The sequence below is a fragment of the Pseudophryne corroboree genome, chromosome 1 (genome assembly GCF_028390025.1).
Source record: "Pseudophryne corroboree isolate aPseCor3 chromosome 1, aPseCor3.hap2, whole genome shotgun sequence".
Taxonomy (NCBI): Eukaryota; Metazoa; Chordata; class Amphibia; order Anura; family Myobatrachidae; genus Pseudophryne; species Pseudophryne corroboree.
Window position 1 is genome coordinate 597708962 of NC_086444.1, and position 72089 is coordinate 597781050.

At 47.4% G+C, this 72089-nt stretch overlaps 1 protein-coding gene across 7 annotated transcripts; it reads left to right on the forward strand.

Annotated features, from left to right (window-relative positions):
* Window positions 1–3553: 3553 nt before the first annotated feature.
* LOC134901174 (CTD small phosphatase-like protein 2) lies at window positions 3554–55972 on the forward strand. Of its 7 annotated transcripts, none has more exons than XM_063914296.1 (13): window positions 3554–3754; window positions 9928–10115; window positions 10530–10650; window positions 15265–15390; window positions 17545–17653; window positions 17734–17845; window positions 19847–19975; window positions 34934–35020; window positions 38449–38511; window positions 52006–52085; window positions 52361–52487; window positions 52586–52696; window positions 55766–55972. In XM_063914296.1, the coding sequence occupies exons 2-13, from the start codon at window positions 9993–9995 to the stop codon at window positions 55826–55828; spliced, it is 1251 nt and encodes a 416-aa protein (XP_063770366.1). In that variant the 5' UTR covers window positions 3554–3754; window positions 9928–9992; the 3' UTR covers window positions 55829–55972. The 7 variants fall into 7 exon arrangements, with proteins under 7 accessions (XP_063770366.1, XP_063770369.1, XP_063770365.1 ...); XM_063914295.1 differs by lacking the exon at window positions 3554–3754 and adding an exon at window positions 8648–8798; XM_063914297.1 differs by lacking the exon at window positions 3554–3754 and adding an exon at window positions 8654–8798 and having other exon boundaries at window positions 52601–52696.
* The last annotated feature ends 16117 nt before the right edge of the window (window positions 55973–72089 follow it).

Sequence of the window (72089 nt, forward strand, 5' to 3'; positions counted from 1 at the left end):
ATTGAGTTGCTGAGTTCAAGATCCTCCGCTATGGCGATTTCAGCCCGCAGGGCGCTGTGGATCCGCCAATGGAATGCTGATGCGGAATAAAAAAAGAATATTGAGGTGCTTCCTTACAATGGAGAAGCCCTCTTTGGAGACAAGCTGGATGCCATGATTTCAGGCAAGTCAGCATTTCTGCCTTCCGCAGCTGCTCCACCTAGGAAAGGATTTCATTCTCATACGATGCAATCCTTTCGGCCCAACAAGTCCAAAAAGGCAAAAGGTACCCCCTTCTTCGCAGGAAGAGTTCGAGGAAGAGGTAAAAAATCTACAACACCATCAGGATAGCAGGAGCAGAAGTCAACATCTACTTCTGCTAAAACCTCAGCATGACGCTGGGAGTCCCCTGCGGGAGTACGATCGGGTGGGGGCACGTCTGCTGTCTTTCAACCAGGTCTAGGTTCACTCAGATCTGGATCCTTGGGTATTGCAGATAGTATCCCAAGGGTACAAATTAGAATTTCATGATTTTCCCTCATGCCGATTTTTCAAATCAGCCTTACCAGCTTCTGTTCAGGACAGAGCAAAGGTGCTGAACGTAATACAGAAATTATATCAAGACAACGTAATTTCCTTAGTTCCTGTGTCACAACAGGAAAAAAGGTTTTATTCAAGCCTGTTTGTGGTGCCGAAGCCGGATGGCTCGGTCAGACCGATTTTAAACCTAAAGACTCTGAACCTTTATTTGAAAAGGTTCAAATTCAAGATGGAATCCCTGAGAGCGGGGATCTCCAGCTTGGAGAAAAAGGAATTTTCTGGTATCGATGGACATCAAAGATGCTTATTTACATGTTCCCATCTACCCGCTGCATCAGGCATACCTGAGGTTTGCAGTGCAGGACTGCCACTACCAGTTCCAAACATTGCCTTTCGGGCTCTCCATGGCTCCGAGAATATTCACCAATGTGATGGCGGAGATGATGGTTCTTCTTCGCAAGAAAGGAGTCAAAGTCATCCCATACTTGGACGATCTCCTCATAAAAGCGAGATCCAGGGAGAAACTAGTGCAGAACATTGCACTTTCCCTGATGGTGCTTCAACAGCACGGTTGGATCATAAACCTTCCAAAATCACAATTGGAACCCACAATGAGGTTATCATTTCTGGGAATGATATTGGACACGGAAGCACAGAAAGTATTCCTACCAGTGGAAAAGGCTCTGGAGATCCAGAAGATGGTCAAACAAGTTTTAAAACCAGCACGCGTATCGATTCATCAGTGCATCTGCCTGCTGGGGAAGATGGTAGCTGCCTACGAGGCTCTACAATTTGGCAGATTCCACACCAGGGTGTTCCAATGGGACCTACTGGACAAGTGGTCCGGATCGCACCTACACATGCACCGGAGGATAATCCGGTCAACAAAAGCCAGTATTTCACTCTTGTGGTAGCTTCAAAGTTTTCACCTCCTGGAGGGACGCAGGTTCGGGTTTCAGACTTGGATCCTGGTGACCACAGATGCAAGCCTCCGAGGTTGGGGAGCAGTCACACAAGGGGAAAGCTTCCAAGGATGATGGTCAAGTCGAGAAGTACTCCTTCACATAAACATTCTGGAATTGACAGCTGTGTACAACAGCCTTTATCAAGCGGCACACCTTCTTCAAGGTCGTCCCATACAGATCCAGTCAGACAATGTAACGGCAGTAGCTTACATAAACCGCCAGGGCGGAAGAAAAAAAAAACAGAGCGGCAATGGCAGAGGTGACAAAGATACTCCTCTGGGCAGCAAGACATGCAAAAGCTCTGTCTGCAATTTTCATTCAGGGAGCGGACAACTGGGAAGCAGACTTCCTCAGCAGACACGATCTCCATCCAGGAGAATGGGGCCTCCACCCAGAAGTCTTTGCAGAGGAAGCAGATCGTTGCGGTGTTCCTCAAGTAGATATGATGGCATCACATCTCAACAAGAAGCTTCAGAAATATTGTTCCAGCTCGAGAGACCCACAAGCAATAGCAATGGATGCACTGGTGACACAGTGGGTGTTTCAGTTGGTGTATCTGCTCCCTCCACTTCCACTAATACCAAAAGTTCTCAAGATCATCAGAAGAACAAGGAATCAAGCAATTCTCATTGCTCCAGACTGGCCAAGTAGGGCTTGGTATCCAGATCTTCAGGAGTTATTACTGGAAGATCCTCAGCCTCTTCCTCTTCGCAAGGACCTGCTTCAGCAGGGGCCGTTTGTTTATCAAGACTCACCGTGGCTGCGTTTGACAGCATGGCTGTTGAGCGCCAGATCCTAGCCCGTAAAGGTATTCCCAATGAAGTCATTCCCACACTTATTCTGGCCAGGAAAGGGGTAACGTCCAAACATTACCATCGTATTTGGAGAAAAATATGTATCTTGGTGTGAATCCAAGCAGTCTCCTGCGGTGGAGTTTAAATTAGGACATCTTCTCCTATTGCTACAGGCGGGTGTGGATGCTGCCTTGAGATTAGGGTCTATCAAGGTCCAAATTTCGGCCTTGTCCACTTTCTTTCAGAAACAGTTGGCTTCCCTTCCTGAGGTCCAGACATGCGTGAAGGGGGTTCTGCGCATCCAACCTCCCTTTGTACCTCCTGCGGCGCCATGTGATCTTAATGTGGTGTTGCAGTTCCTTAAATCGGGCTGGTTTGAGCCTCTACAAGAGGTAGAGTTGAAGTTTCTCACTTGGAAAGTGGTCATGCTGTTGGCCTTGGCCTCAGGCAGAGTGTCTGAATTAGGGGCTCGGTCACACAAGAGTCCTTATTTGATTTTTTATGAAGATAGAGCTGAACTGCAGACGCGTCAGCATTTTCTTCCAAAGGTTGTGTCTTATTTCCATATCAACCAACCTGTGGTGGTGCCAGTGGCTTCTGACACCTCAGCCGTTTCAAAGTCCTTGGATGTTGTCAGAGCGTTGAGGACTTATGTTGCAAGAACGGATCGGATAAGGAAAAGAGAATCTTTGTTTGTCCTCTATGACCCCAACAAGATTGGGGGTCCTGCTTCTAAGCAGACTATTGCGCGCTGGATCAGAGGTACCATTCAGCACGCTTATTCCACGGCAGGATTGCCGTTTCCGAGTACGGTAAAGGCCCACTCTACAAGGAAAGTGGGTTCTTCCTGGGCGGCTGCCCGGGGAGTCTCGGCGTTGCAAATTTGCCGAGCAGCTACTTGGTCAGGGGCAAACACGTTTGCGAAGTTTTATAGGCTTGACACCTTGGCTTCTGACGACCTTCAGTTTGGTCAGTCAGTTCTGCAGGACCATCAGCACTTTCCCGCCCGTAGTGGGAGCTTTGGTACATCCCCATAGTACTAAAATGGACCCCAGCATCCTCTAGGATGTAAGAGAAAATAGGATTTTAATCACCTACCGGTAAATCCTTTTCTCGTAGTCCATAGAGGATGCTGGGCGCCCGCCCAGTGCTCATTTTTCCTGCAGTTGCTGTTACGTTATGCATGCACGTTAGCATGGGTTATGTTAAAGGCCATGTTAGGCTACATGTTTTTGGTATGGTGTGAGCTGGTGTGAATTTTCGCCACTAGTTTAATGTAAATTCTTTTCTCGAAGTTGTCCGTCTCCTCGGGCACAGTTCCTATACTGAGGTCTAGAGGAGGGGCATAGAGGGAGGATCCAGTTCACACTGTTGAAAAGTCTTAAAGTGACGAAGGCTCCTGCAGGACTGTCTATACCCCATGGTACTAAATTGGACCCCGGCATCCTCTACGGACTACGAGAAAAGGATTTACCGGTAGGTGATTAAAATCCTATTATTGTGTCGATTTGTCAACAATTTGGCATTCCGGCGATAAAACTGTCCAAAAATGGACGGAAACGCTCGGCTCACTGTAATTGGTCCGATTTGTCAGAAGACAGCAGCCAAGAGGTCAAAATATCATGCAGTGTGTGGGCATTCACAACAATCTGTCCATGTTTTCTGTGATTTTTCCCGATTACCTCCTTGTGACTTATGCAAATTTAGGACCCTATTCAGCACGGATAGCAAAATTGAGAAATCCGTCCGATTATCGAAAGACTGTGTATGCGCAGCATTCACATTGTGCATGTGCACCTGCATTTTGTGATTATTTCTGCAAACGCATTGTGCTTCAATGCAATTGCATTTTAATTGACAGGAAGCCAGCGTTTTAGAGAGGAAACATGGCGTTTTGTGGGTGGGTCTCTGACGTCAGCAATGACCACTTCCAGCCTCCTGCATATGCAGAACTGTGGATGACCTTGCCAGGCACAGATGGGAAAACTCTTCGATGTTCCAGTATTTGCGTATGGCAGAGGTGAAGCTAGGTTCCATGGAGCCTGGAGCCAGGGCCGTCTTTTCGTATGGGCTCAATGGGCTCTTGCCCAAGGGCCCCAGGAGTATAAGGGCCCTAGGCTGGTAGCTGAGGGTCCCCTCTTTCCAGGGGTACCAGATTTTTTAAAATCGGCCCTGGGGAACCGGAGATATCCGACTTGAAAGCAGTGTTCCCCATCCAAGCCTGTTAATTGCTCTTCCCAGCCGAATATCTCCGGTTCTGTCTAACTTAGAGTTTGTCTGAGGGTATAATCCAAAAGCTGTGACTCTCCCCTTTCAGTATACGCTGGCAGCTTTTCTCTACTATGCCCAAAACCAGAGATATCAACCTTCAAGCAGATGGTCCCTGCTCCAGCTCCACACGGCTAGTATGCAGTTTTAGAATTTCATTGGTGAATTGCTCTGGCTCCTGAACTCTGAACCCCAATTCCCCAGAACTATCTGAAAGGTGAGACTCTCTAGTTTTGTATCCCATTTAAAGCTAAGAAATATATTTTCAGGAACTTGAGATATCTGCAGTCAAGCAAGCTGCCCTCCCACCAAAAAATTATAAATATTAAGCCCACTCCACTATCCACCCCTTCCCTACGTGTTAAACACCCCATACCACCCTGGAAGTCATGCACCAGGGCCCCTTCATAAAGCCCAATGCCCCCTTCTATAGTTTAGCCCCATCTGTGCAGTAAAGGAGAAATTAGCAGAAATTATTGCTCCAGGTCCTACATGCTGAGCAGAAGATAGAGCACCCCCTAACTCCCGCGGGACATCAAAGCTGCCGCTGATAGCATCCACACGCCTACCTCTGAAGGATGGGTAGGGGGCCCAGTACATTGCTGTGCCCAGGGGCCTACACTACTGTTAAGATGGCCCTGCCCGGAGCAAGGGTATGTTTCGGCGCCCCCTCTCCTGTACTGGATTGGGTGCATGTTACATGCCTAAGGCGTGTAATAAAAGTATAGGGATGTGGCTTCATGGGAAAGGGAAGTGGCCACAGAATAGTACCAATTCAGATTATACCACACAGTATTGTCCGTTATTCACATTACACTACACAGCAGTACCCCTTATACACTTTATGCCCTTATACACATTACACAACACAGTAAAGCTGCTTATACAGGTTATGCCACAGTAGAGACATTTATACGTATTATACCACAGTAGAGCCGTTTATACACGTCACACCACAGTAGTCGCATATATATACACGTTATGCCACAGTAGAACCGCTTATACATGTTACTCTGCAGCTTCTAATGCAGAGAGAGAGGTGCTGCAGCAGCAGCTGGGGCAGGGAGAGGTGCTGCAGCATCAATGTAGAGAGAGATGCTGCAGCAGCCAGGGCAGAAAGAGGTGCTGGGGCAGAGAGGTGCTGCAGCAGTAGCTGGGGGCAGAAAGAGGTGCTGGGGCAGAGAGGTGCTGCAGCAGCCAGGGCAGAAAGAGGTGCTGCAGCAGCCGGAGCAGAGAGTGGTGTAGCAGGACAGAAGTAACCACGCTGCACAGCTACAAGCAGATAGTAAAACATATAAAGAGGACAGCAGAGCTCCGGCATGTGCTGGCTGTCCGTGTCTCCTCTGGCCTGCCCTGTTCCCTACCTAGTATCCAAGTTAAGTCAGTGTGCACCCCCTTGCTTCTCCTCCTCCTCCTCCTCTATGGCTGACTGTCCCTCCACCCATGGTAAAGTGGGCAGAGAGAGGGGAGGGAGGCGGCGGTACGCCCTTTAACTTTTTCGGCACCCGGAGCTCGCACTCCACAGGAGCCACCCTCGCTACACCCCTGGCGTATGGTTATGCGATCACATCGCGCATTGCGATGCATTCGCAATTTCTGCAATGGGCGTTTTTTTCTCTATTTCTGGGTGGCAACTATTTGATCGCAGCAACTGCTTTTTAGCAAGTTTTGCAATCCGTGCTGAATGAGGTCCTTAGTGTGGTGTGGCAGAAAATCAGTAACTGAAAAAAATAAAAGGATTGGTTAGACCATGCTGCCGATATTAGGCCCTTCCACTGGCAGAAAAATCTACCAAAAAATTGCATAGTGTGTGGCATGTGTCTGTTCCAAAATATGGTCTGGGTACTAAATGTCAACAGTCATACTATCGACATTCATCATGCCGTCAAGAGAATGTTGACTATGTTGACATTCATCATGTAGTAATGAAATGTTAACATATTAGAATGTGGTCATTTCTTCCTGGTGGCACTGTGCTGACTTGTCTTCTCCTGGTGTCTGCATGGCTCCAGCTGTGTCTTCTGGGTCCGAAGAGTCAAGTGACCGTCATTTCTGGGTCTGACCTCCGATCCTATAGTGTTCAAGTGAGTATTTCCATGCATCCATAATTCCTACCCCTAACCTTCCCTCTTAGCGCCAGTGCACCCTAGGCAAAACTTCAGCCTACTGCTCCCCTGCAGGAATGGAGGATCCCAGTGAAGCTGTGACACAGGACATGGAGACATAGTGAGATGACACAGGACCTGGGCACATGAGAATGAAAGGGATGACACAGAACATGAGGGGGGTGGAGAGGGAGAGAAGGGACACAGGACCTGGGAATATGAGAGGGATGAGGCACACAGGACATGGGGACATGAGGAGGGAGACAGGGGAGGAAGTACACAGGACCATTGGACATCGGGGGATGTGGGACACAGGACATGTACACATGAGGGGAGGAGATGACACAGGACCTGGGGACATGAGGGGGGAGAGAGGGAGAGGAGGGATACAGGACCTGTGGATATGGGGAGTGACACAGGACATGGGGGGGGGGGGGGGGGGGAGTATTTACACAAGACCAGGGCACATGAGGGGGAGGACCAGGGGACATGAGAGTGGAGAGAAAGGGACATGGGGGGGGTGACTTAAGACATTGTCAAATGAGGGGAGAGACAAGGAGGAGGGGCACAGGACCTTTGGACATCAGGGGGAGAGGTGGAGCACAGGACATGTACACATGAGGGGGAGGAGATGACACAAGACCTGGGACATGAGTGGGGAGAGAGGAGAGACACAGGACCTGAGGACATGGAGGGGTGACACAGGACCTAGGCAGATTTGGAGGGAGGAGGTGACACAGGACCTAAGGACATCGGGAGGGGGGAGCAGGACCCGGGGGAGGTGACACAGGACACGTATATATGAGGGGGAGGAGGTGACACGGAACCTGGGGGGGAGAGAGAGAGAGAGAGAGAGAGAGAGACTTTTCAGGATTTCGGACCCGGCATTGTGGCAGCGGTCGGTATTCTGACAGCTGGGATCCCGACAGCCGGTAAATTAACTGCATCCTGTGGTATCACATAAGCGATCCCAGCGGACGAGATGCCGATGGTCACAATACGGATGCCGGAATCACCACCCCGCCAGGTGGTGCCTACCCCCGTTTCCACAGCCAAACCCTAACCCTCCCGGTAATACTTACCTTTGGAATACTTACCTTTGGAATCCCGCCCTGTTCTGGATTCTGGGGTCTGTTCTTTGATGGGTGTCGGGATCACGGCGTCTGTATTTTGCCTGCTGAGATCCCGATAGCCGGTCTCTTGAACGTTTTCAACATAAACAACCCTATTCTCATACTTAAGCCCAGTAAGTTTGTGAGCATTTGCTGAGTTGCTGCTGCTGCGGTGGCTCGTCTGCCTCCTCGGTGCGGCTCCTGTATGAAGGCAGAGGGGAAAGCCTTTGGTGGATGACACCGTCTCTGATGCAGTCAGTGGAGCAGGGGGAGAATGGGAAATCAGCCTCTCCACTCTTTACTCTGCTGTCTGATACATACCTCCCAACATGACCCTCTCCAGGAGGGACAGAACGCTCTGCTCTCACCTGTGTTGAAACACCTTTCTTACCCATTAACCTGTTCAAAACAGGTGCCGGCCATCATAAATTAAGAGAAAAGTCCAGGAGCAGAGCACTGTGTCCCTCCTGGAGAGGGTCATGTTAGGAGATATGCTGATAGGCTGGACCCTGCCTGGGGCCCGGCTGTTATGGCCCATTTCTGCATATCACTAAGCATTATGTTGTGGCACACAATTCAAGAGCTGCTGCTCAATGGTAAAAAAAAAATATTTGTGGTATATTTTGTGTTGCCTAAAGTAACTAAGTAAAGCATTACTGAACAGTGTATCTGTTTATATTTGGACTATTTCTGTTACAAACGATCAATAAAAGTACAAGAATATTTAATATTTACACAGATATGCTTCTAAAGGAAAGTCCTGTCACTGCAATAAAGACAGAGTTTGCATACAGGCTTAGAGCTTAATATATAGGATAAAAAGGATAAAAGGATAAAATTCTCCAGTCTTGAACGGGTTAAACAACTTATACAAACATAAGCAAGTTGTGATCAATCCAGCAGTGAATAAGTTAACAGAAGCTTACTAAGCTAACATTGGTGCACCTAATTAGTAATTATTGATAGCTGGCTTAGAGTGAAGAGAAGCACAAAGAGCTTCCTTGCTGAATGGGTAGTTGTCGTCAGATACTTGTGGTTGTGGTAAGCTATTTTTCAGTGATCAAACATGTTAGGTACAACTAAATGTAAAGTAAACCTCTAAATTCAACAAACTGGTTGCTGTCTGTGCCACACTAATAAAGATGACTTTGCTCATGTGGTTTCAGCTACAAGTTCACAGACACCATTGTGTCATGCCAAGGCCATTAGAGCACTGCAGTACTGTAACTAATCATTCAAATTTGGTTTAAACTTTGATACTCTATTATCAAGTTTTTGCACATAATTATACATGTATTTAATAATAATTGGTAGTTAGTATTCATGCAGTGTAACTGCAATCAATGTACAAACACATATGACAATTTTTTCTTAAAGGCCGTGTTGTAGGCACCTATGATTGCTAACTAAAAAACAAAATGTTTTTATAAAAAGTTTATTGCATTACAGATACCTACAGTATACCGTGACTGATTAAAATCTAAACTGGGTAAAAGTTCACAACACAGGGTTCGTTAACCTACAGTAACATACATAAACTCATAATATATAACCTAGCATTAGTAAACTTGGATGTAAATCGTAGGTGTACTCCATGTTCTGTACTTTGCCCTAAAATTACCTACAGTACATGTATTATGCTTAATAGGTAAAAGGTAAGTCGAATAGTGATCATAAAGGTTAACTGATCTGTAGTTTTCTTCTTGAGCTAATGTGGTTCAGGCACGTTACTGAACTCTTTCAAACTGAATTATTTGTATTCCAAGTTGAAGTGTGTTGGTTATGTCTAGATGGGTGCTCTGTGCGGGATACCTTCCAATATATTATTTATTGTACAGCAGAATGCAAATTCCCACTATGCACTACAAAATATGACCATTCACAAAAGCAGCCTAAGAAGCATATATATTAAAGTAGACTGGGAGGGCTGTGGTTGAAAATGGGACTACATTCTAATTTCTTTGCTTTATCTACTCTAAAACATAAATTAATTTAGGTGATGAGCTATAACATTTTTTTTACAAACTCTTCTCAAGGAAAGGCTGGACTGACCTCAAAACTGTTGGGACCCCTGTAATTCTTATGGGTGGTTCTGAGAATAGTATACAGTATGTACAGCACTCTGCTAACAACATAAGTGCATATAACCGTATATATGTTTCAGGAGAAATCAACTGTTAAGGCATTAAAACGGTTTACCTCCCCTGGGATACTGGATGCAGACAGGAAATGATCCTGAGATCACGTAAAATACCTGCCCGGCACCCAAAGGAACCCAGCACTCCAAAGATTAGATCAGAGAGTAGCAGTAACCCCCTGACCCCGCAATCTACAAGCAAGGGACAGCGAAGGGTAAGCATACAATAGCTCCAATGTCTGTCATAAAGGGGGCTAGTTAGATACATTATCACTATGTATAGCAACTGGGGACATATTAAGGATAATTCCTGTTTGTTTATTTCTAAAAATTATGATCTAGTCGTGGATAGTCTCGTGGAAACGGTATTACAACTTCAATTAAAAAGAGAGTTGCAAATTTCACATAGTCTTCGATATGTGTAGTTTCTGACAAATTGGAAGTTCTGGGAATTAGATTAGTGTAAGCCTCTAGTCCAAGATATACAGCAGCAGTACATACTCCCGGGGCTTAAAATGTCATTTCCTGTTCTGTCCTGCACAATTTATTTTTGTAAGTGTAAAAATAGGTACAACTGCTGGCTTTTCATCACATTGCTGTACTTCACATATGGTCATCTCTCTAACTAGATGCAGCCAAAATCACATTTTGTTTTCCCAATAACCATTGTGGATGACGCCATAACACCATCTGGCAAAAAGCACACTCTCTCTCAGGTGCAGAACTCGCAACATTATCTTGAAGAGGAAGGTAAATAGTCACATGAAGCCATCACCATATGTAACCTTTAAATGCCTTTTTTATTGATCTGTACTATCAGTGATATTAAGAATGATGATAAACCAGTGAGTGGCACAGATGTAAAGGTGTGCCAATTATATAATGAGTGGAACTGGAACAACCAGACTATCATAACTGCAATTTTACAGGAAATTTACAGAAAACAAATGTTTTTTTCAGGGAATCCTACAAAATCAAAGTATCTGCTAGATGCATCATGTAACATGGAGTGACTGAAATCTGATGCAGTCCCTCTATTTCTGACTGTAAATGAAGCCTCCATATACAAGTTGGATTTAACAAGAGCTTGGCCCCAGCAGCTAAAGATGGCATTATCCCATATGTACCTAAACTCCATCCTCAAGGGATGTAGTGACCCAGATATTAGGGACAACCAAGCTTGGGCATAGGTGACTAAATTAGTACCTCAATCAATTTGATTTAACAATATGTGCTCGGCCATGGATATCCTTAAAACCTGGACTGTAAGGGTGCCTTGAGGACTGAGTTTGGGAACCTCTGCATTAGGACATAGTAGCCTGTAAGCTATTTTTCTCATAATTAACCTGAGAGAGATCCAACCCCCAGGGCCATCTTAACAGTAGTGTAGGCCCCTGGGCACAGCAATGTACTGGGCCCCCTACCCATCCTTCAGAGGTAGGCGTGTGGATGCTATCAGCGGCAGCTTTGATGTCCCGCGGGAGTTAGGGGGTGCTCTATCTTCTGCTCAGCATGTAGGACCTGGAGCAATAATTTCTGCTAATTTCTCCTTTACTGCACAGATGGGGCTAAACTATAGAAGGGGGCATTGGGCTTTATGAAGGGGCCCTGGTGCATGACTTCCAGGGTGGTATGGGGTGTTTAACACGTAGGGAAGGGGTGGATAGTGGAGTGGGCTTAATATTTATAATTTTTTGGTGGGAGGGCAGCTTGCTTGACTGCAGATATCTCAAGTTCCTGAAAATATATTTCTTAGCTTTAAATGGGATACAAAACTAGAGAGTCTCACCTTTCAGATAGTTCTGGGGAATTGGGGTTCAGAGTTCAGGAGCCAGAGCAATTCACCAATGAAATTCTAAAACTGCATACTAGCCGTGTGGAGCTGGAGCAGGGACCATCTGCTTGAAGGTTGATATCTCTGGTTTTGGGCATAGTAGAGAAAAGCTGCCAGCGTATACTGAAAGGGGAGAGTCACAGCTTTTGGATTATACCCTCAGACAAACTCTAAGTTAGACAGAACCGGAGATATTCGGCTGGGAAGAGCAATTAACAGGCTTGGATGGGGAACACTGCTTTCAAGTCGGATATCTCCGGTTCCCCAGGGCCGATTTTCAAAAATCTGGTACCCCTGGAAAGAGGGGACCCTCAGCTACCAGCCTAGGGCCCTTATACTCCTGGGGCCCTTGGGCAAGAGCCCATTGAGCCCATACGAAAAGACGGCCCTGCCAACCCCGCTGGCATGCCAATGTGGAATACGGAAACTCAGTGACAGTGGTGGTTTATTGCTCTTCTAGGCATTCACGGGACAAAGCTTTTTTGGAAGCTCTGTTCCAAAGCCTTGTCTTTGGTAAATGCAAGCCATCATTTTCATGACACGTTGCGAGTTGGGGCAAAATTTTCTTAACCCAACTGTAATTTATATGTGGTTGTTGGTAAATATGCCTCTAAATCCTTTATTTTACCAAATGTTTTATTTATACTACCAATTATCACCCATTTCTTTCAATAATGTAGTGGTAGCACAAAGTTAGTAATGCAATACTTCTGGCTGGGTGACATGGTTTAATATAAACTTATTGCAGACTTTCTTCTACTACTAAACATGATGTGCACAGATCAAGTGTATTGGAAATACTTTGCCCACCGATGTCTCACTTGTATATTTGGGTATTTCTGTTATGTTTTTTGTCTTTGGATGATCTAAGAGTGGTGAGAGCAGTGAATCAATGCTATATATTTCAGAGCCCAGTAGATCTGTTATGGATTCTTCTAGTTAATAGTAAATAATGTGCTGCAGTCCCCCATGCTGGTGAGCTGAAATGTGCAAATTGACACATTTGGGCGGCCAAATGGCAATTTTGTGTCGCGACCAGCGTGATAAAAAAAAAAAGCAAATGTATGGCGCCCCCTAATCTCCCACCACTTTAGACAGGAGATTGGGCATGAATTGACTCGCCCCCACAGTGTCCCCAGTTCATATTATACCACATTACAATGCCCCCTGTTCATATTATGCCACACGATAGTGCCTCAGTTCATAACATTATAATGCCCTCCAGTTCATTTTATACCACATTACAATGGGTAGGTCCAGGAGTATAACTAGAAATATTTTAGGTCCCAGGTTAACGTTTGTAAGGGCTCCTATGTATCACCCAACGGTGAAAAATGTGTATAACATGTAACTGTGGCAGGGAAGGTAACCCCTCTCAGCTCTGGGCCCCATAGCAGCTGCACTCCCTGCACCTATGGTAGTTACACCCTGTATATAACACATGTAACTGTGACAGGGAAGGTAACCCCTCTCAGCTCTGGGCCCCATAGCAGCTGCACTCCCTGCACCTATGGTAGCTACACCCTGTATATAACACATGTAACTGGGGCAGGGAAGATAACCCCTCTCAGCTCTGGGCCCCATAGCAGCTGCACTCCCTGCACCTATGGTAGCTACACCCTGTATATAACACATGTAACTGGGGCAGGGAAGGTAACCCCTCTCAGCACTGGGCCCCATAGCAGCTGCATTCCCTGCACCTATGGTAGCTATCGCCTTGTGTGGCCAAATGCCCCCTGATTACGACATTTTGGGGGCTGTGACTGCATGTCATGCCCCCATTTTCTTGTCACTCTAGGGTCGAGCCCAGCACTCCATTATCTGCTGGGCTGCCACTAAATGCGTACAGCATCCATTCACCATTGCTCTGTAAGCAGTGGTGACAGTGTCCAACCCTTCCAACACACACACTTTTCCCCTGTAGGACACTGGCCCACAGGCAGGACAGAGTCCGAAAAGAGGGACTGCCTCACCAAAATCAAGATATAGAACTACTATGACTAATAAGTTCCGCAGCCACCACTTGCATTAAGTACAACAAGGATGTTTGTTTCAGAGACATCCTTCATTTTGTGATAGGCAGACTCAGTGGCACCCCCTAAGATCCTGGCACCCTGGGCAGCTGTCTAATGGTAGTCAGCCCTGGGGGAGGGGCTGCAATATACGTATAATGCTATCTTGTGAGTTGTGACATAATTCGCCCACTTATACTTAAATATATTAGTACCTGTGGATAGGCACATGGATTTGCAAGGCAAAGATTTTACACTCTGCTGGGAGAAGAGAGGTGGATCAGAGTGTGGGCCACTGGTCTTGTACTGATTTTTGCAGGGGAGGATTATTTAAATGAGCTGATGGAGGTGAAGGAAATGATAAGTTTTACAAAAGTATGTGATTTTTATGGGGAAAAAAAAAACCCATAAAAAAATCACTGGTGCTGGCAGTACGACTTACAGTAGGCTCTACAAAAGATTTTTTTGTACTTGGAACAAAGGGGGTAATTCTGATCCAATAGCTCGCTGTAGTTGTTCGCAGCGATCGGGTCAGAACTGCGCAGGCGTGGCCGGACTGTGCGGGAGGCGGGCCGCAGCGGCTGTGTGACGTCACACGCACCCGCTGCGACCAGGGACAGCGACGATCAACTCCCGGACAGCCGCAGGAGCTGCGCTGGCCGGGAGTTACTCAACAAGTACAAAAGCATCACCGCTGTGCGATGCTATTGTACTTGTGTGGGGGCCGGACAGACATGTGGGACGGACTATTCCTGTGCTGGGCATTCCCCCGCATGTCTGGAAACATGATCATAGCTGTGATAAATTTAGAACAGCTACGATCAACTCGGAATGACCCCCAAAGATCTATGGTGGCTTTATTCTACTGATTTGTAACCACTGTTGTTAATGGACTAGAGAGGTGAAAACTCCAGATATTGCCCATTCACTGGGATAGATATACATTTAACACCTAATATAGGCTATTACATACACACAAACTAGCGTGGAGATGACTATTCATCAAACATAGAAAACCAGATGTTTTTGGAGCTTGACTGCGGATACTGACACCATCTTCAGGTGATGTTAGCCCACTGAGTTCCGCTCCTTCCTACTGGAGATCTGGATTGTGAAGAGAGATACGTTCTGATTCCTTTGGGCCTTGCAGTGCGCATACTTCACCTAAAGTCATGCATGCACAGATACTCTGACTAATTGGCAGAGACATATCGATGTTGGAGACTGCAAAACAGGAGCAATATAGAATTGTTCCTGTGGATTTGGATCTGTTGCCACAAAACGTGAGAAGTTGGAGCCATAATTTTGTCCTGGCCTTTGCATTTCTTAAATAGGCCCCCATATGAGTACTGAGAATGTCTGCCAAAGCAGATGAAGGAACTTGTTTAGTACCACATAGCTCAGAGAATGAGAGAAACGTGTTCTGCCGTATGTTACAACTGTCCAGAACACAAGTATGGCTCTGGTAGTTTGTATTTGATAAGAGAAAACCACTGATATGTAACGTTTGTTCCTCAGATCTACAAGCCACACCTAGACAGCATTCGGTGAGAGTCCGTTTTCAATTGGACGATTCTTCCCCTGAAAATACCTCGGTTTCCAGCCCAGTTATTTGCCTCTATTCACCTCCCATCAATGGGTCAGGTAGGTACTCTGCACGGGCTTGTATACAGTACATTCGTTTTCCATAGGCCTCTTATGAGTTCAGATCTTGCATGGCTGATATTCTTGCTCAATGTCTTCTCGGCATGACTTACGGTACAAACAATGAATGTTCCTATTTGTAGAATAAGGCTACATGAGCATAAGATTTTTAAGCAATGTAACCAGAGGACTGAAATCAAAGACCTTTTAGACTATGCAAATGACATTGCTAAATGTGTGGATACTTTCTTATTTCTTTATTTCCCTTGCTTTGAAAGGTTTCCTGAAATATACAGACAGTAGCATACGCCTACTTTACAAATAAATTAGCATGTCTGCTATAGTAAATCAGTGAGTTAGTACTGTTAGATTAGTGTCATTTTACTTCAATCTCGGTAATGTATGTCGATATAAATAAATTCTATTAAGAGTACTTAATGTGGGAATATGTCCCCTATTGGTTACCCCACAAGCAGCAGTTTGGTGGAAGCCCCTAGCATACCAAGCAGGGCCGTAATTGACGGCAGGTATAGGAGTCAGAACCATGAGTACTTGCATACTGCCATTCTGATAAGATGGGTGGGCACCGACTACAGTACTAGACTGAACAATCAGGGCTTCTTATCCAATAAGGAGCTACATGCACTGTCCACTTTGAGGATAGTTTGAACTGCCCACCCATTCCTCACCATGCACTGGCTAAACACACAACTTCATGAGTGGGTTCTGACATGGTAGGGACCTAAATTCCGAGTGCTACATGGAAGACACAACTAAAGGGAAAGACGGGTTGTGTCTAACAGCAGACAATTTGTGTTCAATATCTATTGGCTTTATTTTATCAAAGAGATCAATTTGAGTGCCTTTGCTGCCTATCCGGTTTCTAACTGACAATCTTGCATAATAGCCAGTTTCAGGTTGAGCCAGATCGTGAGTACCATGATTGTTGGTGTAAAGTAACTTCTTCTAATACAGTGGAGCAGGGGGATGTTAAGGCAGTATATTGCCCCTTAAGGGGCGTGGTACAACGTCCACATTCTGTCAACATGGTTTAATGTTGACATTGTGAATACTGACAGGGTTTTCAATTGATTGTAGGGTATGTAGTTACAATGCCGCCAGACGGGATTACAGTGGCTGAAATACTGACGTTGGAATCCTGACTGATGGCATAATGCCGGCATCAAAATACCGATGGAGATTGGGATCCTGGTGTCAAAATACCAACTTCAGGAAGCCCGAGCGCTCTATTAGTGGGACGTGATCGCATCCTGCCGAGGGTGAGTGGGAGGTTAGGTTTAGGCATTAGAAGGGGAGTTAGGGTGCAGGGATGGGAAGGGGGTTAGGTTTATGCAGTGGGAAAGGGATGGTTAGGGTTAGGCACCACCGAGGAGGGTTAGGATTAGGCATCCACAAGGGAGGGTTAGGGTAGGGGGCAGTGGAGGGTTAAAGTACTTTTTGGGGGGCTGTCAGTATTCTGATGGTCGGGATGCCGCTGTCTGTATTCTAACCGCCAGCATCCTGTCCGGGTGTGGGTTGATAGAGAGTGTCTAGTTAGACAGTCAATAGATAGACACCATATGTTAGACAGACATTAGGTCGACAGGGTCAAAAGGTAGACACCATGTTTTTTGCATTTTTGTGATTTGTGTGGATAGTTTTGTCATCTGGGACCCCCAATTGTACAAAGGCATACCCTCGCGGGGCTCACTCCGCTCCTCACGCTTCAGGCAAGCAGCGCTCGCCACAAGGTCTATAACCAACTCTATGCCGACATGGATAGAGAAGGTATGAAATAGTCCAAAAACATGTAAAATTTTAAAATTAAAGTCAACCTTTTGACCCGTCTAACATATGGTGTCTATCTATTGACTGTCTAACTAGACACTGTCTATCTATCAACCGGATATCTCCCGTCCATCGGTATATCATACCGAATCCGATTGTAGACCTAGCCCTACCTGCAGCATAAACCTAACACTAAAAAGACTGACATTCAGACCATGCCAGAGTAATGACTGCATGCACCTTAAGGAATACTATTGACAGTCACCACCCTGATGCACTTGGTGGGCGATGGGTGCATTTCTGAAAATATCATGGCAACCAAACTACATCAGATCTTTCATCTAATGATCATTCATCTATTTTAAGCTTCAGATGGCTGTAGTCCACCTAACCATGCAGAACATACTACGGATATTCCAGACTGCAAATATTTCAGCCACCTCCCAGAGGATGATGTTAAAGAGGAATTCAATCAGTGAGTGTTGTTGTTTATGAAGTACATTTGTACAGTTAATGTTGGAGGTAAATTGTGAATTGTATTTTATTTTGTTTCAGATACAAGTTTATCTGCAATGCCCAAGCCACTTCATGTGAACTACGGCAGAGGAAGAATGAGATCCCATTTAAAACTCGCAGCGCTCCAGAGATGACTCTAGTGCTGGACTTGGTAAACATGACATTTTTGTTCAAGTACGTGAGCATTTCATTAGTTGCCTGGCTGCTTACGACAAAAGGTGGGGTGAATCAAGCATCCCAATTTGAGTGAAATACATGCCTCCAGTCAGGGCCGGCTCTACCATTGGGAAGCTGCCCCTGGGGGGAAAGGGCGGTTGAGTCTGCCTATCATAATGTCTTTGAAAGAAACATCATCGTTGTACTTAATGCAAATGGTGGCTCTCAAACGTATAAGTCACAATTTCATCTGAAGGGCTGGGAAGTGGGTATTGGTGGTGGTAGGGGCAGTAGGCTGAAGTTTTTGCTAAGGTGCTGAGAAACTTTGCGCAGACCCTGCCTCCACTGTTTACATACATATTAGCATTGTTAACAACATATGCATGAAGATTTGCAATTAAAACTGCAAAGGACAAGTCTTCAGATAAGAGCTGTTCTTTGTGGTGTGAGGACTTCTGGGTTTACAACCATCACCCAACGCTTGTGTGAGCCATGGGGAACACTGGGAGGCATCCTACTGAATCCCTCTTGGAGACGTCTGCGGTAAGAAGCCCATCGGTTTCTATTAGGCAATGAGCGTTGCCTTTTCGGGAACAAGTTCTGGAAAGTTTTGCTTTCCAGAGCTTGATGCAAATGGGTTATGCAGTCAAACCTCCAAATTCAGCATTTTCAGAGGTTTGACTGAATTTTTGAGGGTAGTGCATCCTGCTCAAAGTGTGTATATGTGTGTGTATTTATGGAAGAGGGTTTTTTTTATTTTTCTATTAATCCTGCTTGCCTTCTGTAGCTGGAATTCTGTTAGCCAGGATTGTAGCATATGTTTTAATGTGGTGGCCAGAGCCGGATTTTCCACTAGGCACGTGCCTACGGGCGGCATGCTAATTCCTCCCCCCTCCAGTAGTCTAGCTGATGTCCCACTGGCCACTGGGGGCTGCTCCTGGTGGCAGTGCAGCCCTGGTTAGTAACACAGCCCTGGTTACCTGACAAATTGGTGATAATGTTCGCCTGTCAGTGGCGACGCTGGAGCGGGCGCTCGCTGCTCTGCTGTGGCGGTTTGAATTGACAATGACATCAGAGGAGGAGAGAGCAGCGAGCGTCGGCGCTGTGGCTCTCAGCCTCAAGGGGAAATTAACAGCAGAGGAGGAGAGAGCAGCGAGCGCCCGTGCCGGTGGCGCCGCTCACAACCTCGGGGACATTAACAGGCTGTAACAGCAGCAGAGCGTCTCTGTGGCCTGCCAGCGGCATTGCTCACAGCCTCAGGGGGGGGGGGGGGGGCATAGGTGTGGGGAAATAGGTGTGTGGTGGGAAGGGGGGGGGGACAGCGGCGGCAATAATATTACCCTTAAATACGCCACTGGTGGTTGCTGTTTCAACAATGTCCCTCACTACAGTTGCCAGGCTTTAGGTTAGTCCCTTATTTTCGGTGGTTTTGCATACATACAGGGATACACCGTAGTGTTTTTCCTTTTGGTATAGTAAGAATGTATGCGCAATCTGAGCTCGATTGAACAATTCTTATCCATGCCTCGAGACTTGAATTTTTCACAATTTACGGTTTTCTGTTTAAGTTTGTGCCATGCGTACTGTTACTTATGGTTGGCTCAAAGACATGTTTCAACACATTTGAAGGGTAAATAATGTATTCTGATATGCAATGTACGCCCGCACTCAAAGTAAAGGCTGTTGAAAATCTTAATGAATGGGGTCTCTCCGATAAAGTTCAAGCGATGTTCACAGACACTACAAGCAGCAACACCTTAGCAGGAATGGTGTTTATTGTTCAGTTCTGTGATGCCAGATATTTCATAATTTTCCTATTCTTGACCAAACATGTTTCACAGGTTCCGTAGATAACGTCTGTGTTATGTTGGAGAAAATGCTTGACTTGAAACCTTCTGTATATACTAGCTTGTAGTCATATGTTGGATGTGGTTCCGAAGTCTGTTTTTGAGTTGACCGCCTCAGTATCCGCTGGCCCTGACATACTCTCTTTAAGAGGTTCCGGTACTCTTGGGAAGAAGTAGACAAGACCTCATATGTCACAGGGATCAACAAGAGACACTTGTCATCACATCTGAAACAGAAAGCAGAGGAAATACTCACCTTTGTCATGGAAAAGCTCCAGGTAAGTACAATAAAGTACACCTTATTATTTAACGATTAATAAATGGAAACTAGCAAATTATTTTCTTTGTGACAGGAGACACACTGCTGGGACGATTACAGAGAATTCCTCATCTTATTTGTATATATTTGGGTGAAACTCCTGCAAGAGGTATCAAATTTACCCTGCCTGGTGCAATTCACATTGCCCGTTTCATGGCTCAAGCAATATATTCTTTGAAGGGCTTGCTCTTTAAAGACCAGTTTAAACTGTTGCTTTGTGAGGAAGTGGGACTGCGTGACTTCTATTTGTTCGTATCAACTGTGTAGCATGGTTCACAGCACCTTGTGCTTGTTCTTGCCCCTGACCATGATTTTCATTTCATGAAACTCCTGCACAGGGCCGTCTTTTCGTATGGGCTCATTGGGCACTTGCCCAAGGGCCCCAGGAGTATAAGTTCTCTAGGCTGATAGCTGAGGGTCCCCTCATTCCAGGGGTACCAGATTTTTGAAAATCGGCCCTGGGGAACCAGAGATATCGGACTTCAAAGCAGTGGTCCCCATCCAAGCCTGTTAATTGCTCTTCCCAGCCAGATATTTCGGGTTCTGTCTGACTCTGAGTTTTTCTGAGGGTAAACTCCAAAAGCTGGGAATCTCTCCTTTTAGTTGGACACTAGCAGCTTGTCTCTACTATGCCCAGAACTAGAGATATCAGCCTTCAAGCAGCTGGTCCTTGCTCCAGCTCCACACGCCTAATATGCAGTTTTATATTTTTGTCGGTGGATTGCTTTGGCTCCTGAGCTCTGATTCCCAAGTCCCCAGTACCTTTTGAAAGGTGGGACTCTCTCGTTTTTTTTTTTATCCAATTCAAAGCTAAGAAATCTACATCCAGGAACTGGAGATATTTGTGGTCAAGCAAGCTGCCCTCCCACCAGAAAATTATGAATATTAAGACCACTCCACTGTCCTCCCCTCACTTACGTATTAAATACCCCCTACCACCCTGGAAGTCATGTACCAGGGGCCCCTTCATTCAGCCCAATGCCCCTTCTACAGTTTAGTGTTCTCCCTCCCTCCCCATCTGTGCAGTAAAGGAGTAATTAGCAGAAATCACTGCTCCAGGTCCTATATGCTGAGCAGAACATAGAACACCTCCCTACCGCCTGCGGGACATCAAAGCTGGTACTGATAGCTCCCTCCAACCCTACCGCTGGAGCATGGGTAGGGGCCCCAGAGCATTGCTGTGCCCAGGGGCCTACACTGCTGTTAAGACGGCCCTGCTCCTGCATGCCTATAGTGATGCCAACAAGAGTGTTTCAGAAGAGGCTGTGAAAAGTTTGTGGTCCCTTTTGGTATCTGACACCTGAATTGGCTGGTTTGGCTCTGTTGGATGATGCCTTTGGAGACAAAACACAGTATGGTCACATCCATGCTCGCTGATTTGGAAGAGTGAAAATGTACCCGTTGCTGTGACGAAAAAGAACATGCGCCTGGCTGTTACCCCTAAACATGTACCTCACTTGGTGTCCAACAGTATGAGTGACCTTTTCTTCAGAATCTCTATGTATTTTTTACGAGGTTCCATTTGCCATCTTATTTTTTAGATGAAGATCCTGCTGAGTGGAATGAATGTGCAGATTTTAAGCAAGCCTGTCCTTTTTCTGTCGTGAATGATCCAGCTAAATGGGGAGTTACTTTGAACCAAGAGTATCTCTGTCAAGTTGAGGACCATTTTCAGAATCTGTTGGTTTCTTGGCACACATGCAGGGCAGTAAAATCCTGCTCAAAGGAACATTTATCACTTAATTTGTCACCTAATTTGTTAAACTAATAGAAACTGTCAGAACATTGCTTCACGTGGCTAAATGTGATTATTTTGTTAATAAATAAATCATTTTATAGCATTTCAATTAAATTAATCTTATTTTCAAGTTTTTCGAGGCACGAGTTGGGGTAGTCTGATGGAGCTCAATCTTAGCATATGTTTTTATCATACCAAAAGGAAAATAATCAGGGGTGTCCCAAATCCAATTAAATTTTTTTTTTTTAGAAAGGACCTATATCTAGGTTCCAGAACTGGTCATCTATAGTGGCATAACTACAGCAGCCACAGCAGAGGCTTGGAGGCGCAAGGCTGGGGGGAGGGGGCGCCGCCGCCACTGTTTAAGCAGCAGATTCCCATGCAGGCTAGCCATCTGCAAGTTGATCTGCTAAAAGTCCCTCCTAAAATGGCCACCTCCTTCGAGAAGACAAATGCTAGAGGTCATACTTGACCTCTAGCATCTGTCTGACAGGGAGCCGGGAAGTGCCGGGAGCACATAGCACTGGCGGCAGCATGACCCCTAGAGCATGAAAACCCCTGGCAACAAACATGACACCCAGAGCATGAAACACCTGTCAACAAGCATGGAACCAAGACCATGAAACCCCTGGCAATGAGCAGGTAATTTAAAAGTAATTAGAAGCCTTACTGTGGGGCATAATGTATCACTGGCATTGCAGTGTTTGGCATAATGTATAATTGGCATAGCGGTGTGTGGCATAATGCATCACTGGTATTGCGGTGTGTGGTAGTGTCAGGCATTATAGTGTGTGGCATAATGTATAATCGGTATGACGCTGTGTGGCATAATGTGTCACAGGCATTGCAGTGTGTAGCATAATGTCAGTGGGCATTGCGGTGTGGGGCATAATGTGTAAGGGGCATTACAGTACAGAGGAAAAAATAGGATTTTGATAACCTACCGGTAAATCCTTTTCTCCTAGTCCGTAGAGGATGCTGGGGACGACATCAAGACCATGGGGTATAGACGGGATCCGCAGGAGACATGGCCACTCCAAAGACTTTTCATTGGGTGTGAACTGGCTCCTCCCTCTATGCCCCTCCTCCAGACCTCAGTTGTAGGAAGACTGACATTTCGAGGAAAGGAATTACTTAACTAGTGGTGAGATATCTACCAACTCACACCCTCAACCATGCCGCACACATGGCATTCAACATAACACACGCCAACAGGCATGAACTAATTGCAGCAACATGCTGAAACCAAGATAACACAACTTGTGTAACTGTAATAACTAAACTGCAGGTAAAGTACGCACTGGGACCGGCGCCCAGCATCCTCTACGGACTAGGAGAAAAGGATTTACCGGTAGGTTATCAAAATCCTATTTTCTCATACGTCCTAGAGGATGCTGGGGACGACATCAAGACCATGGGGTCTATACCAAAGCTCCAGTACGGGCGGGAGAGTGCGGATGACCCTGCAGCACCGATTGACCAAATTTTAGGTCCTCATCGGCCAAGGTGTCAAACTTGTAGAACTTAGCAAGTGTTTGACCTTGACCCAAGTAGCTGCTCGGCAAAGTTGTAATGCCGAGACCCCCCGGGCAGCCGCCCAGGATGAGCCCACCTTCCTAGTGGAGTGGGCCTTTACCGACGTCTGTAACGGCAATCCAGCCGTAGTATGAGCTTGCTGAATCGTATTTCTAATCCAACGTACAATAGTCTGCTTGGAAGCAGGACAGCCAATCTTGTTGTGATCATACAGGACAAACGGAGCGTCTGTTTTCCGTATATGAGCTGTTCTAGCAACATAGATTTTCAAAGCTCTAACCACATCTAGAGACTTTGAATCAGTGAATGTGTCAGTAACTACTGGCACCACAATAGGTTGGTTTATGTGAAAAGCAGAAACCACTTTTGGAAGAAAATGTTGGCGAGTTGGCAACTCTGCCCTATCTTCATGGAAAATCAGGTAAGGGCTCTTGTGAGACAAGGCCCCCAATTCCAACACCCGCCTTGCAGATGCCAATGCCAAAAGCATCACCACTTTCCAAGTGAGAAACTTCAACTCTATCTTTTGTAGAGGCTCAAACCAATCCGATTGAAGGAACTGCAATACCACGTTAAGGTCCCATGGTGCTACTGGAGGCACGAATGGAGACTGGATATGCAGAACCCCTTTCACGAAGGTCTGAACCTCTGTAAGAGAGGCCAATTGTTTTTGGAAGAACACTGACAAGGCCGAAATCTGGACCTTGATTGATCCCAATCGTAGGCCCGTCTCCACACCATCCTGCAAAAAAATGGAGAAAACGTCCTAAGTGAAACTCTTCCGTAGGAGCTTTCTTGGATTCACATCAAGACACATTTTCTCTAAATACGGTGGTAATGTTTTGACGTTACTCCCTTTCTGGCCTGAATAAGGGTGGGGAGGACCTCCTTAGGAATACCCTTCCTGGCTAGGATAAGGCGCTCAACAGCCATGCCGTCAAACGTGTGCCGCGGTAAGTCTTGGTACACACACGGCCCCTGCTGCAGCAGGTCCTCCCGAGGAGGAAGAGGCAGAGGATCTCCTATGAGTAACTGCTGAAGATCTGGGTACCAAGCCCTTCTTGGCCAGTCTGGGGCAATGAAGATTGCTCGAACCCTTGTCTTTCTCATGATCCTGAGTACTTTTGGGATCAGCGGAAGTGGAGGGAATACATACACTGACGGAAACACACACTGGGTCACCAGTGCATCCACTGCTACTGCTTGAGGGTCTCTCCACTTGGAACAGTATCTCTGAAGCTTCTTGTTGAGACGAGACGCCATCATGTCTATTTGAGGAACTCCCCAAAGACTTGTCACCTCTGCAAAGACTTCTTGGTGGAGGCCCCACTCTCCTGGATGGAGATCGTGTCTGCTGAGGAAGTCTGCTTCCCAGTTGTCAACTCCCGGAATGAATATTGCCGACAGAGCTTGTAGATGTTTTTCTGCCCAGCGGAGGATTTTTGTCGCCTCTGCCATTACCGCTCTGCTTTTCGTTCCACCCTGCCTGTTTATGTATGCGACTGCTGTTACATTGTCCGCCTGGATCTGCACGGGACGGTCTTGAAGAAGATGTACCGCTTGTTGAAGGCCGTTGTAAATGGCTCTTAGCTACAGAACGTTTATGTGAAGGCAGGCTTCCTGTTGTGACCAACGTCCCTGGAAGTTTTCTCCCTGAGAGACTGCTTCCCAGCCACAGAGACTTGCATATGTGGTTACTAGGACCCAGTCCTGAATCCCGAACCTGCGTCCCTCTAGCAGGTGAGAGCTGTGCAACCACCACAGGAGCGAAATCCTGGTTTTTGACGACAGGATTATCTTTCTGTGCATGTGTAGGTGTGACCCGACCACTTGTCCAACAGGTCACACTGGAATACGAAAGGCATAGAACCTGCCAAACTGTATGGCCTCGTAGGCCGCCACCATCTTCCCTAACAACAGAATGCACTGATGGATCGACACACTTGATGGTTTCAATATCTGTTTTACCATTTTCTGGATTTCCAAAGCCTTTTCCAGCGGAAGAAATACTCTCTGAACTTCTGTGTCCAGAATCATCCCGAGGAAAGACAACCTTGTCGTCGGTTTCAACTGTGACTTTGGGTAATTTATGATCCACCCGTGTTGTTGGAGTATTGACAGGGAGAGGGATATGTTTTGTAATAACTGCTCCCTGGATCTCACCTTTATCAGGAGGTCATCCAGATAAGGGATTATATTGACTCCTTTCTGACGAAGGAGGACCATCATCTCCGCCATCACCTTGGTGAATACCCTCGGTGCCGTGGAGAGACCGAAACGTAACGTCTGGAATTAGTAATGGCAATCCTGAATCGCGAATCTCAGATAAGCCTGGTGAGGAGGATAAATGGGAACATGCAGGTAAGCATCCTTTGTCTTCCGACACTAAGTAGTCCCCCTCCTCCAGACTGGCAATCACCGCCGAAGTGATTCCAACTTGAACCTTTTCAGGAAGAAATTCAGATCTTTTAGATTTAGGATCGGTCTGACCGAGCCGTCCGGCTTCGGAACAACAAAGAGGCTTGAATAAAAACCACGCCCTTGTTGTGAGAACAGTACCAGGACCTGGTCTTGACATAATTTTTGGATTGCCGCTGTTACTGCTTCTCTCTCTGGCGGAGAAGCTGGCAAGGTCAATTTGAAAAATCGGCATGGGGGGAACGTCTTGAAACTCGAGTTTGTATCCCTGGGATACTATTTGCAACACCCAGGGATCCAGGCCAGACAGAATCCAATCCTGGCTGAAGAGTTTGAGACGTGCCCCCACCCGAGCAGCCTCCCGCAAGGGAGTTCCAGCGTCCTGCTGGGGATTTGGCAAAATTAGGGGTAGACTTCTGCTCTTGGGAACCTGGAGCCGGTGTGGGCTTCCTTCCCCTACCTGCAAAGAAGGGGGAACCTTTCGCCTTTTTGTATTTATTGGGCCGAAAGGACTGCATTTGCGGGTGATAGGACTTTTTTTTGCCGGTGCAGGCGCAGAGGGCAAAAATTTTGATTTACCTGCATCCAGGCCATCGCCAAATAAGGCCTCACCTTTATTTGGGAGAGCCTCCATGTCTCTTGTGGAATATTCATCCGCGTTCCACTGGCGAATCCATAACGCCCGCCTAGCCGATACTGCCATGGTAGCGGCTTGTGAACTCAAGAGTCCAATATCCTTCATTGCTTCCAGCATGTAGGCGGCAGCGGCCTTGATATTCCCTAACTTAAGGAGTATCTCATCTTTATCAATCGCGTCAATTTCTGATGACACGCTTTCTGACCGTTTTTCAATAGCGTGACTCACCCATGCTTAGGCAATAGTGGGCCTGAGCAGTGTACCATTGGTAACATAAATGGATTTCAATGTTGTTTCCATTTTGCGGTCTGCCGGCTCTTTAAGAGAAGCCGTGCCAGGTGCAGGGAGAATTACCTTCTTTGTCAACCTGGAAAGTGCACTGTCTAACACAAGGGGTGACTCCCATTTTTTCCTTAGCTTATCCTTTCCCAGTTGAAGACATGTGAATTCTTTTGGGAATACGACATTTTTTATCAGGATTCACCCACATCCCTTCAAACAGAGGATTTATTTCCCTTACATAAATAAGCCTTCTCCTGAGGTACAGGAGTGCTTTCTGTAACCTCCAACACGTCCCTTATAGCCACAATCATATATTGTATACTTTTTGCCAATTTATGATCCATCTCTCTGGATTCACTATTGTTGACACAAGAATCAGAATCAGTGTCGGTATCAGTGTTTACAACATTTGCAAATGGTCTCTAATGTGACCCAGTGGGGCCGCCCGCATAAGGAATAACAGTATCCTGAAAAATCACATCTTCCACAGATTTTCTCCAGCATGCAGCCTAAAGGCCCATACACATTAGACGATGTCGCTCTGTGAGCGACATCGTCTAACGTTTCCCCCTCCCGGGCCGGCCGGTCGGCGGCCGCCTGTATGCACTGAGCGATATGACAGCTCATATCGCTCAGTGACGTCACACCCCCGCCAGCCCTGCATGAAGGTCGTGGACGACAGTCCTCATCCTTCATGCATGCCCTACCGACAGCGACGATCGTTGCCGACCCGCGGCGCCGCGCATCGGTCGTCGCTGGCGGCATACACACTTAACGATAAAATGAGCGACGTCGCTCAAGGAGGGGGAAAATGAGCGACGTCGCTCATTATATCGTTAAGTGTGTATGGACCTTTAGATTCAGACTTATCCAATCTACGGTTAATCAGATGCATACTGTCACGTAGCGCCACCACATTACAACTGTGTCCCTAAAATGGCTTCCTCCGGGGAGGAACTCCCTGTCTCAGACATGCCTCACATGTGTACACCACACTCGCATACACACTGGGACTTATTTTGGGGACAGACCCACAGTAAAATCTGTCAGAGGGACACAGGATAGGAGCAGCCAGTTCACAAACCCAGCGCCAGTATTGCCTGTGAACACAGTATGTCCATAGCCCAAAAGCGCTTTTAAATAGTAATATACACTATCAAATGCTCCACAATCGCTTTGTGCCCCCCTTTATAGCACCCTGTACTTGTCAGAAGTGGAGGAGAGGACCAGCGTGTTCTCTGCAGCCTGAGGAGAGAGAGAAAATGGTGCTGTGTAGTGTGCTGGCTGCGTGAGGAAGAAGCTCCACCCCTCACATACTTGCCTACTTTCGGAAACAAGTTTCAGGGAGATTCTATACTGTATGAGAGGGTGCATGGCAAGATGCTGAAGGGGCGTGTCTAGCTCCACCTATGGGCGTGTCTACTGCCGCTCTGAGTGCTGTCCTGCAGTTGCACACAGGAGTCATTGCCACCCTACAAACACACACACACACACACACACACGGGTCAGTGCCACCCCACACACACGTCAGTGCCTCCGTACACTCACACTGGTCAGTGCCACCCTACACACACATACACACACACACAGATCAGTGCCACCTTACACACACACACATGGGTCAGTGCCACCCTTCACAAACGGGTCAGTGTCTCCCTACACACACACAAGTCAGTGTCACCCTACACACACACACACACACACACACACACACACACACACACAGGTCAGTGCTACCCTACACACACACACACACACGGGTCAGTGCTACCCTACACACATACAGGTCAGTGCCACCCTACACACACACAGGTCAGTGCCACCCTACACACACACAGGTCAGTGCCACCCTACACACACACACACACACACACACACACACGTCAGTGCCACCCTACACACACACACACGTCAGTGCCACCCTACACTCACACACACACGTCAGTGCCACCCTACACACACACATACATACACGGGTCAGTGCCAACACACACACACCAGTGCCACCCTACATTCACACACACTCATACAAACAGGGGTCAGTGCCACCCTACACACACACACACACACACACACACACACACACACACACACACACACACACACGTCAGTGTCACCCTACACACACACACAAGGGTCAGTGCTACCCTACACACACACACACACACACACACACACACACACACACGGGTCAGTGCCACCCTACCTACACACACACACACACACACACACACACACACACACACACACACACACACGGGTCAGTGCCACCCTACCTACACACACACACACACACAGGTCAGTGCCACCCTACACACACACACGTCAGTGCCACCCTACACTCACACACACACACACGTCAGTGCCACCCTACACACACACACACACACACGTCAGTGCCACCCTACACACACACACACACACACACACACACACACACACACACACACAGGTCAGTGCTACCCTACACACACACACACACACGGGTCAGTGCTACCCTACACACATACAGGTCAGTGCCACCCTACACACACACAGGTCAGTGCCACCCTACACACACACAGGTCAGTGCCACCCTACACACACACACACACACACACACACACGTCAGTGCCACCCTACACACACACACACGTCAGTGCCACCCTACACTCACACACACACGTCAGTGCCACCCTACACACACACATACATACACGGGTCAGTGCCAACACACACACCAGTGCCACCCTACATTCACACACACTCATACAAACAGGGGTCAGTGCCACCCCACACACACACACACACACACACACACACACACACACACGTCAGTGCCACCCTACACACACACACACACACACACACACACACACACACACACACACACACACATGGGTCAGTGCTACCCTACACGCACATGGGTCAGTGCCACCCTACACACACACACACACACACACACACACACACACACACGTCAGTGCCACCCTACACATACACGGGTCAGTGCCAACACACACACGTCAGTGCCACCCTACACACACACACACACTCATACAAACCGGGGTCAGTGCCACCCTACACACACACATACATACATACATACATACATACATACATACGTAAGTGCCAGCCTACAGTTACACGGGCCAATTCCAAACTATGGACACACGCTGTGGGTAGAACCATACACTCACCTTGGGACCAGGCACTCCATCTCCAGCCTCTCGTCCAAGTTCTCAGCCACCTCCTAGCTCAGTCTTCCTGCCAGAGCGGTTCTCCGTGCCTGGCCTGTCACTCCCCTTCCCAGATATCTCACTGCCCGCTGCTCCCAAAGTGCAGGGGCAGGGGGGAATGGGGATCCGCTGATGCTGCTGCTGCCGCCGGCGCTGCCGACCTATGTGGTCTCCATGCCTGCCCTGCCTGCACTGGTGAGCGGGAGGGAGATCACCGCTTGTAGGCATTGGTGTGCGGCTACGCATCCTGCGCCGCAGTGTATGGCCGTATCAAGCTCCGCCCCCGTCGCGTCAGGACCCAGGGGTCACACATGCACAACCCGGATTTTACATGGGGCTGGAGGATTCCGGGGGATTGAAGGCACTTTCCAGGGCAGCGGTAGACTGGCCGGGGAAACGGGAGCCTCCCGCAGAATGCGGGAGTGTCGGCAAGTATGACCCCTCAGTATCCATGGCAATATTTATACTGGAGGGGGTAGGGCTGTGCCAGCAGCATCTTATGCCCCCTTTTAGCCAGTTTGAGGTATTTTTCTTGCTGCCCAGGGTGCCCTCCCCCGCACCCTGCAGTGCCTGTGTGTGTGGGCAGCAATGGCGCGCTGCGCTCCCGCCAGCTGCACCGCACCTCAGCCGTCACTTACTTGACTGAAGATCATTCTTCTCATACTCGCCTGTCTTCTGACTTCTGGCTCTGCGAGGAGGGTGATGGCGTGCTGTGGGAGTGAGCATCTAGACACGGCTAGCGTTCAGTTCCATTCAGGAGCTAATGGTGTCCTGTCAGCCAGAAACAGAGCCATGAAACTCTGAGGAAGTTGGTTCTGCTTCTCCCCCCTCAGTCACACGAAGCAGGGAGTCGGATGCCAGCAGATCTCCCTGTAAATAAAAAACCTATCAAGTCTTTTCAGAGAAACTCAGTAGAGCTCCTCAGTCGACCTGGGCACATTTCTAAAACGGAGATCTGGAGGAGGGGCATAGAGCGAGGAGCCAGTTCACACCCAACGAAAAGTCTTTGGAGTGCCCATGTCTCCTGCGGATCCCGTCTATACCCCATGGTCTTGATGTCGTCCACAGCATCCTGTAGGACGTATGAGAAATGACAAATGTAAAGGGCATGAATCAGGTCTTTCTATTTTATTTATTTTAATTTCCCCCTGTGGTGGCCAATGTCTGGGCATGCACATTGCAAAACTGGGGTATAAGGTAGCTTTTCCTGCAAAGCCACGCCCCTTTACTCCTTATTGGAGCATATGCGCGCAAGTTCTTTACTTTTCTAATTGCAATGGGGGGGGGGGGGGGGACTTTTTTGGCTTAGGTGAGCAAAATTTCTAGTTACGCCACTGGTCATCTATTTGGGTTTTGCTAGATTCAAAAAATGCAAGATGTCTTTCAAGGGATTCCGTGTCTAGCAAGAGGAACACGGGACCAAATTCTAATTATTTAGAGCATGGGTCTTCAACCTGTGGCCCTTCAGCTGCTGTGGAACTACATATGCCAGTATGCACTGCCACAGTTTCCTATTAATGCATGCCAAAACTGAGGCAGAGCATGCTGGGATGTGTCGTTCCACAGCAGCTGGAGGGCTGCAGGTTGAAGACCCATGATTTAGAGGCATTGAGAGTTGGTACAGACATCATTTGGAGTAGATCTTTAGCTATGCTTCAGGACATCAGTACAGAATGTCACAAATATGGGGGCAGATACAATTCGCTCCCATCATGTGCGGCTGTGTGCACTTCTGGGTATCACTGTAAGTAAAGCATTGCTCGCACTTCTAAAGGATTCCATAAACAATACGCAACGTTTGTTTTCTTCAATATACCACAGAGTCTTGATGTGCGAGTTTCCTACAGAACTACACACAGTGCTATTTTTGTAGGAAAATAGGTTTAGGAACTGTGGGCAGGGCAACGTGGGCGGTGATGTGGGTGGAGCTACCAAAGGGGCGGGGCATCAATTGGAGCATAAACTTCTTCTTTTTTTTAAAACACATGTCCTCAGCAGAGTCATATGTGCACATAATGCCCCCAGCAGTGCCGTATATACACACATTGCCCCTGTGTCCACTGCTGCTGCCTCTGTTTCCATTTCCCCTGTCCGAGCCTGAGTGGAGGAGAGCGCAGCGCGCAACTCTCATTCCCCTCGCTGTGTCCCGCCTCTGGTGCAGCAGCCATCTGAAATATGGTGCCAGTTTGTGAGCCAATCAGGAGCTGCCGGTACGCAAGCTCTGAAGTGCACACAGCCGCACATGGTGAGAGCTAATTGTGTGTAGTAAGGGCTATTATTGGTGTGGAATGCTCCGGAACCCTTTTCCTGAAGCTCTTTTCTAAAATGACGTCACCATGAACGTCTGCGGCCCAGCCCTGTCTGCCCTGCCAGAGTGGAGGAGAGCGCAGCGTGCGTCTCTCCTTCCCCTTGCTGTGTCCCGTCTTCAGAAGCCAAATATTTTATTTTTACAATGTCTATGGGCGAAGGGGGTTGGTTCACATACCCCTCTTCTTTTTTTTTTTTTTTTTTTTTGTGCTCGCACTGGAAGCCAAATTGTCTAGAAAGAAACGGCCCTGACTGTAAGCATAGTTTTAAGAGGTCTATTTCATGAACTTAAAGGCTTGTTCTCCAGCAAGTTAGCTGGAGAAATCCTAACATTTTGTTTCTCTAAATGTAATATAGAGAAAAGTGCAGAGAAGTCAATGATTTTTGTTCTCTCTAGCTGACTTTGGTAAAAAAAAACAAAGGGGCCTATTTATTAACATTATTTGTACTAAAATCATGTGAAAGGGTGTTTTCACACCCTTTTCACATTATTTTAGTATCACCTGAATCGCTGAATGTATTAATGGGCTTTTGGAGCAGTTTTCATGAAACTGTTCCAAACCCTTAATTCACTTTTCTTTTTTTTTTCTTTTTCTTTTTTTATTTTAGTAACCCAGATCGCATTCCCCATACTTATAGTAAGAAATGCGATCTGACCAAATTTACTAAAAAAAAATGGTGAAAACCCCCCCACAATGAGCCCTGTGATAATTACGCCAGCTCAGGCTGGCGAAATTACAGGTCTCAACTGCGATATGCTGCCTCCTGGACTGATTTCTCTGTCCCCCGGCAGAGAACACTGTGCAGGGACTGGAGGACCGTGGCAGTATGATCAGCTCTGTGTTTCTACATAGACCACAGGCTGATCACTCAAGTGCAGGCTGCCTCCTGTCCCGAGCTCCTGCTTCCCAGCTAATTCTCCCCGCAGCGGGCTCCAGATACCCGCGGCCTGGCTCCAGTCACCAGCTGCCCGAATCACCCCTCCCGCCACCTCTGCTCTACCTCCCGCTGCTGCCCTAGCCACCCTGCACCCAGTTTTTTAAAAGAATAAATAAAACAAAGATTACAATCACCGGTGGAGGGTGAGCGGTGGTCTCCTCTCTGGCCGGCCGATCAGCTGTATGTGTGATAGCCCACTAGTATTAGGTATGCAAGATCTGCAGTCACTGTGTATAGTACATCACCCTTACCTTGCCCCGGCTGGTCATGGGTTCAGGCACAGTTACCAGAGGGTCCCCTGAAGAATCAGGTCTTTAACTACAAGTACATTGCGGGTGTGGACTACAGGTGTCGGTGCAGCGCATAAAGAATTGGGCGCCAGGCCATCTCAGAAAAACAGCATAAAGTTTATTTAAACATCAAACAGGGAGATTGCAGGGATAACTTGTGAACACTCCTCCAGCACAAAGCATAAGTTACAGTGGATCACACATCAGGGCACCTCCTCCAGCGCATCGCTTAGTCGCAGCGGCATATACATGGCAAACAGCATTACGTATCAGGGCATTCTGTGACCAGTAGTGCTACACATCAGGTGACCGTCTCTCTCTCTCTTACTTAGCGAGGATTCTTTTCCTTGGGGGCGCTTACTCACGCCGCGTGGCTTCCGACCACTTCACCCAGATACCTCTTGAGACTCACACCATTAGCACACTTTTCTCCTGGCATCACCCTTTCACTGGATTCTGCATACTGCTGCTCTTACACTGCGATGTCTCCCTCTGTCATCAAGTGCTTTGCTGTGGCTGCCATCACTCCCCACCAAAACATGTGGGGAGCTCTCACTGGGGCTACATCTTTCTGGCTAAATTCACCTCACTGTCTGCTCACTCTCCTCACTGACTGTCCTCTCTCTCTAGGCTGCTGCAGGACAACCTTTTTATAACCCTGCATTCCCAGGTACACATTCTATCTGGGATTTCCCGCTCTGTGTTTCCCGCTCTGAGTCTGCAAATGAGTGAGTCATGCCCTTTGCATTTTGCAGACTAATCTGTATAGCTATGAGCTGTGCTGTTAACTCCTTCTGTGCTGCAAGCCGTAGGCTGCTGGCACAGTGCTATGCAACTCCAGCAAACATTTTACTTTTATTAAAGTCATGCTGGCACCTGTAGTGCCACAGTTGATTTGGGCTGCAGTTTCAGGGTATCACATATGCAGTAAGCCGGAATGCAGTGAAAGGGCCAACTGGCACTTTACTGCATCCCAGCATAACACACACACATCAGCTTTTAAAAAACTGGGTGCAGGGGGGCTAGGGCAGCAGCGGAAGGCAGAGCAGAAGTGGCGGGAGGGGTGATTCGGGCAGCTGGTGACTGGAGCCGGGATGCGGGTGACAGGAGCCCGCAGCGGGGAGCATTGGCTGGTAAGTGGGGAGCAGGGGAGTTATGCAGGGACAGGAGAGGAGGTAGCGGGGACAAGAGGAAGGCAGTCGGCAGCGGAGCCGGCTCATGCGCAAACACTTATTCCTGTATTTTTTTTTCTGAACAATACAGTGATCTGTTTGAAGCTGATTCGCAGGGACAGAGCTTGGCCGCAAGCTTTGTCCCTGCATGCGATAATTGATACATCCATGCGATGTACTCCATTATCGCATAGCGTTTGGGAGAATTTATCACACCCCATCCGCCACCTCAGATGCGGATTGTGATAAATGTGCCCCAAAGTCCTTTACCGAGAATGTTGGATTGCATTTATTAAACTAATTTATTGTATGATTTTGTCGAATGCAGTTTATTCACTATGATCATAGATTTAATATTGCTGATGTGTCTCTTAATGCAGGAAGATGTACTGATTGTGAGCTCACTCCTTCCACATCCTGATACAGACTTCACATTCCTAACTCCCTTTCAAGATAAATATTATAAGGTTAGTTACATGGATCCCATCCAGCTCTCTCCTGTGCAGTGATGATTCTCTGGAAACCTGGTTTCCGACAATGGTGGATTATAAATTATAATAGGGATGGGTTACACAGTGCCTCTAGGTCCAGAGCTCTAGTGTGGTCCTAAGTAGGAGACTTTCATACTAATGTGTGACTTGTGGGTAGGGCAGCGCAAGCTTTCTCTGCACCCTAGGCAAAGCTTGAGCAAAGCACCCCATAACCTGCAAACCTCCCCCACCACCACCTCCTGGAGGGGAGATGCAGGCGGCCACTAGGTGGGATGAGGTAAATTGCATCATTATACATATACTGAAAAAAAGGGACATCACTCGGGGACTTATACAGTGAAAAAGAATATACACACAGTCACAAATATTTGAGTGACAACCATTTTTTTCTGCCTATGTACAGTATACATGTGAGCTGTCATGTTTAGAAATTGTATAGGACACTGCTGCTCCTATTGTGTTCCATCCCCCCATCTGTAAGTTCAGAACTGACTGCCCCTCCTCCATATGTACTGTATTGTGCCCCAGTGTCTGTTTTCCCTATTATGCTGTTTACAAGTGCAAACCACCTATTACATACCTCCCAACCAGAGGTGGCTCCAGAGGTGGAGCTGTAGCGCAGTCCAAATTTCAAATAGGGGAATCACACCAACTGCCACCCCAAACTGACTCACTGGCACTTGGTGTGACTCCCCTATTTTACATTTGGATTGCAATGCAGTCCCACCTCTGGAGCCGCCACTGCTCCCAACTGTCTTGATTTTTGCTGGAAAGTCCAGTTTTTTGGGGACTGCCCCACTATCCCACCCACGGGCCGCAGTGTCCCATGATGATGATGGTGGTGGTGGTGGGGGGGGGGTACAGTTGGGATACTCCCTGCTTCCTGTCACTCGCTGCTCTGTTAACAGAGCAAAGGTCACTAGATGCTGTGCGCATGTGCACAGCGTCTATTCACAGTGATGAAATGGGAGGCGTGGGTCATGTCATTTACGTGAAGCCATGCCCCCTTTTCAGGCGCTGGCGCATAGGAGTCCCGCATCTGGATCTCCATAAGTTGGGAGGCATGCCATCGGGCTGTAAGAACTGTACTGTCTGTGGTCCCACAGAAACCCCTATGGGTTACTTAGTGTACCTAAAAGTTGTTTCTTTGTTTTCCCTAGTAATTGGCAAGTAATACTCCAAAAAACCCCATAATGTAGTCAGGTGCTGCTTGCTGCTGGAGAGCCAGGATCCAGGGGCTTGGAGGAGGTGCATCAGGACTATGAGGAGCAGCCGTAGGGGCTGCCCTTGGGAGCCATAGTTACAGCCACCTCCTGTGTGTCTTTGCATGACTTGATGTTACACATATGAGCAGGAGAAAGTGCTGAGACATTGTTACAGCCTGATAACGGCACCTGACTAGACCCGCAGCAGCAGCCAGCACAGTGTAAAAGGAGGAGGCCGCTTACAGAGACAGCCTTCAAGTTTTTTTTCTAGATGAATTCAGTGGTGCACTCTAGGGGCCGGCGACCCTAGGCAGCCACCTAAAGCTGACTAATAGTAGAGCCGGCCCTGCTTGTGGGTACTAAAATAACGTGAAAATGTGTTTTTACGTTATTTTAGTATCACTTGAATGTATTAAAGAGCTTTTGGAGCAGTTTTCATGAAAAACGACTCCAAGTCCTTTAAATTCACGTATTTTAATTAAGCAGATCGCATTTCCCATTCTTATAATGGGAAATGTGGTCTGCTTGAAATTCACTAAGGGGAATTGTGAAAAAATACCAGGGGGGTGAAAAATAGTGATACGTGTGTGAAGCAGACTGCAAACTCTGTCCCTGCATGCGATAATACTTGTTGTGTATTCTATTATCGCAATGCAATTTTGTTCATATTTATCACAACCCATCACCATCTGAGATGCGGATTGGGATACATATGCCACTAAGCGCAACAGTCAGCTATGAACCTATATTACCAATGACATAGCTACTATAGGTGCAGGAAGTGCAGCTGCTATGGGGCCCAGAGCTGAGAGGGGCCCATCTTCCCTGTCAGTTACATGTGTCATATACTTTTTTCACTATTGGTTGGTGCATAGGAGTACTTACAAATTTTGCCTTGGAGCCTACAATAGATAAATAGTTATGCCCCTGTACCTGGTTATTGTAATGTGGCATAAAATGAACTGGAGGGCTTTATGTTGCATATTATTAACTAGAGCACTGTAATGTGGCACAAGATTAAGTGGAGGCACTATAGTATTGCATAATATGAACTGGTAACACTAATGTGCCATAATATGAACTGGGGGCACTGTATGTTCTAATGTGAATAGGGGGTACTGTGTTGCATAATGTGTACTGGCAGCCCTACAGCGTTACATAACATGAACTAGGGCTTTACTATGGTTCATAAAACAAACTAGGGCACTATTATGAGGAATAACATTAACAACTGCTGCAGAGAGGGGTCTCTCTAGATGCTTTCGGCCAGAAGCGCCTTCAAAATGTTGCTGTGGGGCATCCAAAGTTTTGGCTACGCCCCTGCATATTACCCTTTCTTTTCAAATAACCAGCATTCTCAGCATTCTAATAAACAGAATTCATTGATTGATTGATATATATATACCTTTACTAGAATAGGAGAGTTCCCCAAAAATTAGTTAGTACTTAAACTATATGAAAGAAATCGGGACTGCAACTGATGAAGCGCTGGCTAGTAAGATTAGGGTTAGACAGACAAAAGATTTCCTCCGTAGATGTGAACAGATGTAGAGGAGCAGCAGTGGCACTGGCAGAACGAGCTCTGACATCCCCCTCATTTGATTGCTGCCCCCCATGCTCTACAAAAGATAAGAAGAGTTGTGTAGGTCACCCAGTACCTAAGCGGTGCCTAAGACACCTAGTACCCTTCCATCATCCCCGACTGGATTGTAGTTAATTTAGCCATACTGTTTGGTTACTTGTCCTAAAGTGTTTGATAGTGTTTAGGTCATTGTAATCACTAAGGTTTGAGTGCCAGGCATGAAACTTTTTTTTTTTAATTCTCCTCTCCGTTATAACTTATTCTGCACACCTACGTTTAGTAATGACCAAAGATCTAACGCTCCTCTAAGGAAATGCCTTTGTACTTTGCGTAGGCAACCTATGCAATTAACATAAATGTGAGAGTCCATGAAACCTGAAGATTCCTTAGCGTGTGTAATTATTTATAAAGTTATGATTATTTCAGCTATGTCCTTGTTCTAATTCTACATGGTTTTCTTGCAGGAAAGTATGCATTATGGTGGAGTAACCATGTATGGCACATTACGTATTTAATGGTTTGGTGGCTTTTCCAAATATTGAAACATCAGCTGAATGACTGTTGCTCAGTAATGTTTTGTGGATGGTTTATTTATTTTTAAATATCTTATGTCTCAGGTATATCTGAAGCTGCGGCCCCATGTCAGGGAATTCCTTGAGACACTCTGTAAAATATATGAGGTGAGTAGAAAGAAAACCAATTGTACCATAAATGGTAAAAACGAATTAAGTTTCAGAGAGACAATATAATGGCCACTTTGGATTTCTTGATTTCAGTTCCTCTGAGGATCCAGCTTATTTTAAGTCCAGGAGATGTTTTGTCTCAAATAAAAAAATAAAAAATGCAAAAGTGCTTAAACTACATGGCTGATTACTGGCTAATGAGATAAATAAATGAATGCAAACTCTGATAATCAGTGTTTGGATGGTAGATTATCTTTAAATTCATATGCGTTTGGTATTCAGTGAAAACCACCTACATCTTGTTGCCTTACTTCCCTGATCACTCACCATCAAGTCAACCTTATTGTCACTTGGGCCTGGTCCCTTTCAGCTGACATGGCTCTATTAGGACTCTCGCACCACAGGACTTTCTAAGCCAGCTGAATTGCCAGGATCACGTACTATTAGTCTCCGCATGCCTGCACATACTAAGCCAACCACTAGGCAAGGTCAAGACTATATAGGGGGTATGACTGATGAGTTTTTGTTTGTTTTTTTCACAATGTTTCATTAATTTTTTAATCCAATTAGGATTGCTTGTTTAAAAAAAAAAAAAAAAATCACAAACACACAGGTTCAATGAAACCAGTGTGTTATAGCTAGCTGCAGCCACGTTTTCGCATGAAAATGTGGCTGCTTTCGGGGATTTGATTTTACCTGTCTGAGACAGGAGAAACAAAATCCCAGATAAACCGCAGCTTGATCTGGCTTATCGGGGCTACTTGGAAAGCCCCTGGTGAAGCAATTACCTGTGGTCACTGATAGCAAGGCATCAATCAGCAAGATCCTTACAAAGGTGAGCTGGTAAGCAGAGTGGTGGCCCTAGGTATAGGCAAACTAGGAAAATGCCTAGGGCATTTATAATGCTTAGGGGCATTCATTCCAAGCTTAGTGCCGGCTCAGAGTCAGCTTGACACAGAGCAGCAGTGGGACGTGCAGCAGCTCCCCATTTGCTGCTCTACTGCGATTGGAGCTCAGTAAAGCTCTGATTGGGCGGTAGCCTATACAGCTGAAACAGCAGCAGGAGCACACGAGCACTGACTGGGGGCATTGGGCAGTAACAAAAATGCTATTGAAAATGTCTCTCCCAAAATGGGTGCCACCTCAGAGGTACCTCTAGTAGCAGAAAACTTCCAAACGAAAAATGCTGGGACCGCTGACCATGGACTCCAAATGGGGTGTAGGGGGTTGGTATATTGCACATAAACCCCTGACAAAAAGCAGGAACACATCCACCATTGACAAAGTTTAAAGGTCTGTGTTGCTTTGACCTTAATGAGTGGGACATAATTTATAATAGGCATTACTGTGTGGTGTATAATATGGTGCAAGGGGCATTACTGTGTGATATAACGTGACACAATTGAATTGGGGTTACTACTTTGTGGTCATGCCCCTATCCAGAGAGACCACACTGTCTTCTATGTAATGTGAATAAGGTTGTACCACTGTGTGGCGTAATTTAATTGGCGGGCACTGGCTTCATGCCTATGAACAGGAGGAGTAGGCTGTCAGCTGTGTAATACAGGCACAGAGCCCCAGGTACTGCTGTGGCCAGGCGCACAGCAGTTCTGACATTTCTTCAATCACGATAGGTGCCTCGATATTCAGCCTGACAGCGGGGGGGGGGGGAGATATACTAAGCCAGGGGTGGCCAACCAGTCAGAGGGAAAGAGCGCAAAAATATCTGTAGTCAACTCAAAGAGCCGGTATTATGCTCACACCAAAGGTGCGCGTGCAACAAGTGGGGCATGGCCCAACTGGCACAAGGCCACACCTCATTGTTGTGCGCCCACCTTTGGTATGAGGTTTGTAGGAGCATGACCATGTGTCACACCCACATTTTTAGTTACACTGGGGGGGTAAGAAACACTGAAACAATAAAGATCCACATATAATACTCTGAAACACAGCCTCCCCCTTCACTCTGTGCCTCTCAGCCTGCCCTCCTTCACTCTGTGCCTCTCAGCCTGCCCCCCATTTATTCTGTGTGTCTCAGCCTGCTTCCTTTTCACTGTGTCTCTCAGCCTGCTTCCTTTTCACTGTGTCTCTCAGCCTGCTTCACCTTCGCTCTGTGCCTCTCAGCTGGCTCCTCCTTCACTCTGTGCCTCTCAGCCTGCCCTCCTTCACACTGTGCCTGTCAGCTGACTCCCCCTTCACTCTGTGCCTCTCAGCCTGCCCTCCTTCACACTGTGCCTGTCAGCTGGCTCCCCCTTCACTCCGTGCCTCTCTGCTTGTTCCCCCTTCCCTCTGTGTCTTTTAGCATCCTCTCCCTCTATCTCTCCCCTCTTCGGTCACTGGTAGCATGAAGTGTGCCGGCATACAGTGAGGCCAGACAGGTGCCGCTTCTTCACGGCAATGGCAGGAGTCCTATACAGGGCAGGTGATGTGGCAATGATGTAGTGCCAGTGTGGCACTCCTGCCTCCACTCCCAGCAGCCCTGCAAGGTGGGAGCCGGCCGCGTGTCAGTGTGTAGAGTGCAGACTGTCAGGAGCCACATCAGTGAGAAGAAAGAGCCACATGTGGCTCAAGAGCCACGCGTTGGCCACCACTGTACTAAGCCTTGAAAAGTGATAAATTTCACGGTAATAAAGTACCTGCCAATCAGCAGAGGCGTAAGGGGTGGGGCCACACATCTGCATAGTCCACTCCTCCGTACTTGAGGAAACTTTGTGACCGGGCACTGGCTATGGCAATAAATAGCGCACGGTCCATTGCTGTATTGCTGCAGCCGTAGGTACCAGCGGTTTGCCCAAAATGCTAAAAAAGGGACCGGCCCAGGGGTCTCTGTCCCCCTGGCCAGCCTGCCACTGACTTCCTGTCCGCGACTCCCCTCCACCTTTTAATACCTGACTCCCACCTCTGCCTCAGCCAGTGGTGTCAAGGGGGGAGGGCAGATACTCCTTAGCCGGGCCTGTTGGAGGGGTCCGGGTTCCGCTACTCCCCTCACCCCTTGCACAGAGCCGTAGTGTAGGGGGAGAGAGGGATGCCAGCAGCCTCTCTCCCCAGCCGAGCACATGCTGCTGGGTGCCAGGCTAGGAAGATGGACAGCTGCAGCAGAATCCCTCTCTATCCCTGTGTGTGGTAGCAATCGCACCCGTACACCATAACGGATACCCTCTGCGACTGTACACAAGTATTCTTTGAACATTAGGTCTGACTACACCCCCGACATATTAGCAATGCCCCCAACCCCTTTTATCTGGAACTTGGCAGAACTGTTGGCGCCCCTGGCCCCAGTACCCCACCTCTGAATCTTGCCCCCAACACCCAATTTCTGCCTTCTGTTCCCAGCACCTCACCTCTGCCTCTTGTCCCCAGCACCCCATCTCTGCCTCTTGTCCCCAGCACCCCATCTCTGCCTTCTGTTCCCAGCACCCCATCTCTGCCTCTTGTTCCCAGCACCCCATCTCTGCCTCTTGTCCCCAGCACCCCATCTCTGCCTTCTGTTCCCAGCACCTTACCTCTGCCTGTTGTCCCTTGCTCCCCATCTCTGCCTTCTGTTCCCAGCACCCCATCTCTGCCTCTTGTCCCCAGCACCCCATCTCTGCCTTCTGTTCCAAGCACCCCATCTCTGCCTCTTGTCCCCAGCACCCCATCTCTGCCTTCTGTTCCCAGCACCTTACCTCTGCCTGTTGTCCCTTGCTCCCCATCTCTGCCTTCTGTTCCCAGCACCTTACCTCTGCCTCTTGTCCCCAGCACCCCATCTCTGCCTTCTGTTCCCAGCACCCCATCTCTGCCTCTTGTCCCCAGCACCCCATCTCTGCCTTCTGTTCCCAGCACCCCATCTCTGCCTCATGTCCCCAGCACCCCATCTCTGCCTTCTGTTCCCAGCACCTTACCTCTGCCTCTTGTCCCCAGCACCCCACCTCTGCCTCTTGTCCCCAGCACCCCATCTCTGCCTCTTGTCCCCAGCACCTCACCTCTGCCTCTTGTCCCCAGCACCTCACCTCTGCCTCTTGTCCCCAGCACCTCACCTCTGCCTCTTGTCCCCAGCACCTCACCTCTGCCTCTTGTCCCCAGCACCCCATCTCTGCCTCTTGTCCCCAGCACCCCATCTCTGCCTCTTGTCCCCAGCACCCCATCTCTGCCTCTTGTCCCCAGCACCTCACCTCTGCCTCTTGTCCCCAGCACCCCATCTCTGCCTCTTGTCCCCAGCACCCCATCTCTGCCTCTTGTCCCCAGCACCCCATCTCTGCCTCTTGTCCCCAGCACCTCATCTCTGCCTCTTGTCCCCAGCACCTCACCTCTGCCTGTTGTCCCCAGCACCTCACCTCTGCCTGTTGTCCCCAGCACCCCATCTGCTCTGAATAAAATAAAGGACAGAAGCCTTTGTTTAGACAGACAACTTTTGGTCAATATTGGTGAAGTATATTGTTAGCTGTGAGGTAGTCAAAATTGCCTGGAAACACTGGAAATTAATGTTGTTGAGGTTAATAATGCTGTAGGAACAAAAATAGGTCCAAATAATGATTTTAGCTGTTTATCAATTTTTATGAAAACCAAACTAAATCCAAACCAAAACACTAGAGGGTTGTTTTGCCAAACTTAAAAGACAAACCCAAAACACAGAGGCTGTTTTGAAAACAAAAATCAAGAAGCAAGGGTCGGCAGCAGAGGTGTAGCTAGGTTCCATGGTGCCTGGAGCAAGGGTATGTTTTGGTGCCCCCCTCCCCTGTGCTGAAATGGGGGACCTGGCCAACATGTGGTGGCATGTTACATTTGAAAAGAAAAAATATTTAAAATCCTAAATTAGTGACAGGGACTGTTCTAGACCTTGTGGAGCTCAGTGCGAAAGTTTCGTTTACGTGCCCCCGTGTTTAAAATATGGACAGTGCATGCAGAAGGCGCGTATCTAAAATATAGGGGCGTGGATTCATGGGAGGGAGTGTGCCACATAATAGTACCAATTCACATTACACCGCACAGTAGTGTCTGCTATGTACACTACATTACACCACACAGTAGTACTAGAGATGAGCGGGTTCGGTTTCTCTGAATCCGAACCCGCACGAACTTCATGTTTTTTTTCACGGGTCCGAGCGACTCGGATCTTCCCGCCTTGCTCGGTTAACCCGAGCGCGCCCGAACGTCATCATGACGCTGTCGGATTCTCGCGAGGCTCGGATTCTATCGCGAGACTCGGATTCTATATAAGGAGCCGCGCGTCGCCGCCATTTTCACACGTGCATTGAGATTGATAGGGAGAGGACGTGGCTGGCGTCCTCTCCGTTTAGAATAGATTAGAGAGACACTTGATTTACTAATTTTGGGGAGCATTAGGAGTACTCAGTACAGTGCAGAGTTTTGCTGATAGTGACCACCAGTTTTATTTATAATCCGTTCTCTGCCTGAAAAAAGCGATACACAGCACACAGTGACTCAGTCACATACCATATCTGTGTGCACTGCTCAGGCTCAGGCCAGTGTGCTGCATCATCTATTATCTATATATAATATTATATATATCTGATTATCTGTCTGACTGCTCAGCTCACACAGCTTATAATTGTGGGGGAGACTGGGGAGCACTACTGCAGTGCCAGTTATAGGTTATAGCAGGAGCCAGGAGTACATAATATATTATATAGTGAGTGACCACCAGACACACAGTGCAGTTTATTTAATATATCCGTTCTCTGCCTGAAAAAAGCGATACACACAGTGACTCAGTCAGTCACATACCATATCTGTGTGCACTGCTCAGGCTCAGGCCAGTGTGCTGCATCATCTATATATATTATATATCTGTCTGACTGCTCAGCTCACACAGCTTATAATTGTGGGGGAGACTGGGGAGCACTACTGCAGTGCCAGTTATAGGTTATAGCAGGAGCCAGGAGTACATAATATTATATTAAAACAGTGCACACTTTTGCTGCAGGAGTGCCACTGCCAGTGTGACTAGTGACCAGTGACCTGACCACCAGTATATATAATATTAGTAGTATACTATCTCTTTATCAACCAGTCTATATTAGCAGCAGACACAGTACAGTGCGGTAGTTCACGGCTGTGGCTACCTCTGTGTCGGCACTCGGCAGCCCGTCCATAATTGTATATACCACCTAACCGTGGTTTTTTTTTCTTTCTTTATACATACATACTAGTTACGAGTATACTATCTCTTTATCAACCAGTCTATATTAGCAGCAGACACAGTACAGTGCGGTAGTTCACGGCTGTGGCTACCTCTGTGTCGGCACTCGGCAGCCCGTCCATAATTGTATATACCACCTAACCGTGGGTTTTTTTTCTTTCTTTATACATACATACTAGTTACGAGTATACTATCTCTTTATCAACCAGTCTATATATTAGCAGCAGACACAGTACAGTGTGGTAGTTCACGGCTGTGGCTACCTCTGTGTCTGCACTCGGCAGCCCGTCCATAATTGTATATACCACCTAACCGTGGTTTTTTTTTCTTTCTTTATACATACATACTAGTTACGAGTATACTATCTCTTTATCAACCAGTCTATATATTAGCAGCAGACACAGTACAGTGCGGTAGTTCATGGCTGTGGCTACCTCTGTGTCGGCACTCGGCAGCCCGTCCATAATTGTATATACCACCTAACCGTGGTTTTTTTTTCTTTCTTTATACATACATACTAGTTACGAGTATACTATCTCTTTATCAACCAGTCTATATATTAGCAGCAGACACAGTACAGTGCGGTAGTTCACGGCTGTGGCTACCTCTGTGTCGGCACTCGGCAGCCCGTCCATAATTGTATATACCACCTAACCGTGGTTTTTTTTTCTTTCTTTATACATACATACTAGTTACGAGTATACTATCTCTTTATCAACCAGTCTATATATTAGCAGCAGACACAGTACAGTGCGGTAGTTCACGGCTGTGGCTACCTCTGTGTCGGCACTCGGCAGCCCGTCCATAATTGTATATACCACCTAACCGTGGTTTTTTTTTCTTTCTTTATACATACATACTAGTTACGAGTATACTATCTCTTTATCAACCAGTCTATATATTAGCAGCAGACACAGTACAGTGCGGTAGTTCACGGCTGTGGCTACCTCTGTGTCGGCACTCGGCAGCCCGTCCATAATTGTATACTAGTATCCAATCCATCCATCTCCATTGTTTACCTGAGGTGCCTTTTAGTTGTGCCTATTAAAATATGGAGAACAAAAATGTTGAGGTTCCAAAATTAGGGAAAGATCAAGATCCACTTCCACCTCGTGCTGAAGCTGCTGCCACTAGTCATGGCCGAGACGATGAAATGCCAGCAACGTCGTCTGCCAAGGCCGATGCCCAATGGCATAGTACAGAGCATGTCAAAACCAAAACACCAAATATCAGTAAAAAAAGGACTCCAAAACCTAAAATAAAATTGTCGGAGGAGAAGCGTAAACTTGCCAATATGCCATTTACCACACGGAGTGGCAAGGAACGGCTGAGGCCCTGGCCTATGTTCATGGCTAGTGGTTCAGCTTCACATGAGGATGGAAGCACTCAGCCTCTCGCTAGAAAACTGAAAAGACTCAAGCTGGCAAAAGCACCGCAAAGAACTGTGCGTTCTTTGAAATCCCAAATCCACAAGGAGAGTCCAATTGTGTCGGTTGCGATGCCTGACCTTCCCAACACTGGACGTGAAGAGCATGCGCCTTCCACCATTTGCACGCCCCCTGCAAGTGCTGGAAGGAGCACCCGCAGTCCAGTTCCTGATAGTCAGATTGAAGATGTCAGTGTTGAAGTACACCAGGATGAGGAGGATATGGGTGTTGCTGGCGCTGGGGAGGAAATTGACCAGGAGGATTCTGATGGTGAGGTGGTTTGTTTAAGTCAGGCACCCGGGGAGACACCTGTTGTCCGTGGGAGGAATATGGCCGTTGACATGCCAGGTGAAAATACCAAAAAAATCAGCTCTTCGGTGTGGAGGTATTTCACCAGAAATGCGGACAACAGGTGTCAAGCCGTGTGTTCCCTTTGTCAAGCTGTAATAAGTAGGGGTAAGGACGTTAACCACCTCGGAACATCCTCCCTTATACGTCACCTGCAGCGCATTCATAATAAGTCAGTGACAAGTTCAAAAACTTTGGGTGACAGCGGAAGCAGTCCACTGACCAGTAAATCCCTTCCTCTTGTAACCAAGCTCACGCAAACCACCCCACCAACTCCCTCAGTGTCAATTTCCTCCTTCCCCAGGAATGCCAATAGTCCTGCAGGCCATGTCACTGGCAATTCTGACGAGTCCTCTCCTGCCTGGGATTCCTCCGATGCATCCTTGCGTGTAACGCCTACTGCTGCTGGCGCTGCTGTTGTTGCCGCTGGGAGTCGATGGTCATCCCAGAGGGGAAGTCGTAAGCCCACTTGTACTACTTCCAGTAAGCAATTGACTGTTCAACAGTCCTTTGCGAGGAAGATGAAATATCACAGCAGTCATCCTACTGCAAAGCGGATAACTGAGTCCTTGACAACTATGTTGGTGTTAGACGTGCGTCCGGTATCCGCCGTTAGTTCACAGGGAACTAGACAATTTATTGAGGCAGTGTGCCCCCGTTACCAAATACCATCTAGGTTCCACTTCTCTAGGCAGGCGATACCGAGAATGTACACGGACGTCAGAAAAAGACTCACCAGTGTCCTAAAAAATGCAGTTGTACCCAATGTCCACTTAACCACGGACATGTGGACAAGTGGAGCAGGGCAGGGTCAGGACTATATGACTGTGACAGCCCACTGGGTAGATGTATGGACTCCCGCCGCAAGAACAGCAGCGGCGGCACCAGTAGCAGCATCTCGCAAACGCCAACTCTTTCCTAGGCAGGCTACGCTTTGTATCACCGCTTTCCAGAATACGCACACAGCTGAAAACCTCTTACGGCAACTGAGGAAGATCATCGCGGAATGGCTTACCCCAATTGGACTCTCCTGTGGATTTGTGGCATCGGACAACGCCAGCAATATTGTGTGTGCATTAAATATGGGCAAATTCCAGCACGTCCCATGTTTTGCACATACCTTGAATTTGGTGGTGCAGAATTTTTTAAAAAACGACACGGGCGTGCAAGAGATGCTGTCGGTGGCCAGAAAAATTGCGGGACACTTTCGGCGTACAGGCACCACGTACAGAAGACTGGAGCACCACCAAAAACTACTGAACCTGCCCTGCCATCATCTGAAGCAAGAAGTGGTAACGAGGTGGAATTCAACCCTCTATATGCTTCAGAGGTTGGAGGAGCAGCAAAAGGCCATTCAAGCCTATACAATTGAGCACGATATAGTAGGTGGAATGCACCTGTCTCAAGTGCAGTGGAGAATGATTTCAACGTTGTGCAAGGTTCTGATGCCCTTTGAACTTGCCACACGTGAAGTCAGTTCAGACACTGCCAGCCTGAGTCAGGTCATTCCCCTCATCAGGCTTTTGCAGAAGAAGCTGGAGGCATTGAAGAAGGAGCTAAAAGGGAGCGATTCCGCTAGGCATGTGGGACTTGTGGATGCAGCCCTTCGCTTAACAAGGATTCACGGGTGGTCAATCTGTTGAAATCAGAGCACTACATTTTGGCCACCGTGCTCGATCCTAGATTTAAAGCCTACCTTGGATCTCTCTTTCCGGCAGACTGCTGGGGTTGAAAGACCTGCTGGTGACAAAATTGTCAAGTCAAGCGGAACGCGACCTGTCAACATCTCCTTCACATTCTCCCGCAACTGGGGGTGCGAGGAAAAGGCTCAGAATTCCGAGCCCACCCGCTGGCGGTGATGCAGGGCAGTCTGGAGCGACTGCTGATGCTGACATCTGGTCCGGACTGAAGGACCTGACAACGATTACGGACATGTCGTCTACTGTCACTGCATATGATTCTCTCAACATTGATAGAATGGTGGAGGATTATATGAGTGACCGCATCCAAGTAGGCACGTCACACAGTCCGTACTTATGCTGGCAGGAAAAAGAGGCAATTTGGAGGCCCTTGCACAAACTGGCTTTATTCTACCTAAGTTGCCCTCCCACAAGTGTGTACTCCGAAAGAGTGTTTAGTGCCGCCGCTCACCTTGTCAGCAATCGGCGTACGAGGTTACATCCAGAAAATGTGGAGAAGATGATCATTAAAATGAATTATAATCAATTCCTCCGCGGAGACATTGACCAGCAGCAATTGCCTCCACAAAGTACACAGGGAGCTGAGATGGTGGATTCCAGTGGGGACGAATTGATAATCTGTGAGGAGGGGGATGTACACGGTGATATATCGGAGGGTGAAGATGAGGTGGACATCTTGCCTCTGTAGAGCCAGTTTGTGCAAGGAGAGATTAATTGCTTCTTTTTTGGGGGGGGGGTCCAAACCAACCCGTCATATCAGTCACAGTCGTGTGGCAGACCCTGTCACTGAAATGATGGGTTGGTTAAAGTGTGCACAAGTCCTGTTTTGTTTATACAACATAAGGGTGGGTGGGAGGGCCCAAGGACAATTCCATCTTGCACCTCTTTTTTCTTTTCTTTTTCTTTGCATCATGTGCTGATTGGGGAGGGTTTTTTGGAAGGGACATCCTGCGTGACACTGCAGTGCCACTCCTAGATGGGCCCGGTGTTTGTGTCGGCCACTAGGGTCGCTAATCTTACTCACACAGCTACCTCATTGCGCCTCTTTTTTTCTTTGCGTCATGTGCTGTTTGGGGAGGGTTTTTTGGAAGGGACATCCTGCGTGACACTGCAGTGCCACTCCTAGATGGGCCCGGTGTTTGAGTCGGCCACTAGGGTCGCTAATCTTACTCACACAGTCAGCTACCTCATTGCGCCTCTTTTTTTTCTTTGCGTCATGTGCTGTTTGGGGAGGGTTTTTTGGAAGGGACATCCTGCGTGACACTGCAGTGCCACTCCTAGATGGGCCCGGTGTTTGTGTCGGCCACTAGGGTCGCTAATCTTACTCACACAGCTACCTCATTGCGCCTCTTTTTTTCTTTGCGTCATGTGCTGTTTGGGGAGGGTTTTTTGGAAGGGACATCCTGCGTGACACTGCAGTGCCACTCCTAGATGGGCCCGGTGTTTGTGTCGGCCACTAGGGTCGCTAATCTTACTCACACAGCTACCTCATTGCGCCTCTTTTTTTCTTTGCGTCATGTGCTGTTTGGGGAGGGTTTTTTGGAAGGGACATCCTGCGTGACACTGCAGTGCCACTCCTAGATGGGCCCGGTGTTTGTGTCGGCCACTAGGGTCGCTAATCTTACTCACACAGCTACCTCATTGCGCCTCTTTTTTTCTTTGCGTCATGTGCTGTTTGGGGAGGGTTTTTTGGAAGGGACATCCTGCGTGACACTGCAGTGCCACTCCTAGATGGGCCCGGTGTTTGTGTCGGCCACTAGGGTCGCTAATCTTACTCACACAGCTACCTCATTGCGCCTCCTTTTTTTCTTTGCGTCATGTGCTGTTTGGGGAGGGTTTTTTGGAAGGGACATCCTGCGTGACACTGCAGTGCCACTCCTAGATGGGCCCGGTGTTTGTGTCGGCCACTAGGGTCGCTTATCTTACTTACACAGCGACCTCGGTGCAAATTTTAGGACTAAAAATAATATTGTGAGGTGTGAGGTATTCAGAATAGACTGAAAATGAGTGTAAATTATGGTTTTTGAGGTTAATAATACTTTGGGATCAAAATGACCCCCAAATTCTATGATTTAAGCTGTTTTTTAGTGTTTTTTGAAAAAAACACCCGAATCCAAAACACACCCGAATCCGACAAAAAAAATTCGGTGAGGTTTTGCCAAAACGCGTTCGAACCCAAAACACGGCCGCGGAACCGAACCCAAAACACAAAACCCGAAAAATTTCAGGCGCTCATCTCTAAGTAGTACCCCTTATACACATTACACCGCACACTAGTGTCTGCTATGTACATTACATTACACCACACAGTAGTACCCCTTATACACATTACACCGCACAGTAGTGTCTGCTATGTACATTACATTACATTACACCACACAGTAGTGTCTGCTATGTACATTACATTACACCACACAGTAGTACCCCTTATACACATTACACCGCACAGTAGTGTCTGCTATGTACATTACATTACACCACACAGTAATACCCCTTATACACATTACGCCACACAGTAGAACTGCTTTTGCACGTTACACCACAGCAGAGCCCATGGCCATATTAACAATGGGACAGATGTAGCTCCAGCTCTCCACATAAAAATAGGCCCATCATCATGACAGCTTTATAATAACAAGCAAGTGTAAAAAAAAATGTTTCTTTCCCTATCAAAATTATGCAATTTTATATATTTTTGACATTGTTGCTTATAATGTACAATGTGTACACACCCACCCAGCTCTGATCACAGCTCCTTCACTTTTCACAATAGGCCCTTTAACATTTTTAGCTCCAGGCCCATATGGCCCTTAATCCGGCCCTGGTCAAGCTGCTTATACACATTATACCACAGTAGAGCTTATCATATTATGCCACAGTAGAGCCCCTTACACACGTTACACCATGGTAGAGACGCTATGGAAGTAGCTGTATTTAACTATTTACTTGTTTAATTCAAATAAATGAAAAACACTATATATGTCCTGACTGACCTGACTTCACCAATCCCTAATCCCTTAATGAAAATAATGCCTCAAAACTGACCCTCTCCCCATATCTGACAATCTCCCAATACCTCAATGAAAATAATACCCTAGACTTGCCATCCCAGACCTGATAATCCCACTATGCCTCAGTGAAAATAAGCAGCTTGAGAGGCAGAGAGGTGCTGCAGCAGCTGGGGCAGACAGAGGAGCTATAGCTTCCAGGAAAAAGAGATGTTGCATAAGCTGGTGCAGAGAGAGGCGCTACAGCAGCTGGGCTAGGCAGAGAGGGGCAGAAGTAGCTCTGCTTCACAGCCACAAGCACACAGTGAGCCATATAAAGAGGATGGGCAGAGCTCTAGCATGTGCTGGCTTTCAGTATCTTCTGCTCTGGCCTGACCTATTCCTTACCTAGGGGTCTATTTACTAAACTTTGGATGGAGATAAAGTAGACACAGAAAAAGTACCAACCAATCAGCTCCTGTCGTTTTTCAAACCCAACCTGTGACATAGCAATTAGTTGCCGATTGTCTGGTACTTGATCTCCGTCCAAGGCTTCGTAAATAGACCCCCTAGTTGTAGTTCGGGTCAGTGTGTTGTCCTGTTCCCTACCTAGTCTGCTCCTCCTGCTCTGTGGTGTGCCCTCTAACTTTTCCAGCGCCTGGAGTTCGCGCTCCAGTGGAGCCACCTACACCCTTAGTCGGCACACATCTCTACATATAAAACAATGCTTCACATGACACATGGGTTTTTATTGTACTGTTATTTTTTATTTTGTAATGTGAATTTACTATGACTACTATGTACTGACAGAGCTGGGAGAGAAATCGCCTGATATGGGAACTGCAGGTGACCTGGTAATGGTATTTTTCAATGATTTTCTTTTCATACAGATATTTGTCTTTACCACAGCAAAAAAGGAATATGCAGAGAAAATAGTGGATATCTTGGACCCTCAGAAAAAGCTAATAAGGTGCCATTTTACCAAGTTTCTTCTATCCATTTATGAAATAAAGTTAAAGTATGAAATAATAATTTCATATATACAGTATAAGTAGCTCAGGATAAATGAAGACAGCCACTATGTAAAACAAGATTTCCACAGTGCTAAAACCTTTTCTGACTTTCAGTAAGGGATGTTATTCTGCTCTATATACAGTACATGTAATGATTCCATATCTAAGAGGAACAGTAGCCAGTTTGTAACACACCATTACCCTTCATAGTCTCCTTCTGATTCATCTTCAGGCACCGGCTGTATCAGGACCACTGTGTCTGTGTCGCAGGTCATTATGTGAAGGATTTGCGTGTTCTAAATAGAGATCTGGCCAAAACTGTTGCACTTGACACCGTTGCTTACACATTGCCCTACCATGTAAGTTCATCCTTTCTGCTGATCCTAAGCCTACAGTAGATTACTGCCTTTTATGCACTGTAGGCTCTGCTCTTTTCCAATGACCATTATTATTTTAGTATATACTTTGTCAGATTACCAATAGAATTCCTGTACATCGGTGGACAGGCAGCAGAAGAGATAAAGAACTGGTGTTTCTGTTGCCAGCTCTGGAGCAAATGACCCATGTGGTAAGTAACTCAAACCAAACCCAGTTTGGCACATTCTTTGATTTACAAAGTTACTGAGACGTGTGTAGTTTTGAATTAACATGCTGTCCACCTGGGAATGAACAGGGGGCAATGGGTACATATTGCCCAGGCATCTGTAGGATGCTGGGAATTCATGTGAGGTATAAACAACATGCTCCACCCATGATGCCCCCCCCACCCCCAATGATATTGTGAGCATGCCCTCCATTGCACATGCTGTTACTTTGCATCAGTGCACACCATTTGAATGTATGCCCCAATAAGGCATAGCAGTGCCACCTAGTGGCCAGTCTCTCAGTACCCAGAACCATCTGACTCTGGCCTTAGGAATGAAAACAGCAACTGCTGAACTGTTGACTTTAGAACCTATACTGTACACCTAAAACAACCAAATAGTTAGGAACATAAAGACACTGTCTACCTCCGTGAAACTATAAAGTAGTCTGCATATATAAACACTACTCCCTTTCTAGACCAGAAACAAAGTATTGAGCATACAACAAAATAATTGTACACAGATATCTTCACTGTATAAATAGTTTAACTGGAGTCTTTGAGGTAGTTGCAGCTATTTTTCATGATAATGGCTATGAAACCCTGGCCACAGGACTCTGGAAGTTGCGCACACTTAGTTTTGGAGACTCTTGAACTTCTTTGAATACAGCTGAAGGTCCAGCATTTTTGTTGGATAGTTTTATGTGGTAACTCACCTCCTGCTGAATGCACGCCTCTGTAGAAGCAACAAGAGTGTTCACCCAGCATCACGGGTGGTCTTCAGTATGCCGACTGACGGGATCCCGGCGCACAGTATACTGGCGCCGGGGTCCCGACAGCCGGCATACCGACACTTATTCTCCCTCGTGGGGGTCCACGACCCCCCTGGAGGGAGAATAAAATAGCGTGGCGCGGCAAGCCCGCAAGGGGCTCATTTGCGCTCGCCACACTGTCGGTAAGCCGGCGGTCGGGCTCCCGGCGCCGGTATGCTGGTCGCCGGGAGCCCGACAGCTGGCATACCATAGTGAACCCAGCATCACATATGGGTATTGAATCAATGTAAAATCTGAGCTCTCCTGCATAGATAAATCATCTGAGCTTGTCATCTTTCTTGTTTACTAAGTATTTTAGCCTTAATGACGACATTTGAGGCAGAAATGTTGAGATCGCTCACTAGGGCCATTTTGAATGCAATACATCCTGCCACTTACAGCATGCATAGTGGCATTTAGTAACACTATGTGCATGTAGATTTGCAAATATTTATGCAAATGATAGCTCTTCAGATAACAGCTGTCCTTTGCCATGTGCAGGCTACCGGTTTATGACCTGGAGTCTTGCTCTACATGCGTGAACCGCAAGGGCTACTGGGTGGAATTCTATTGGATCCCTCCTCTTGGTAATTTCTGTAGAAAGAAGCCTATAGGCTTCTATTAGGCAATGCCATCTATAGATAGTGTTGCCTGTCTGATACAAGAAATGGATTCTTAATTGGACCATGGATTCTGGACATGCTTCAAATAGGTTTTAAGACTTGTGCAGGCCTTATTTGTCCATTACACATCCACAGTATGGAACATCATATCTAAAATACTCCCATTTATCTAAATGGTTCTCGGCTCATATTCATGTAATCTTGTGTCTAGACTTTCAACTTTGTTAAAATCTATTCCTGTAAAAATACTATCTAGGTACAGTAAGATTCAGTAGCAGATATTCCCCTGTATCAATTCTGTGCAACTACCCTTTTCTAAAATGCTGGAGCTGAAGCTATTTCAAAGTGTGTAGTATGGTATGCCGGCGGCCGGGCTCCCGACGACCAGCACACCGGCGCCGGGAAGCTGACTGCCGGCATACCGACAGTGTGGCGAGCGCAAATGAGCCCCTTGCGTCCTCACTGTGCTCGCCACGCTGCGGGCACGGTGGCGCGCTACGCTATTTATTCCCCTCCAGGGGGGTCGTGGACCCCCACAAGGGAGAATATCTGTCGGTATGCCGGCTGTCGGGATTCCGGCGCCGGTATACTGGCCCTCATTCCGAGTTGTTCGCTCGCTAGCTGCTTTTAGCAGCATTGCAAATGCTAGACCGCCGCCCTCTGGGAGTGTATCTTAGCTTAGCAGAATAGCGAACGAAAGGTAAGCAGAACTGCTACTAAATATTTTCTTGCAGTTTCTGAGTAGCTCCAGACCTACTCACAGATTACGATCACCTCAGTCCGTTTAGTTTCTGGTTTGACGTCACAAACACGCCCTGCGTTCGTCCAGCCACTCCCCCGTTTCTACAGACACTCCCGCGTTTTTCCCTGACACGCCTGCGTTTTTTAGCACACTCTCGGAAAACGCTCAGTTACCACCCAGAAATGCCCCTTTCCTGTCAATTACTCACCGATCAGCAGAGCGACTGAAGAGCGCCGCAGGATCCACAGCAAATCTACTAAGTTTTTAGTTAAATAACTAAGTGCATGCGCGCTGCGTACCATGCGCATGCGCATTTTGCAACAAATCGCAGCATAGCGAAAATCGGCAACGAGCGAACAACTCGGAATGACCACCACTGTGCGCCGGTATCCCGACAGTCGGCAACCTGAAGACCACCCATTTCAAAGACAAGATAATGATACTGAATGTGTTTGGTGATGGTCAAGCATTACTTTTACTCTCTCGTCAGCCTTTGTTTGTGAATAAGCTTGTGCTACATCTATTCTTGGAATGCAGTCTCCTCCCACAGAACCCCAAAGATATCCTCCATCTAGTATAGCAGCTATTGTATTGCGTATAGTGCAGGATTAATCATTGTGTTTAAAGTCTCCACTAGTGGCTGACCAGGATGGCATTCGCCAGGACTGCCAGTCCCCAGCCACTCACTCATAAATTTTAACCACTCGTTAAGCCTGCACAGTGTTAACAGTTGCATGCTGTACAGTACACAGTGATCACCATACATTTAGTCTAAATATTCCTATTGAACTTATACAGTCTTCCCAGAGCATCAGACTAAACTGCCTTTTTCTCATATCTGTTTTCTCCTTATTTGTCTGATGTTTTATCTGGACAGGACGATGTACGGTTGCGGATTTCAAGTAGATTCCATGTTAATGAGCTGGTTGCAGAATCCTGAAGACCTATGTCTATAATCTAATGAGGGTCTTGATTAATGAAGTCTTTGTAATATTCTGTCTGTCTGTTCTTTATAATGGATTTTTATGTCTACATTTGAGTGTTGTCTTTGTTTTTATCAAATAAAATCCATATAATATAGTATTATGCAATGTATATGTTGCAATCTAGGAAACATTAAGGTTATTAAATACGTATGGCTAATGCTCAGACACACACTCTAGTCCCCAATAGCTGCATCCACAAGCCGAGTGGTCCAAGATTTACATTTGAGTCCTGACATACTGTAGGGCCACTAAATGCGATTGAAACAACTATTTATTTATGTGTGTATGTGTATGTGTATGTATATATATATATATATCTATCTCCCCCCCCCCCCCCCCCCCCCCCAACATTTTGGGGAGTTAAACCCCGTCATCAGGATCAATTCAGCAGTGGTGTAAAACTACCACTGCTGTATTGGTCCTGACGGGGTTTAACTCCCCGAAACATTGATGTATGGGAATACACGTTATAGAAACCTTGTATATACTCATATATTCTTGCACCTGTGCAAGTTGATTTTTAGGTTGGAGTGCCGGCTGATATATATAATGACTTGGCACTCCTATTAGCTTAAATGAGCATACTTGCTTGGAGCACCTGAGGTGATGACCTCCATTCTAAGTATTATTATCCTTTATTTATATGTCACCACAATAGATCTACAGTGCCCAATTACAGAGTACATAAACAAATAAGCAAAAACAAGAAAACAGTGACTTACAATTCAATACAATATAGGACAAGTACAGGTTATATAAACAGCTGCATCAGCAGACACTGAAATAAGTATCAAGCTGGCAGAAAACCTAGGGATTTAGTGCCGTCAAAGGGAGTGTTTGAAAAGAAGATAGGTTAAGGAAGAGTCGTAAAAGCACATGAGGCAAGAGGGCCCTGCTTGTGAAAATAAGATTTTACTTACCGGTAAATCTATTTCTCGTAGTCTGTAGTGGATGCTGGGGACTCCGTAAGGACCATGGGGAATAGACGGGCTCCGCAGGAGATAGGGCACTTTAAAAAAGAATTAGGAATACTGGTGTGCACTGGCTCCTCCCTCTAAGTCCCTCCTCCAGACCTCAGTTAAGGAAACTGTGCCCGGAAGAGCTGACAGTACAAGGAAAGGATTTTGGAATCCAGGGTAAGACTCATACCAGCCACACCAATCACACCGTATAACTCGTGATAAACTTACCCGGTTAACAGTATGAACAACAACAGAGCATCAGACCAACCTGATGCAACCATAACATAACCCTTATGTAAGCAATACTATATACAAGTATTGCAGAAGAAGTCCGCACTTGGGACGGGCGCCCAGCATCCACTACGGACTACGAGAAATAGATTTACCGGTAAGTAAAATCTTATTTTCTCTAATGTCCTAGTGGATGCTGGGGACTCCGTAAGGACCATGGGGATTATACCAAAGCTCCCAAACGGGCGGGAGAGTGCGGATGACTCTGCAGCACCGAATGAGCAAACACAAGGTCCTCCTCAGCCAGGGTATCAAACTTGTAGAATTTTGCAAAAGTGTTTGAACCCGACCAAGTAGCTGCTCGGCAAAGCTGTAATGCCGAGACCCCTCGGGCAGCCGCCCAAGAAGAGCCCACCTTCCTTGTGGAATGGGCTTTTACCGATTTTGAGGGCGGCAATCCAGCCGCCGAATGAGCCTGCTGAATCGTTTTACAGATCCAGCGAGCAATAGTTTGCTTTGAAGCAGGAGCACCCAGCTTGTTGGATGCATACAGGATAAACAGCGAGTCAGTTTTCTTGACTCCAGCTGTTCTAGCTACATAAATCTTCAAAGCCCTGACTACATCTAGTAACTTGGAATCCACCAAGTCACCAGTAGCCGCAGGCACCACAATAGGTTGGTTCAAATGAAAAGATGACACCACCTTCGGCAGAAATTGCGGACGAGTCCATATTTCTGCCCTGTCCATATGGAAAACCAGATAGGGGCTTTTACATGACAAAGCCGCCAATTCTGACACACGCCTAGCCGAAGCTAAGGCCAATAGCATGACCACCTTCCACGTGAGATATTTTAACTCCACGGTCTTAAGTGGCTCAAACCAGTGAGATTTCAGGAAACTCAACACCACGTTAAGATCCCAAGGTGCCACTGGTGGCACAAAAGGGTGCTGAATATGCAGCACTCCCTTTACAAACGTCTGAACTTCAGGAAGAGAAGCCAGTTCCTTTTGAAAGAAAATGGATAGGGCCGAAATCTGGACCTTAATGGACCCTAATTTTAAGCCCATAGTCACTCCCGACTGTAGGAAGTGAAGGAAACGGCCCAGCTGGAATTCCTCTGTAGGGGCCTTCCTGGACTCACACCAAGCAACATATTTTCGCCATATACGGTGATAATGTTTTGCGGTCACGTCCTACCTAGCCTTTATCAGCGTAGGAATAACCTCATCCGGAATGCCTTTCTCCGCTAGGATCCGGCGTTCAACCGCCATGCCGTCAAACGCAGCCGCGGTAAGTCTGGGAACAGACAGGGCCCCTGTTGCAACAGATCCTGTCTGAGAGGCAGAGGCCATGGGTCCTCTGTGAGCATTTCTTGCAGTTCCGGATACCAAGTCCTTCTTGGCCAATCCGGAACAATGAGTATTGTTCTCACTCCTCTTTTTCTTACGATTCTCAGCACCTTGGGAATGAGAGGCAGAGGAGGAAACACATAAACCGACTGGAACACCCACGGTGTCACTAGTGCGTCCACAGCTATCGCCTGAGGGTCTCTTGACTTGGCGCAATACCTTTGCAGCTTTTTGTTGAGGCGGGATGCCATCATGTCCACCTGTGGCAGTTCCCATCGATTTGTAATCTGTGTGAAGACTTCTTGATGAAGTCTCCATTCTCCCGGGTGGAGGTCGTGCCTGCTGAGGAAGTCTGCTTCCCAGTTGTCCACTCCCGGAATGAACACTGCTGACAGTGCTTGCACGTGATTCTCCGCCCAGCGAAGAATTCTGGTGGCTTTTGCCATCGCCACCCTGCTTCTTGTGCCGCCCTGGCGGTTTATATGAGCCACTGCGGTGATGTTGTCTTACTGAATCAGCACCGGTTGGTTGCGAAGCAGAGGCTCCGCTTGACTCAGGGCGTTGTATATGGCCCTTAGTTCCAGGATATTGATGTGCAGACAAGTCTCCTGACTTGACCACAGCCCCTGGAAATTTCTTCCCTGAGTGACTGCCCCCCACCCTCTGAGGCTTGCATCCGTGGTAACCAGGACCCAGTCCTGTATGCCGAACCTGCGGCCCTCGAGAAGGTGAGCACTCTGCAGCCACCACAGAAGAGACACCCTGGCCCTGGGGGATAGGGTGATCAGCCGATGCATCTGAAGATGCGATCCGGACCACTTGTCCAACAGATCCCACTGAAAGGTCCTCGCATGGAACCTGCCGAAGGGAATGGCTTCGTATGACGCCACCATCTTTCCCAGGACTTGAGTGCATTGATGCACCGACGCCTGTTTTGGTTTTAAGAGGTCTCTGACCAGAGTCACGAGCTCCTGGGCCTTCTCCGCCGGGAGAAACACCTTCTTCTGGTCTGTGTCCAGAATCATGCCCAGGAAGGGCAGACGCGTCGTAGGAATCAGCTGCGACTTTGGAATATTCAGAATCCAGCCGTGCTGTTGCAACACCTCCCGCGAGTGTGCTACGCTGATCAGCAACTGCTCTCTGGACCTCGCCTTTATGAGGAGATCGTCCAAGTATGGGATAATTGTAACTCCTTGCTTTCGCAGAAGCACCATCATTTCTGCCATTACCTTGGTAAATATTCTCGGTGCCGTGGACAGACCAAACGGCAACGTCTGGAATTGGTAATGACAGGCCTGTACCACAAATCTGAGGTACTCCTGATGAGGTGGATAAATGGGGACATGCAAGTAAGCATCCTTGATGTCCAGAGACACCATAAAATCCCCCTCTTCCAGGCTTGCAATGACCGCCCTGAGCGATTCCATCTTGAACTTGAACCTTTTCAGGTAACTGTTCAGGGATTTTAAATTCAATATGGGTCTGACTGAACCGTCCGGTTTCGGGACCACAATCATTGTGGAATAGTAACCCCATCCCTGTTGAGGGAGGGGAACCTTTACCACCACCTGCTGGAGATATAATTTGTGAATTGCCGCTAACACTACTTCCCTTTCTATGGGGGAAGCTGGCAGGGCCGATTTGAGGTAACGGTGAGGGGGCATCACTTCGAATTCCAGCTTGTATCCCTGAGACACAATCTGTATAGCCCAGGGATCCACCCGTGAGCGAACCCACTGGTGGCTGAAATTTCGGAGACGCGCCCCCACCGCTCCTGGCTCCACCTGTGGAGCCCCAGCGTCATGCGGTGGATTTAGTGGAACTAGCTGTATTGTGCAGCTTCTTTCCTCTACCCCTGCCTCTGGCAAGAAAAGACGCATCTCGGACTTTCTTGCCTCTTTGTGAGCGAAAGGACTGCATTTGGTAATACGGTGCTTTCTTAGGTTGTGAGGGAATATATGGCAAAAAATTTGACTTCCCAGCCGTAGCTGTGGAAACTAGGTCCGAGAGACCGTCCCCAAACAATTCCTCACCCTTATAAGGTAAAACCTCCATGTGCTTTTTTGAGTCGATATCACCTGTCCATGGCCGAGTCCACAGGACCCTTCTGGCAGAAATTGACTGCATTTATTCTAGAGCCCAGTAGGCAAATGTCTCTCTGGGCATCCCTCATATATAGGACAGCGTCTTTTATATGCCCCAGGGTCAGTAATATAGTATCCTTGTCCAAGGTATCAAGTTCCTCCGACAGAGTGCAATTTTGGAGATTTGAGCCGAGCGCTATGTATGCTAATGCGTAGTGTTCTGTGTAATTGTGTAAAAAATAAAATAATAAAAATAACAATAAAAAATAAAAATACAAATAAATATATAAAATAAATATAATAGAAATAAAAATAAATAATAAGTGAAAATAAATTAATAAGGAAGGGGGGGAAAGTGCAATGTTTACAGCTCCTCTGTTGATATTTTGTTGGAGCTTTAAGACTCTTTTTTTTTTTCAGCAGGTGGGAAAGTCTTTCAAATGAACTATCCCTAACTTACCCTGTTTCTTCTTCTTTAATGTGGCCGTGATCGGGAGTAACTTCCGTTATTGATGATATTGGCAGTGGTGTTACTTTTGCTGGGTAAGCTAGCCTTTCCTGTGTTTAGGCTGTGGCTGCTACCCGAGTCCCTTTCCCACTTGCCGTGCTGCGGCCGCTCCGCCGTAACCGGAAGTTCGGATCTTCACTTCCGGTAGTTCGAGTGCTGGCGTCGGCGGTACTGGCATCCTTTGTGTCTTGCTTCTTCTTATCCCAACGCGTTTCGAATCCCAGTCTGGATTCTTTCCTCCGACAGAGTATCTGTCCATGCTGCTACAGCACTACACATCCAGGCCGACGCAATTGCCGGCCTTAGTAGGGTACCTGAATGTGTATAAACAGACTTCAGGATACCTTCCTGCTTTCTATCCGCAGGATCTTTTAGGGTGGCCGTATCCTGTGACGGCAGGGCTACCTTCTTAGACAAGCGTGTCAAAGCTTTGTCTACCCTAGGGGATGATTCCCAGCGTAACCTGTCCGTTGGCGGGAAAGGATACGCCATAAGTAAACGTTTGGAAATCTGCATTTTCCTATCAGGAGAATCCTAAGCTTTTTCACATAACTCATTTAACTCATGTGAAGGGGGGAAAGTCACCTCTTGCCTTTTTTCCCCCAAACATATAAACCCTCTTGTCAGAGACAGGGTTTTCCTCTGAGATGTGCAATACATCCTTCATTGCTATAATCGTGTAGCGGATGGCTTTAGCCAATTTAGGCTGCAACTTTGCATCATCGCCATCGACACTGGAGTCAGAATCCGTGTCGATATCTGTGTCAACAATTTGGGATAGTGGGCGCTTCTGAGACCCTGACGGCCTCTGCGCTGTAGGATCAGGCATGGGTTGAGACCCTGACTGTCCCAAGGCTTCAGCTTTATCCAACCTTTTATGCAAGGAGTTTACATTATCATTTAACACCTTCCACATATCCATCCAATCAGGTGTCGGCGGAGACACCACAGTCATCTGCACCTGCTCTGCTTCCACATAGCCTTCCTCGTCAAACATGTCGACACAAGCGTACCGACACCACACACACACAGGGGATGCTCTATTTGAGGACAGAACCCCCACAAGGTCCTTTGGAGAGACAGAGAGAGAGTATGCCAGCACACACCCCAGCGCTATATGACCCAGGAATTACACAGTAACTTAGTGTTTACCCAGTAGCTGCTGTATACACTGATTTTGCGCTAAATTTATGTGCCCCCCCTCTCTTTTTACCCTTTCTACCGTGATTCTGCAGGGGAGAGCTTCCTCTCAGCGGAGCTGCGGAGATAAAATGGCGCTGGTGAGTGCTGAGGAAGAAGCCCCGCCCCCTCAGCGGCGGGCTTCTGTCCCGCGATTTTGTGTAAAATAATGGCGGGAGCTCATGCATATATACAGTGCCCAACTGTATATATGCTCCTTTATGCCAAGAGGTACCTAATTGGTGCCCCCCCCTGCACCCTACAGTGACCGGAGTGTGTGGGTTTAATGTGGGAGCAATGGCGCACAGCTGCAGTGCTGTGCGCTACCTCATATGAAGACTGGAGTCTTCTGCCGCGGCTTTCGAAGTCTTCTTGCTTCTCACGCCGGCTTCTGGCTCTGCGAGGGGGGCGGCGGCGCGGCTCCGGGATCGGACAACCAAGGGTGCGTTCCTGTGTTCGATCCCTCTGGAGCTAATGGTGTCTAGTAGCCTAAGAAGCATGACCTATCCACAGTGAGTAGGTCTGCTTCTCTCCCCTCAGTCCCACGTAGCAGAGAGTCTGTTGCCAGCAAATCTCTCTGAAAATAAAAAATCCTAATAAATACTTTCTTATTAGCAAGCTCAGGAGAGCTCACTAAAGTGCACCCAGCTCGTCCAGGTACAGATTCTAACTGAGGTCTGGAGGAGGGAGGAGCCAGTGCACACCAGTATTCTTAATTCTTTCTTAAAGTGCCCTGTCTCCTGCGGAGTCCGTCTATTCCCCATGGTCCTTACGGAGTCCCCAGCATCCACTAGGACGTTAGAGAAAATTTACATTCTAATGAGGAGGGACACAGAGACAGGGGTGACACAGAAGGGGTAGAAAGTGAGCGTCGGCCAGAGTGCTTAGGATGAGAGACAGCTGGGTTTGGTGAACAAGTGGGTCTTGACAAAAGTTTGACGTTTTGCAGAGAGGTGGAGAAATCCAGAGAGCGGGAGCTGCAAGTGCAAAATCTTGGCGGTAGGAGTATGAGGAGGTTATCAGTAGGCAATAGAGGTGGCGTGCATTAGCAGAGCGAAGAGGATGGGCGGAATCGTAAAGGGAGAGAAGGTCTTAGATGTAACTGGGAGAAGAGTGGGTGAAGGCTTTGTAAGTGAGTGTGAGAAGCTTGAAATGGATTCTGAAGGGGAAGGGGGAGCCCGTGAATGGCTTGTAAGAGAGGGGAAGTGGCTATAGTACATTTGGGGAGGAAGATGAGCCGGGCAGCAGCACTGAGGATAGATTGGAGTGGAGAGAGGTGTTTGTCAGGGGTGCCAGATAGGAGAAGATTACAGTAGTCCAGTCAGGAGAGGACCAGTGAGTGGATAAGGGTCTTAGAGGCATCCTGGGTCTGAGATGGTTTGATACTGGAAACATTTTTGAGATTAAAATGACAGGTTTGTGGTAAGTGCTGAATGTGTGGTTTGAAGGAGAGGGAGGAGTCAAGGATTATTCCAAGACGGCATACTTGGGGGCTAGAGGAGTTAGTAGTGTCATCAAAAGATAATAAAATTGTGGGAGGTGAGGTTCTGCGGGAAGATGATCAGCTCAGGCTTAGACATGTTAAGTTTGAGAAAGCGCTGGGACATCCAAGAAGAGATGGTAGAGATGGTTGGATACACGAGTAAGGAGAGCAGGTGAGAGGTCAGGGGAGGAAAGGTAGATTTGAGTATCATCAGCATAGAGGTGATATTGTAAGTCAAAACAGCTAATGAGTTCACCTAAAGAGGACCAGGAACAGAACCTTGGGGGACACCTACAGTTAGTGTGTGTGTGTGTGTGGGGGGGGGGGGGGGGGGATATGGAGCCATGAGAGGAGAAAGAAAGATTGGTCAGAGAGGTGAGAGGGCAGAATCACACAGACCAAGGGAGTGAAGGATTTGCAGAAGGAGAGGGTGGTTAAGTGTCAAAAGCAGCAGAGAGATCAGGGAGAATAAGCAAAGATTAGTGGCCCTTGGATTTTGCAGAAAGGATGTCATTACAGACTTTTGTGAGGGTAGTTTCAGTGGAGAGGACAGAAGCATAACTGGTATGTGTCAAGCAGTGAGTGAGAGGAAAGAAAGGTGGTTATAGATAATATGCTCAAGGAGTTTGGAGGCAGAAGGGAGGGGAGAGATGGGTTGAAAGTTGGAGAGAGTATGTGGATCAAGGGTAGGTTTTTTTTTTAAAGAATAGAGGAGATGAGTGCATGCTTGAAGGCAGAGGGGACAGTGTCTGATGAGAGGGAGAGTTTGAGGAGGTGGGCAAGATGGGACCAGGCAGAGAGAGAGGATAGGGTCATGTGGGGAGGGGAGGGGTTGAGGAATGGATGAGGGCCATGACTTCCTCACCAGATACATGGGAGAAAGATGTCAAAGTTAGTAAGCGGGATAGGGAGGGGTGGTAAGAGAAGGGAGGTGGCTGGTTGCTTATGGTTTGGTGGGATGCGATATCCTGAAATCTGGAATAAATTTTGGATGTAGAGTGGCAGTCAAGAGCAGATAGTGAGGAGGGGAGACAAGGTGGGGGTGGGCAGAAAAGGGAGTTGAGAGTGACAAAGAGGTGCTGGGGTCTGAGAGGGGAAATGGGAAGTAGGAGAAATCAGAAATATCACAGCGGTGAGTGATGACCAGATCCAGTGAGCTCCCATTCACATGGGAGAGGTAGGAGTTTAGAGGCAGGGGATTTTGTGTATTAATTGGGAAGTCGCCTAAGATAATGGAGGGAATGTCAGCATGGAAGCCAGAAATCAAGGAATTTGGAGTGCATGATGGCGGCACTCCGAGACTGTAATAACTTGAAAAATGACTATTCTTTCAATCTTCTGTTACAATCCCAAAATGTTGATAGAATAAAGCACTTTTTCAAGTTACTACCCCCTTGCAAATCATGCGTTTGCCCGAGTATGTATTTCTTTTCCTATTACAGTAAATTCCAGGGGTGGCCAAACTCCATCCTCAAGGACCCCTAACAATTTAATGTTTTCTGTGGATCTTTTAAATGTGTCAGGTAGTAATGAATGCACCTTTGCACCAGTTAGATTTAGAAATCATGAAGTTTTACTGGTCCTTGAGAATGGAGTTTGGTCGCCCTTTCTGGACAATGGCACATCACATAATGCAACCTACAGTATAATGGAAATATTAACACAGGCATAGACTGTCCAAAAAAGGGGTAAACTTTTATTTCAACTGAAACGAGGGACAGAGAAATCATACCCTTAACTCACTACCCAATCAAATCAGAATGGGGGAGTATAATAACTATTAAAGAGACAATGGCTTCTCAGGTGGTACTCTCAGATGGTGCTGGGGATGCTGACCTCTCAGATGGTACTGGGGGTGCAGGCTTCTCATTTGTTGCTAGGGGTCACTGGCCTGTTAGATGGTGCTGGTGGCTTACTGGACAATCCGTAAGTACATGGGCCCAGCTAACCTGTTCGATAATGCTGGGGCCTTCTTGCCTGTCAGCTCATAGTGTGGTCCCCTAGTCAGTCAGATGGTGGGTGGTAGGGTGGGTGCTGCTGTACAATATTAGGTAGATATGGGGGTCCAGTGGCCTGTCTGAAGGTGCTGGACTCCTGCTGGTCCGTCTGATGGTGTTGGGTGTCTTCTGGCCTGTTGGATGGTGCCGCAGGTCTGCTGCCCTGTCTGATGGGGCTGAGGATCCACTGGCCTATGAGATGGCGCTGGGGTCTTATAGCCTTTCTGTTGGCCTGTCAGAGGGTGTTGGGAGCCTGTTGGCTTGTCAGAGGGTGCTAGGGGGCCCTCTGGCCAGTCTGATGGCGCCCGGGGCTATCCTGTGCCAGATTAATAAAATACTACTTTTATTTTGAAATTACATTGATGTTTGAGTGATTTTAATTTCCACGAGTAGATATTGCCATCTACCACTTATTACACATCTGATAACGCTAGCGCTGGGAGACATCCCCCTTTTTTTCTTTGCCCGGGGCTCTCTGCCCTGTCAGATAGTGATGGGTGCTCGCTGGCTTATTTGATGATGCTGGGGGCCTTCTGGCCTGTCTGAAGGCACTGTGCTCTCTAGTGGGGTTGACCAGAGGGTGGACTTTTCACCCCTGACTCCGGAAAATGATATGTTCTTACCAGTGACATGCGGTGGGGTTAGGCAGAGCCTTTCCTGTCCTATCAGAAATCTGACTATATGAAAAATACAAAAGAATATATTCGAAATATTTAGTCACCCGCAGCTCTGCTCTGTAGAGCAGCAGTATGTGCTCCCCCTGTACCACCATACACAAACTGCAGGACAATCCCCAAAAAAACCCGGTATATTTGAGGTATGTAACTAGGGTGTTTATAGTGAGTAATGTAATAAACCACAATTTGTCCAAATAGTTGGTTTCGGGAATTTTTGCGCTGTGGGGTTTAAAGCAGATTAAAAACAAACAAAAAAATATATGCTACTTTACATCCCACATAAACAATCACACAAAGTCATTACATTACAGGCGAAGTGGTTTTGTTGGGATTATCCAGGTGTCGCACACTCGTCATGCAGGCTCAAGTAAGTGCTGTATGTGACTAAGGGCAGGGGTTGGTTGATAAGAGGGCTTAATAAAAAGCCAAAGCCTGTGGTCATGGAAGGATATTGCATAAACAGTGCTGTATCTATTTGAAAAAGGGAAGTAGAGTGATCTTTAGAATTATCCTAATGGGGGACCATTCTATACTATTTAACATTATTGGAAGACGGTTGTTGCATGCGGTTTTACCAAATCATGAACTGGGCACCATGACCTCCAACACCCCCAGCTGTCCCTTAATTTGTTTTCACAGACAAACTGTGATCAAGATTCAAAGAACACCTTTCTGTCACTGCTGCAATGTATTGCCTATCCACAGCTTGACAATAACACCCGCATTTAACAAAATTTTCAAAGTTTTGGGGAGGATTGAATGTTAACATGTGTGACCGGGTGTGCCAGGCAATCACAGACTTGTTTGATTCCACTGGACCTAGGACAATAGGGGAGTCCTTCTTACTGTCAGAAACCGCCTGTTACTGACTCCACCCAATGCATAGTGGGCGGGTAACTTGCTGCCACCACCCGGCTTTTTCAAGTGGCACCTGGAACTGCTTCTACTGTGTATGCGTGGACAAGCTGCAGCTACACCTCCTGATTGGTCTCAGCTGGTTTCCACTGGTCCCTCAACATGAACCAGGAACTGCTGCAGAGGGCGGAGCTTGAAGACGCTGGGCTCAATAGTTGGTTCACAGGGCGCTGGGCTCAACCCAGAACTGCTGGTCAGAGGATTCAGATAGTCCTCTTAAAGGCAAGATGTTTATTGCTCATAAAGTCTTAAAAAAAAAGACTCTCTCCCTTTGCAAGTATTGCTTAGGGTGTCCAGCAGATGTTCACATCCGTGAAATTCTTCATGAAGTCAAAGAAGGCATATCTAAAAACAAGGCATGCATGCCTCCTTTTCTCATAATACAATACCATGGAGGTACAGTACTTCTAATCAAGTAAAATGCATGTGCCTAGCAGGCCCAAGGGATGCTTACCTCTAAAATTGCCCCAATGGACAGTGGGGAGTGGGTAATCCTCTGTGCTTTAATCCAACTGTGGTGATGGTCACCGCTCAGGTGCTGGCACGTCTAGAGTGGAGGAAAGCCCCCTCCAAAACAGACTAACAGGATTCTGCTAGATGACCCACCTCACCATCTCTAACCTGAATCTGAGCTCCAGAGATGGGCAACCAAGGTCCCTGGGCAGAGTCTCCTGGCCACAGGAGGTAGGCAGGGGAAGCCAGCAGCTCACAGAGGGCTTCGGATTCCCCCTACACCACAAGGGAGAAAGGCAAGTGCATTTTATTTCATACACATTTTCATTTAAAATTCATTTTAGGCTTTACACCTTGCAGCACTGCAGCTCCCTGGCTCCCTGCTGCACATATCTTTAAAAATACATTTCTATGCACACCTTTAAAATATACTCTGTATACTTTATACACTGCAGCTCAGGAACTGCCATTCTGGCTCAGTGCTGCATACACATTTTACATAATTTAACCCTGCAGCCTGGGACTTGTGCAGCACAACTAACTGCATTGCAGCAGCCACCAGAGGAGACCTATGGCTGCAGCATATAACAAATTACATTCACCTCACAGCAGCTGGCACTGATCATACATTTTAAACATGGTGCCTAGCACCAATTAAGGCATTTAAAATTGTCACACCACAGCACTAATGTACTGGGGTGCCAAGATCCTGGACCACAGAATCTTGTTATACTGTACACAGTACCCCTGGTGCAGCGCTCTGGGGGTTAACATGCTGCATTGGGATCCGGCTGTCCCAGTCCCTCAGTGGGTGGCTTTGTGCACCCTTCTACAATGCAGCGCACAGGGGGTTAAATCTACCGATTGTCCTCAGTTGTCCTGTAGTGCTGAAGTGCCATGAGCTAGCTCCTAGCCCCCCAGCAGTTGGCTGCAGCGGTTGCTTGCTGATATCCCTCATAGAGAGGGTCCGGGACCACGGCACACCAAAAACATTAAGATGTACTTTCTTAAAAAAACAAAAAACAAACTGCGCCTATAGGTCCATTTAAAAATGGCGGCAATGTGATTAATTCCTTCAGTGCTGCAGTGCACATTTTAGCCACGTGGCTTGTGGTCTCCTGCCACAGCATGAATTAGCGAGTATATTGCAGAAGAAACAGAAAAGGAGAGAATAGGACTGCTCGTAAGCATACATGGATGTAGTTAGTGCCAGTGATATGAAAAGCATGATACATGGGGAGTAGAAAGTAACCAAAGTATAGGTAAACCATTAATGCATCCAGCACTGACCATACTGCTTAAATATGTTACTTCAGATTAACTACTATAAGATTAACTACTATAATCTCACTAGCACAGTTCTGCTTCTCAAAGTGCCTCCTACGTCTGACTTTTGTCTGACTGCGTCAACTAATGTTTACATATACTGTCCAGTTCATGTCCACTCTGTAATATGCCAGTGCCTGTTTGAAGTGGCTGTCTCATCGATACTGATCTACTGCAGCATATTCCCCAAAAGCACCTGTTTCCTGGGGATGTCTGCAAATATTTATTATCACCCCAATGTATGAAGGAGAGACCACAGCAGATATCTTCAATACCAAACCATTTCCATCAGCAGCCACAACCCGCATAGGTTTCTAATGGGGATGCAATGCTTTCAGATTTACCAAGCTCCAGAATGTGAAGAATTCCGCAGTCTGGTCACTGTAGCTAACTCTATCTGAAGATGGTGTTATACTGCTGTAGGCTACGGGCTACACTTTGATAAAGTCACCGGGAGAGCGTTCCTCCGGAAGCCTCCTTAGCAATGGGTGATGCACTTATCACCATGATAGGAGTGGAGAGACTGCTGATGTGGTCACACCTAGCACACTGCAGGGATGGGCTCCTTTCAGGGCACCCAGTTCCTGCGTGTGTTCTTTCATACAGCCAGGCGGTAATGATATCCAGATGGCACTGCAGACGTGATTACTGATAAATGGGCCAGTTTGAAGTGTTATACTATACATGAAAATATACAGATGTCTGGTAATTGAGTGATGTTTGATACTGAACAAAATATAACATCTATTCCACTTTCTTAAATTGTCTAAATCAGTGGTTACCAAACTGGGGGCCATGGAGGTTGGTGGTCCAGGACCAAATCATATTATGTATGGCCAATGGGACGGGCAAAAACAGTGCTGTTGACTTTCAATAAAAAACATGTGGGCAAAACCAAGCACAGCCCTGTCCACCATCACATAACTGACCCTATGGATGATAGGTAAGCACAATTTATTTAATTGAATAATTTTTTATTTTTGGGGCTAGGGGTGCGGTAAAAAATGCTGATACTCTAAGGCAGCGGTGACCAAACTGTGGCTCTTTCTTTATTCAAATGTGGCTCCCAACACTCTAAATCATGTGACCACGACAGATTCGGGAACTGCTGCACTCCAGCCAGACACGCAGCAGCTCTACAGGGATTGAAAACTGAAGGAGCCAGATACTAGAGGTGAGACACCCACAAGCAAACAGAGGACACATTAGGGACTGCTGCAATGGCATGAGTTGATGGGGGGGAGCTGTAGTGATACATGAGGGTGGGCTAGAGCAACACATGGCAGAGCTGGCTGGAGAGACACAGGAGGGTGCTGGCAGGAGTGACGCAGGAGGGTGCTGGAAGTAGTGACACATGGGAGAGCTGGCTGGAGTAACATAGGAGGGTGGTAGCAGGAGTGACACATGGGAGAGCTGGCTGGAGTGACAGGAGGGTGTTGGCAGGAGTGACACATGGGAGACCTGGCTGGAGTAACACAGCAGGGTCTTGGCAGTAGTGACACATGGGGGAGCTGGCTGGAGTGACATAGGAGGGTGCTAGCAGGAGTGACACATGGAAGAGCTGGCTGGAGTGACAGGAGGGTGTTGGCAGGAGTGACACATGGGAGAGCTGGCTGAAGTGACACATGGGGGAGCTGGCTGGAGTGACACAGCAGGGTCTTGGCAGTAGTGACACATGGGAGACCTGGCTGGAGTAACACAGCAGGGTCTTGGCAGTAGTGACACACGGGGGAGCTGGCTGGAGTGACATAGGAGGGTGCTAGCAGGAGTGACACATGGAAGAGCTGGCTGGAGTGACAGGAGGGTGTTGGCTGGAGTGACACATGGGGGAGCTGGCTGGAGTGACACAGGAGGGTCTTGGCAGTAGTGACACATGGGAGAGCTGGCTGGAGTGACATAGAAGGGTGCTAGCAGGAGTGACACACCTGGCTGGAGTGACAGAAGGGTATTGGCTGGAGTGACACAGCAGGGTCATGGCAGTAGTGACACATGGGAGAGCTGGCTGGAGTGACATAGGAGGGTGCTAGCAGGAGTGACACATGGAAGAGCTGGCTGGAGTGACAGGAGGGTGTTGGCAGGAGTGACACATGGGAGAGCTGGCTGAAGTGACACATGGGGGAGCTGGCTGGAGTGACACAGCAGGGTCTTGGCAGTAGTGACACATGGGAGACCTGGCTGGAGTAACACAGCAGGGTCTTGGCAGTAGTGACACACGGGGGAGCTGGCTGGAGTGACATAGGAGGGTGCTAGCAGGAGTGACACATGGAAGAGCTGGCTGGAGTGACAGGAGGGTGTTGGCTGGAGTGACACATGGGGGAGCTGGCTGGAGTGACACAGGAGGGTCTTGGCAGTAGTGACACATGGGAGAGCTGGCTGGAGTGACATAGAAGGGTGCTAGCAGGAGTGACACACCTGGCTGGAGTGACAGAAGGGTATTGGCTGGAGTGACACAGCAGGGTCATGGCAGTAGTGACACATGGGAGAGCTGGCTGGAGTGACATGGAAGGGTGCTAGCAGGAGTGACACATGGAAGAGCTGGCTGGAGTGACAGGAGGGTATTGGCTAAAGTGACACAGCAGGGTCTTGGCAGTAGTGACACGGGGGAGCTGGCTGGAGTGACACGGGGGAGCTGGCTGGAGTGACAGGAGGGTGTTGGCTGGAGTGACACATGGGGGAGCTGGCTGGAGTGGCATAGGAGGGTGCTAGCAGGAGTGACATAGGAGGGTGCTAGCAGGAGTGACATAGGAGGGTGCTAGCAGGAGAAACACATGGGGGAGCTGGCTGGAGTAACACAGCAGGGTCTTGGCAGTAGTGACACATGGGAGAGCTGGCTGGAGTGACATAGAAGGGTGCTAGCAGGAGTGACACACCTGGCTGGAGTGACAGAAGGGTATTGGCTGGAGTGACACAGCAGGGTCATGGCAGTAGTGACACATGGGAGAGCTGGCTGGAGTGACATAGAAGGGTGCTAGCAGGAGTGACACATGGGAGAGCTGGCTGGAGTGACAGGAGGGTGTTGGCTGGAGTGACACAGCAGGGTCTTGGCTGG

What these genes read in the sequence shown, in the direction of transcription:
- LOC134901174 (XM_063914296.1), top strand. Translation starts at nt 9,993, where the DNA reads ATGATCCTGAGATCACGTAAAATACCTGCCCGGCACCCAAAGGAACCC. An exon ending in CAAGCAAGGGACAGCGAAGG is followed by an intron (nt 10,116 to 10,529) that starts GTAAGCATACAA and finishes CTCTCTAACTAG; the next exon opens with ATGCAGCCAAAATCACATTT. An exon ending in ACCTCCCATCAATGGGTCAG is followed by an intron (nt 15,391 to 17,544) that starts GTAGGTACTCTG and finishes ATCTATTTTAAG; the next exon opens with CTTCAGATGGCTGTAGTCCA.